The sequence below is a fragment of a genome, unplaced genomic scaffold (assembly GCF_019419815.1).
Source record: "Pyrus x bretschneideri cultivar Hongxiangsu unplaced genomic scaffold, Pyrus_bretschneideri_v1 Contig37, whole genome shotgun sequence".
Taxonomy (NCBI): domain Eukaryota; kingdom Viridiplantae; phylum Streptophyta; class Magnoliopsida; order Rosales; family Rosaceae; genus Pyrus; species Pyrus x bretschneideri.
Genome location: NW_025999690.1, coordinates 2,753,913 through 2,826,001, shown reverse-complemented (window position 1 = coordinate 2,826,001; position 72,089 = coordinate 2,753,913). Strand labels below are relative to the sequence as shown.

The window sequence follows — 72,089 nt, the reverse complement described above, 5'->3', positions numbered from 1 at the left end:
GCATGCGTGTGGGGTAGGTCCTCCTATTTGTGAACTCTGATTGTTTTCCATCTTGTTTAAATCTTATTTGATTATCCATGAGCATCGCTCGTTTAGGATGCAGCACATAATGTTATGCTTGATAATAGTTGGTAAGCCACTCACCAACAAACATCTTAAAAGAATTTTCTGCAATAGTGAAATTTTTAAGAAATAGGGATAGTAATTTAATACAGCAATGCAGTTTTGGGCCTTCATTGCATACTTCTCATGTCCTTGCTCATCACCATGCTATATTATGTTTTGCTATAGCATTCCATATTTGTGTTTTTAGTGATGAAAATGTTTGTTCTCTTGGGATTGCAATTAGTGCTGTGTTTTATCATGTGCTCACATCTTTAGCAAATTTATAGTGATTATAGTTGGGGTTTTGTTTAAATTCGTAGCGTCTTTCTGGTTAACCTTTAGTTTGCCACTGCAGGGTTGATAGGAACAAGTATCAAATTCAGATTCCTTTGCCTCCAAAAATTGATCCCAGTGTGACCATGATGACCGTGGAAGAGAAGCCAGATGTGACATATAATGATGTTGGTGGATGTAAGGAGCAGATTGAAAAGATGAGAGAAGTGCGTATAGTTTTGACCATTTTATTTGCATTGTTAGTTTGTTTCCTTGTGTTTAACATGTATTAATATCTACTGTTTTTAGTTTAGGATATAAACTTGACAGTGTGCATATATACTTGATCTATCTTAGGTTGTTGAGCTGCCTATGCTTCACCCTGAGAAATTTGTGAAGCTCGGGATCGATCCACCTAAGGGTGTTCTCTGTTATGGGCCTCCAGGAACTGGTAAAACTCTTCTGGCTAGGGCTGTCGCGAATAGAACTGATGCTTGCTTCATTCGTGTGATTGGGAGTGAGCTTGTTCAAAAATACGTTGGTGAGGGAGCTCGGATGGTCAGAGAACTTTTCCAGGTTAGAAATAGTTGCATGTTTTAGCATATTGAAATATTTTGAGTACTATTTTTCTGTTGCTCTATTCTCTAACTATGTTGTAATTTTTTTTTGTTTTTAGATGGCGCGCTCAAAGAAGGCCTGTATTGTGTTTTTCGATGAAGTGGATGCGATTGGAGGAGCTCGGTTTGATGATGGTGTGGGCGGAGATAATGAAGTTCAGAGGACTATGCTGGAAATTGTGAATCAGTTGGATGGCTTTGATGCTCGTGGAAATATTAAAGTCTTGATGGCAACAAACAGGTTGGTTTGTGTATTTGTTTTGCAGTTTTACACGATTTATATTTGGTTTCTTTCTAATTTTTAATTAACATCTGCCTGTTTATTATACTATGGGGTTTTATTGGATCTTTTTTCAGGCCTGATACGCTGGACCCAGCCCTACTGCGGCCAGGACGGTTGGATAGGAAGGTTGAGTTCGGCCTTCCCGACTTGGAGAGTCGGACACAAATCTTCAAAATCCATACAAGAACAATGAATTGTGAAAGGGACATTCGGTTTGAACTGTTGGCTCGTCTCTGCCCAAATTCAACCGGTAAGGATGCTTTCTATACCATTGATAAACAAAATGTCATTGTTACCTAGTCCTCCTGGTGTTGTTATTTTTAGTTTGATCTGATGTTGTTATCATTTGCATCCTCACCTTACGGTAACCAAAGGTGAGAATACTGTGATTTGCATCTTCGTTGTTATGTTTGATGTGCTCCCATGGTCTCGTGCTTGTGATATGACCTGCTACATCCCTCGTATCTTGACATTGTGTTACTGGACTTTGGTTTTGTGACATTGTTATCTCTTTCACAGGAGCTGATATTAGGAGTGTTTGCACGGAAGCTGGGATGTATGCCATAAGAGCCCGAAGGAAGACGGCAACAGAGAAGGACTTCCTCGATGCTGTTAACAAGGTCATAAAGGGGTATCAGAAGTTCAGTGCAACACCAAAGTACATGGTTTACAATTGAGCAGAGGACTTAGTATAGTGTGTTTCCAGATGCCATCAAGAATTGATGCATTCTCTGGTGGAGGGAGATGGTTTCGGCTGCTTCATGTTTGTTGTTTAAACTTTGTATTTTGCTTGTTTTATAAACTAATCTCGTACAATTTATGCTTCACTAAGCTGGTCCAACCGAAAAACATACGACACTTGTTTTTCTTGCCACACCAATTGCTAGACAATTTCTTTTGCAGCTGTTCCAAGTGGTGATGGTGAATGTTTACAATTATTGTGTTGAAAGATGGTCAATGATTCAGGTGCTTGCTCCTTGTTATTATCCTCTTCTTACAAAACTCCATCTTCTGTTGCCATTTTGATGCAAACAGCAGAGACGCCACATGTAATGCTGCCGTGAATACTATCGACCCAATCTTATATGTGCCGGGAAACAAATAAAGAATTTTGAAGTTTTAAATTATTTACAGGAATATTGTACAGCTACAAGCCTACAAGGTAAATCAAGTGCGTGATTCCCGCAGCCTGCACTGCATTCTGATCACTGATATCTTCAGTTTGTGATACAAACTGTCATTTGGCCGACCGGAATCCGGCACCACCAGGGCTCGTTTAATGGTGCACGCACTGGTTTTAATGTATACATAAAGTGAGAAAAATACTCAGACTTTCTCATTTGAAACATGCTCCAAATCCACCCAGTTCAATTCGGAAAAGTTCTCAAAAATGAAACACCTACCTCAACTGCGTAAAAATATTAACAGGCATATACTACCAAGGGTATACGTACGCTCGGTAACATATGGTGTAGCCAAGCGAATGTACTCAAAATGTACACGGTTTTCCTGAGGCGTGTCTTCATGTGTGTCCCCATTGTCACCTCAAGCTGTCCTCAAGACGGGTTGTCCTGTGCATCGGCATTGCCACCTCCATGGGATGATCCTTGATCATTTCCAACCGTTCTCCTGCTCATGTTGGCTCGCTGCACTAATCGAACTAATGCCTGAACCACTTCTGACATGGGAGGTCGAAATTCAGGCTCGGGCTGCACCATAATGTGGAAGGTAAGGATCAGATCATCACTTCAGTTCACACTACACTATGAAAAGTCCCCAAACTCCACAATCCTATAATTTGTTATGGTATGAATAACCGACGGTTGTTCTTCATGCCGTAACAAGTTAGACATTATTAAATTGAGTGTAAATTCCATACTCTACGTGTGCATTACCTGGACACAGAGGGCAATCACATCAGCAAACCGTGACAGAGATTTAACTGGATAGAGCCCCTTGAGTTCTGGATCTACCATTTTCGAAAGTGCATCGATATCATGGAGCTGGGGTGTTGCCCATCGAACCAGAGATTGTTCAGACCTAGGCTTCAAGCTGTCAAGGAATTTTCATACAACAATTAATTTCACCAATCTTTACAAATGGTAATAACATTAATAAGATAGTAACACTAATTTATGTCAATATTTACTTATCGAATGGTTTCCGCCCACTAAGAAGCTCCAGCATAACCACTCCAAAACAATAGACATCACTCTTTAGTGTATATTGGCCAGACATGGCAACCTCAGGTGCGCTGTACCCAGATCCTGCATTGTGGTCCAATGCCTGCTCATGTGAAACTTAAACCATCAGCACTCCCACAAAAATAATGATCAATCCGACTGATGCAAGAGGTATGCACGTGTTCTGTTACCACTTAAGCAAGACACCCACTACGTCGTATAATTTTCCGACAATCAGAAATGGGTGACACTTGAAGTGAGCTATAAAGTCTCAGCCCTTATGAGGCATGAAATGGTTGTTTAGCCGAGTTTCACACATGAATTTTTTCTTCCTAACAAGTATAGATGATTTTGGGTCATGGAATGTGTTCCATGATTACAAGAAGTAGTTTTTAAAGTGTTCTAAAGTCTGCTCCTACCTTATTTCTCTAGGTCCATTTAAGTAAATGTTAGACAAATAGAACCTTACTATCATTCACAATAATACGAAGATAGAAATTTGAGTATGCTTCCATTCGAACTCAGTATCTTTGATTCTGAGACTGGTGCATCTGAGTTATGAGTTTTCGTAAATCCTGGTAATTATAATCATCTATGTCTAAAATACAGCTATTCAGCTAGGATACAATTTCAGATAATGGAGTTATCAGTTCATATTGGATGTATATGAAAACAGTTAAAAGTTCAAACGTATGATATTCCAAATTTAACCTGATCAGCATTGGGGATAGAGCTTGCAAGGCCAGAGTCCGAAAGATGAGGGTTGAGCTCCACATCCAATAATATGTTGGTTGACTTTAAATTTTTGTGAATAATAGATGGTGAACAAACTTCATGCAAGTACCTAAAAGAAAGCATTGTAAGTACCAGCAACACATTTTTCCAGTCAACGAGGTTTCAAAAATGATTGTGAGCTTAAATATGTAAGCCAAAGCATGGACGTCCACTAACAAACTTACTCTAATGCACGTGCAGTCCCCAAAGCAATCTTGACCCGAGAGTTCCATGTCAATGGCTTGTTGTATTCATCTGATAGGTGCAGGAAGTCATGCAGCGAACCATTTTTATGGAACTCATAGGCTAGCAGGTGCTGTCCATGCTCTGAACAATAACCCACCAGCTCTGTTACGTTTGGGTGATGCAACTGGGAGATGCTTGAAACGATCTCGGTGAATTCTTCGGACAACTCACTAGGAAGGACAGATGAATCTAATTTCTTCACAGCAAGAACCTGTAACATTGTTAAAAGTAGTAACAAATTATTCTACTCCGTCTTCAGTCTTTGGAACAACTGGAATTGAAGCATTTGAATAAATAAATAAATAAATCAACAAATGCTTAACCAAGCATATATGCATTCAGGATATCATACTGGCTCTCCATAACATTCACTGTGTGTGTGTGTGTGTTGCAAGGGTGTCCATACGCCAGTGCGTGCATGTGTGTGTGTGTGTGTGTGTGTGTGTGTGAGAGAGAGAGAGAGAGAGAGAGAGAGAGAGAGAGAGAGCAGAAGATTTCAACCAAAAAAGTAAATTAAATGGTCGAATTAATATGAAAGTAAACAAGCAAGTCGGTCATCTTCGGACAGGATATGAAGAAGAAAAAGCATTACTCCTTTATGTAAAGGGACGTCACTGAATTAAAAGAGATTAAACCTTTCCAACATCAATGTCATGGCATATAGATTTATTAGGGAAACGGTATACCTTCCCATCATCGAATTGAGCCCGATAAACGCGTCCAAAAGACCCCTCACCAAGAAGGTTGTCAATGCTAAAGCTGCCAGTAGCCACCTGCAGGTCTGCTATTGAATATGAGGTCACATTTAAAGGAGCTGTGACAGTTTTCTTGACAACAATGGGTTGCTTTGCGAATTCATCCTCATCAAATGATTTATTGCGATCAACTGGTGGGGGTCTAAGATTTAGTACGGCGGGAGTATCAAAGGTCTTCAAGTCCAATGGGGCAGGGGTTTGTACAGATTTCATTTCTGCATTGGAGTGTGGGAGACAAAGCAGTTAACATTCAACAACCATTTCATAGTTAAAAATGGTTCAACAAAAAACTTAAAGAATCTGAACAAACGTGATTGAAATGCATATGTGGCCTATTCAGAATATTTTTTATTTTATAACACCGTAGATCTCGACCTTTTAATTTCAATTCAATGATTTGGGGGGTAAATTAATAAACTCAATCCAACTGATAAACAAAGAAAGCAGTATCATACACTAAAACCAGCAGGAATATTGCAGAAAATAAATATAAGCATATCCAGTCTAGAGAAGTCAAACCCAACAGCATGAATAGCAAACCAACGGAAAGGACAAAACAATTTCTGATAATGCTCAACTAAATGTAAAATGTAGACAAATTGTAGGTACCTTGCACTTCACTTGCAAGGGGATCAAAGGGCCGACTTTCAAACTTTTCCACATCTGAGGATGACTTCTTTGACCTTTTCTTTATGAGAAAGAATGCTACAATTGCAGTAACTACAAGAAGAGATATCACTATTCCTGCAATGGCACCACCCCCAATTCCTGATTTCTTATCATCTTCACCTGAATCACCTTTTGACGGTGAGTTGTTGCTGCCAGATTTGTGATTTCCGTTGCTCTTGGCTGGAGGTGGGGGTGCACCAGGTGGGGGTGGGGGTGCAGGACCTGAGTTCCACATGTTTCCATCCTTCCTGCAATGAAATTCCTTAGAACCATATTGTATATTGTAACCATATTCTCTCCAGAGTCCAGATTTGAAATAACTGTAGCTAATAATAGAATGCTTACTCCAGATTAATGTTTTTCAACTGCTCCGGAATCCAGCCGGTAAAATGATTATTTTCAATATTCCTAAGAAACACAAACAAAAGTACTTTAGTGGGCTGAAACTGAAAGCCATGACACTTTGAGGAAACAGAGTGGCGAGTGGTAATGAGTATCTGGCTAAGTTGTATGGATATCTCACAGATTATCAAGGGGCAGATTGGCAAGGACATCAATAGTCCCTGTCAACTGGTTATTCTGCAAGAACCTGAAGGAAGACAATTCCAGGGAAGAGTCAAGACTACAAACTAGACAATCATTACCATAATAACAAAATTTTCATTACTTACATTGTTTGCATACTTGAGAGGGAGCTAAAACTCTCAGGAAGGCTGCCTGACAGAGAATTGAAAGACAGATCCCTGAAGCGAAGAAAAGAATTATCGTCATTTGGTCCTTGAGTAAAACCAACATAAATTATTTAGCGACTTTCAAAGGAGATGATTGACACTTGCAGAATTTCATAGAAAAACAAAAACATAATTCTTCAAAGATTGTTTATATAGACTGATTGTGCAATATGGTACAATGTTATTGCTAGTTATATTAGTATTTTTTTGGTTTTTGATAAAGGAATGGCCAAGTTGCAAACTACGCACTCATGCCAAAATGGACTTCATTGCAGGCTACTTATATACAAGAAGGATGGAAGGAGAACTCACAATACGGATAGAGAAGAGAGCTTTCCAAAAATGTCACCCAGCTGGTTCTGAATTTGATTGTGACTAATGTTCCTGCAGTCCCCAAAAGAATGAAACTGGTTTACTTTAAACACTTTCGATAAGTTGCGAGTCTTGTGACCAAAGTTATAAAGAATTATTTACTTACAGGTATGTAAGAGACGTTATCTGAGAGATGGAATAAGGGATGTCTTGATTGAAGTTATTACCACCAAGGTTTCTACATAGAGAAGATGGCTTATGTTATAAAACCAATGTATTAAAAGAGTGAGGCGTGGGTGAGGCATCCAAGGGATAGCCCAGCCTAGGCGTGAGGCGTGAGGTGAAGCCTCACGGGATCTAAATTTTTTAATATATACACTGAGGGTACACATATATTATATTAAAAAAAAAAGGATTATTAATCAATAATCACACTAAGCGCGCGCGCGCGCGCGCACACACACACACATATATATATATTATATTATATATATAAAATAGAGGATGAAAAGCACAATGAGCACACATATAACAATGCACACAGACAACACACACATCCATTATATAAAAAAATAAAAATCAGAATAAAAAGGCAGAGAGACGATAGTGCAAGGAAGAGGTATGAGGCAGTTAAAACCCTACCCAAAATTTGGGTTTGGGAGTTTGAAAAAAAAAAAAAAAAAAAACAAAAAACAAAAAACCCTGAGGCGCGCCTAGGCGGCTCCGGCGAAGCCTTTCACCCACTCCAGCAAAACAGAGGTGTTAGCCTTAGCGCCCAGCCTCAAGGGCACCCTAGGCGCGCCCCGAGGCTAGTTTTTTAAAATATTGTATAAAACAAACTAGAAGTGCGATAATACACACAGAACAGTAGATAAATGTGGTTATGAATCATACAATCGTGTCATGTTCGGAGGAAGTTGATACGGTATAGTGCCTGCAAGATTATTATTGCTCATGTCTCTGCAAAATTTGTCAAATACTCAAATCATGAGATCAAACTAATCAGCAAAATAAAATGGATCAATCAATTTGACACATGCGACCATTGATCTTACAGGTTGGTTAGTGCTGTCAGAGTCTGAAGCTGATACCCTAGCATCCCAGAAAGTTGAAGACCTGATAAATCACTGATAAAAAAGAGTAATGAAAGAAGAGGTATCAGAAATTAGCATACATGTGATAGTATCTAGGAAAATGAATGAGGAAGTAGGGAATCACATTTCTGTTACTCGTGAGCCCGAGCACTTAACACCTTTCCACGACTGGCCACATGGATCATCACCGTTTTGACTCCATTGGGTTAGCTGAGATGGGGAATTTAAGCTACTGTACAAGACCTTCAGAGCACTAACTGTGCATTGAACATGCCAAAAGAAAATTCAATAAAGCAGAAGTGGGCTATGAAATGAATTTTATGTAGTTGCAATAATGTGCTTTCTTCAGAGCAATGAAACTTGAAGAGAAGTAAAATAGGGTCCAGACTCCAGAGTGAATATGATGTAAATCAGATAAGATAAACGTAATTGCCGAAGCATCTTTGAGCCAGAAGGAGAGCAGCAACAACTAAAATTCTGAAGGGATTAGACTTGCCAACAATAATGGTACAAGCATGCAAATCAATTGAATTAATCTAAAACACGCTCAGAATTCAGAAATTCTGTGTCATTCATAAATTTCCCAAACCAAGAGTGCATCCTCACCTTCACTGGACGTAGAGGAGCAAGATAACCGTTGGTTTGAATCAACCAAGTTGATGTAACTTCTCTTATGTTGAACGTTTTATATATGCATTTTGTCATATGATAAAATTGTGTATAAACGTATACTTCAGTTCCTCATTCATAAATTGATGCATCTAAGGGAAATAAGAAATTCAACTGAATAGGTCAGCCAAACCAACTTTAAATCCTGTAACTTCTAAAAATAAATTTCCAAATTGCATCCTTTTGAAATCCAATGGTAATTTTAACTTCCTAATAACCTATCCTAAACGCTAGTGGGAATTGTTGATGACAGAAAAGTAGCAATTGTAACAGTTTTTCATCATCACTCAGCGTGGGAATTAAACGCTTTTGAAACTCAAAAGTGGCAATGATGGTCATACGGCGACATCTAATTATCACTTTGATAAAGAAAAGGACTAATTTTATTATCTTTTCAGAAGCTCGAATTACATGAATGCCAAACAGCAATCACATTAAAACCCAGAATTTTTGTTTAAACAAGGCAAAGTTAATCTACATCACTAATATCAGACCAGACTGCGCACATAAACAGTTCCTCAAATGCCCCTTCATACAGATACAACTCTTCAAACCAAAAAATAAATAAACAAACTAATGTAAAAAAAAAAAAATCAAAAGTAAAAGCACAAATCTGGCTCCCAATAAGCAGTTCAAGAACAACTTGTAATTTCCTAAAGAAAGTCAAATCCACAATGCATTCAGTGGGTTTAGTATTTAACACGGAAGGAAAAAACTAAAGTTTCAAACTTTATGAAGATTTGCCAAAAGTTAGCTCATGAGAGTCCAAATAAACTGATACTAATTCAAACAAACAGAAAAAAATAGAGAAAATAAGAGTTGGGTGAGGCAACTGACCATCTGTGGGATCTGTGGCGGCATTGATGGAGCTTGGACTCCACCCAAAAATGCAGATGCTGAAAACCAGCAAAACCCACCTCCAAGTCTCCACCATCTCTCTCTCTTTCTCTCTCTCTCTCTCTCTTCTTCTGAATTTACACACAAAACAAAACACAAAGGTAATCAAAGCATTCCCCTTTTGGGGTGAATCGGATTGCTTTTGTTTTCCCAAACAGCAGATTTGTAAAATGGTTTTTTCCTAAGCTGGCAGACACGATTTGGCAGAAGAATCCGAAGCCACAGAAAAGAAAACCCTTTTGTTTTTACGCTCTCACTTTCTCTTTTGTTCTTAATGCAAACTTTCTGTCTTTTCCTTTCTATTTAGGTATGAGGAGGAAAATACAAAATACCCTCTTGGTTGCTGTGTACGTAGCTCTGTATCTTCTGTATAAGTATGCTCTACTATCATCTTCACATTCTGTCCCTCTCTCTCTCTCTCCTCTTTCCCATCTTTCTCTCTTTCTCTCTCCTAATTTATTTACCAAGTCAGATTTTAAAAGTCAGAGCTTCACCAGCATCACACGGTTTCATCATTAGTGTCCTTCATTTCAAGACCGTGTGGCACTTACTTAAAAAACTTAATTAAACAAAAAATATTTTAAAATTTTAAAATCTTACAAAAAAAAAAAAAAAAAAACAGAAAACCCAAAAAAATATCCTTTAAAAATAGTAAAACCCATGAAGCAATCCTTACTTTCAAGTTTCAAGTTTCAAGTTCTTACTGAAATCGTCACCTTTCCATTTTTCAGTGGAGAGTCACGAGATTCTCGTAAGGGAAATCATTTTATATTTTTCCTTTTTTTGTTTTGTTTGTACATTCTGAAATTTTGTATGTGATACGAGCAACCTATTTAATATGATTATATCGACACAGTAACGTTTGTACATATATTTATGTTATCAGTACGAAATACTACTATGATTTGTTTATTATTTTTTTTTTGTGAATAATCAGATTTAGTCTTTGATTAGATGGCAACCAACCAATTTTAGTGAAAAGTTAGATTTGGTCTCTGATTAGATGGCAACGAACGTAATGATAAATCATAAATGGATGAGTAAATGTAAGTGAGCCAATCAGCTGCGAAAGCAACGGATGAAACGGTGGGATTTGAATACACTGATATTTTGGACTGCGAAGTAGCCGTTCCTCCCCCCTCTCTCTCTTTTTACTCTCACTCGTCACCTCTCTTTTACTTCCACTTTTTCTCTTCTTGCCCTTTAAATCCATGTAGGTAATGTAAGCTAGTTCCAAGGAAAATTATGGGCTTGTAGCAATGGTCTTTAGATTTTTCCTTAGCTTAATTTTAATTTTATTCTCGTATTAGTTTCTTTAGTCATTGAACATAATAATATTTGTTGCTTAGTATTACAGTTTAGTGGTATTCTTCTTTATTTGTAAGTGAGAGGTCTGAGGTTTGATTCTCACCAAAGACAAATTTGAGCTACATTATTACTAACCTATTGTAGGCTAAGCTCACCTCATCCCTCTTAGTGCAAGGACGGAGCTAGTGTAGGCCTATAGGGTGGATGCCCCCACTCATTTAAAAAAAAAAATGTATGGTTGCATTCCAATTCTCAATAACCAACCCTAATTAAACTACAATTAAAAAAATTGGTAGCCAACTAAACTAGTCTACCGTTTTGCATCCCCAATGCCCTACATGATAACAATTTAATTGTGCCTCCCCGTTTTCTTAATCCTAGGTCGTTAATACACACAAAACTCATCCCACCACGTACGGCAAAGCAATTCCAGTCCTCATCTTCTCCAGATTTTTCCTCCCCTTTCATTCAACCAAAACTCAATTAAATTTGGAGTTTTATAGACAGTTGGAGTTCAAGTAATCAATTATCAAAATTCAACACAAGAATTTTACTCCACAAGGTATTTTATACGACTTTACTTCATTAATTTGTTTTTGGCATTTTTATTTAGAAATCAATGGATGAATGATAACGTGATTATTTTTATAGAGAGAGATATTTAATGGTATTGGTAATGATATTATCATGCAATGCTTTCAAAACATGAAAACGATTCGAGGAATATTGTAATATGTTGTATGAAAAACTTTATGGATTAATATATTAGTGTTTTGTTCAATAAATTCTTGAGATTTTTAATTGTGACTTTGTTGTTTGAGGATGCTCCCCTTCATACAAATCTCTGGCTTCGTCCCTGTCTTAGTGTAGATAAATTATCGTTTGTTAAAAAAAAATAATAACAATATGTTGCACCATTGGTTCTTTTCACTAACGCTGTCTTTTTGTTTTCGTTAATTCTAGGAGTATAGTAGCAATTTCAACTTAAAACTTCAAAAAACAATAGAAGAAGCTAAAAAATAAATGAAAATTTATAAATTAATATCTAAAACTTAAAACAAAATGAAATTTGAATTATAAAAATACAAAATATAAGTTGGGGTTTAGTAAAGAAATATACATTTTGGATTTGGATTTTTTTTAGATAAAGAATAAAAATCTAAGTTGGAATGGCATATCTCAAGTTTCCAACTCATTTCATTTGTTAATATTTGATTGTATTTACAAATTGAGTAATGCTAGGGAGACTTATATTTGTATACCATTTTACGTGGTAAATGATGCATAAAATTAAAATTCAATAAGATGAATTCATTAATTGACATGGTATATACATATCAAATAGTACAAAAATGTGGTCTTCTTAGGCATCCTTTTTGATGTTCAGTGGTTGAAACAACAATTGAGGTCAGTAGAATTATCTTCGCTCCTTATGTTTGCAACAAAGCAGAGCATCTAGTGGCTTCTTTTATTACCCGAGAAGGAGGATTTCATAATTGAGATGATCTTGTGCTATAATGACTATTTAATACTTTGGCTTCAGATGTAAATATTTCCATTTGATTATAATAAAATTTCTTTCTTTTGAAAAAAAAAAGAAGGCATTTTTGGCATTTTCCTGACTAATTTTATTTACTTTTACTGTGAAATATAGTATCATATCATTCATCATGAAAGTATTTAGTACTTGAATTTTAGATTTTCTTTTATTTATTATTTTGGATTTGAGTGATAGGTAAAAGTGAAACAAACACAGTAACAGAAATCCAAACGATTTTTTCATTTTTTTGGTCAATGATGCGAATTATTATGAATAAAATCCTTTTAAAAATAAATGAGATACAAAATCAAGGGGTCTTTTTTTTTTTTTAGTACATCGATATTTTTACACTAAGTAAATAAAGAGTTCAGCCAAACCACAAAATGGACAGCCTAATTTAGTATTGAATTTGCAAAATCAAAGAGTCTTCTTGTTATATAATCTATTGGCTAGAGTGTGACATCTTTGAACGAATTGATATATACAAATATCAATGTTTTGGGTCGATGTCTTTCATGGAGTGTTAAATCAACATAAACCATATTTATCATACTGGTTTTATGTCTCTCTCTTCTCACTTTCAAATCAAATTATTTGTCATCACATTTTAAAAGATTTTTATTACAAATGGTTTTTGACATTGACCTAACTCATCATGTTGATCCCTTAATTTGAAAATCGATCAATATTGTTCCTAAAATTGACCATCACAAATCAGTTTGGTCCTTGCCATTTAATCCGTAAAGTTTTCTCTTAGTTTGCTGACAGGGCATACAAGTAGAGCCCACGTGTCCGATTAACTAGTGGCATGTGGAAAAATTCTATAAAACCATAAAAGGACGAATTTAAAACCCATAAAAAAATACCCAAAACTTAAAAAGAAAAAGAAGGAAAAGAAGAAGAAGAAGCAGGCAGCATCATTGTCTTCCTAGGGTGAGTTTACGTAACCGTAATTGGAATTAAAATAAGGAATTGAATTTCAATTAGCGGGTATACCTTTGTTTATTAAATTTGGGGAGAAAAGAAAAGGTAAGACCCACACAAAATTTTGGAATTCAATTCCAAAATTTGGAAGATTTGGATTCCATAGATTAGCATGGTTTTGGATTTCTAATTGCTTGGGCAATGAGAATGACATTTTTGTTCCCCTTATGTCCTCACTTACTTTTTTTTTATGGGGCTTTTAGATCCAGATCCAAAAACATAGAGCGTTTTTAGGAGTGAGTCCAGTTATCTAATTATATGTTTTTATTTCTTTTATACTCATTTTACATTTTCTAAAAATATTAAAAATCAATTAAAATCTTCTAATATTATGCATTTTCCAACTCCAAAAAAAAAATATTTAATATCTTAAAACAAAAACAAACTAATATACTAACATAAATTTATTTGCAACGCATTCTACCCTAACTCAAGTAACAAATATATGAATGTATATAATACCTATATGTGAGATACGAAACCTAATTAAAAGGTAGAAAAAACATAGCATACCTACAAGCAAGACACATTAATCTGTGACAGGTTGATTATAAAAAAAGAATATGTCACATAGGTAGATAAATATAGATAAATATAATTAACCTGTGATATAGGTTGATTATAAAAATTAAAAATAAAATTTATAAATGGGGTTTAAAACAGGAGGAAGAATGAGAAATAACAAAAAGATAAATAAAAAGAAATAAGCAAAGAGATAATTGGGAAGAAATTTGATTTTTATAATAAATCTTATCATTGAACAGATAACTATTGATAATTAAATAATTAAATATAACAAATTGGACTTATTTTAATAAACTGGACTATTCTTACTATTGGCTCAAAAAATTGGACTTATATCAAGTTTCCCCTTTTTTTATTTCCAGATTGTCGTTTATAAACCCATTTACCCATATCTAATTATGCATAACTCCATTATGCACAACTCTTTACTTTTTGATTTCTATACTCATTCACATTATGCACAACTCTATGCATATGCCGAAAAGAAGAAACTATAACTTGAGCGAGAAAATTTAAATATTAAAGTAAATACTTAAATTTATAAAAAAAAAAATAAACAAAAACATTTTAGTGTGTTTATGAAATAAAAAATCAATTTAAATTTTTTCTTACTATTATATATTATATCAAATTTTATTAAAAAAAAGTATATAAAATATTTGATTTGAGACAAGAGCATTTTAGTAATCATATTGGTTTATATTCCAATTGTGTTAAATTGGTAAACAACTTTATGAAATTAATGTTATTTCTATACCGATTCTAGAACATTTAAGTAAACAACTCATTTCTTGTCAATTTAATCAATTTAATTTTTCATATTTTGTTACGTAAACCGCCTAAGGTTCCCACAACCCAGCCACTACTTATGCCAGATCCCAACCAGCAACCACTTCTCCTTCCAAATCCCAACCACCAGCCACAACCCCTTGATTCTTCGACTCCGTCCGTTGATCTGTTGGCTCGACCAGCAACGGAGCCACCCATTCTCCCTCCGCATATCCTTCCATCGACCAGGCAGTGGCGTAGCCCGTGTGCTGATGCGACACGTCTTCTATCCGTCGATCTACTTATAACGCCGCTTGCAATTTCGTTCTCTTTCTGCAACACTAACGTTGCTCCTCTTGAACCCATATTCTTGCTTTATCCACTCTCTTACAGCAGCACACACTCTCACACTGAGTTCTTGGAAGGGCTCTGCAACTATGTTGCCAGAACGAGGAGCAAGAGACGCCCGTCAGACTGGGCTTTTTTTTTGTTTATTTGTTTTTTAAATTATTTTATTTGTCTAAATAATAATATTGGTATCATTTACATGGCACTAAATCATTGGTTGTGTGTGGCCAAATGTGTGCTACGTCAGCAAATTAACGGAAAACTTGAAGGAATTAAACGGCAAGGACCAAGTTGATTTGTGGTAGGCAATTTCAGAGACAACATTAATTGATTTTCAAATTGAGGAATTTAAATAATGAATTAGGTCAATTTCAGGAATTATCTATGATAAAAATCCTATTTTAAACTTGTGCGACATTTGTGAGTAAAAGAATTTAATATCAAGTTGGTGTTTGGTTGGTTGACTGGAATAAGTGTCATAATGAAATGGACTCTGCCCTAAAATTTGTGACCATGAGAAACTGACTAAGATTCTTGTTCCAAAATGAATTTGTGACCATGAGAAACTGACTAAGATTCTTGTTCCAAAATTTGTGGTCACGAAAAACTGACTCGAAACTCATTCTCAACTCTAAGCATTGAACTCTTGACATGGGCTCAAATTTGATTTCGAACTTAGTTTCAATTAGGAGCAAAGCCATAAATCAATCATTTTTGTTTCATTAATTTGAACTCAAATGAAATCATTCCACAATAAGAAATGAGCATTGATGAACTTTAATCAAATTGAAGCTTTTCTAAACATTCGTAAATATTGGCCTCTGAACTTTGTTCAACATGGAACAATGATTATTCTAGGTAATTTTGTTAGAATGTCCCTTATTTGTCTCTTTAAACACTTTATTTCATATGAAAGTTTTAACAATTTACCCAAAAAAAGATTGTTGCTACAAGTCGTGAGAATTTCAAAAACCAATACTGACGAATTTTTAATTTAATAATCGAGTTCTAATTGGGTCAAAATCCAAATACTAATGCTTTAATCTTCTTTTTCCCAGCATAACATCATCACCTAACCTTCTTTTTCCCAGCAAAACATCATCACCTAACATGGAAGAAATTAGTAGTTTAAGGTAGGTTTGCAAAATCTTAGTCATGACTCATAAGATGGTAATATCCTCTAGTTTTTAATTAATTTCACTAATCATGAATCTCGTGGCAATGTGTAAACATTTTGGACGTAAATTAATGGAAATACGGACAAGAGTAAAGAATGAAAAGGGCTGACAAGTGTTTATACTTTATACAGGTGGGGCCTGTGTCAATTCTTTACCTTTGTGTTGAAGAGAATTTTCAGTGTGACCGGCATACGAGGTGGGACATCATGTGTCATTATACAAATAGTGGGATATGTGTATTAAAAAGTTAATAACTTAAAAAATAAAATTTCCCACCACTTAAAGACACGTGGTGTACCGCTCATATTCCTATTACAATAAAAAATTTATCATAATAATTTAATAATTTAAAAATGATATTATTTACATATTTTTTAATTCTCGACCATCAAAATTGAATTAAAGAGCATTAAAATTACATAAATTAACATAAAATGTAAAAAAAGGGATGTGGATAACACTACGCTAATCGAATTCCATTGATTACTGCTAAAAGGAGAGAATTTCAAGAAAAAAAAACCTTTGCTAGGGATTTGACTTTTTTATTGAAAAGTTGAAAGTGGTGGATCATCTTATAACTAATGTTTAATCGCCATCGATCAGTAGTAGCTGGCAAATGGGTGGCAGCCACAGCTTTGTGCAATGGAAAATGAGAAAACTCCACGTTTGCATGCAGACCCACATTGACATGTACGTTGATGTTGTTGCCCTCCTCCACTCTTCCTTCTGCCTTTTTATTTTCATCTTTTAGTCGTGTCGGTCGTCGGTAGCAGGTGCTAGGTGCCAGGTGGTGTTTTTCTTGACTCAACTGGCTCTTTACCAAGGCCGGTCTTGAGTTTTTGGGTGCCTAGTGCGAAAGCTCAAAATGTGCCCTTTTTTAATACGGAAACATATGTTTAAAAAAAAATATTTAACGAGGGCTGGAACCCAATCGAAGTTGGGGGGCTAGGCCCTTATGCCTAAATTATATTACTTGTGAAAATATACAACCGGGGGGGGGGGGACATAGTATCTAAGCCCCGACAATAAAAAATACAATCATATACAACCATTCCTAGCAAAACTCCTTGAAATTTCAACCTTCAAGAAATTGTCTTTTGGCATTTTTTGACGCAAAATTATCAATTATATCATCATACTCCAAGTCTTTAATCTCATCATTTTCAATGCATAAGATTGCTAATCCATTTAGCCTATCTTGAGTCATAGTGGTTCGCAAGTAAGATTTTAATAATTTCAATTTTTAAAAACTTCTTTCTGCAAATGTCACGGTCACAGGTACAATCAACAATACACGATAAGCAATCAAGACATTAGGACACTTGTAAGTTTCTTTTACAAAGTTTGCTATTTCCATGGATGTCCAAGGGATATTAGAGAGAAATGCTTCTTCAGGTAACATCATTTGCAACACCTGTAATTCAAAACAAAAGTCGGCTCCATCTACATCCTTGGTATTCCATGTTTCAAATGTGCTTCAAGATTCATACAATTTTCTTTTAGTTGTTGATCATCCAATGAAATTAACTTCGGTGCATCAAACAAGAAGCCAAAAATAGATTCAAAAGCCTTTAACTGTTCAAACCTGTGTTTCAGTTGAGAAAGAGCAATATCCACTATAACAAGAAAATAATTTGTTCTAAATGATTCTTCTGCATATTGTTGTTCCCTCTCATTACCATCAACTTTATCATGATGTCTTTTTCTAGGTCTATGATGTTTAGTTTGAAAAACAGGGTCAATTTCCGAATCAGGTGCAATTTCTTTAACATCACGCATGGCAGAAGCAAAACCAGTTTCTCTGTAGTTTTCAAAAAAGGTAACAAGTGCTTCCAATGTCTTTACTTTGGAACCATCTCATGGTTTTTGGGGATTTAGGTTTTGGGTTGATGTTGATTGGGCTTTAGATTTGCCCAAGCCTCTTTTGGGAAGAGATCCCATCCAGATATATCCTACCAAATCCTAAATATTCGAAAATTCAAGCCCTTGAAATTTGATCCAACGGTTAGAAATAGGGGGCTTATCTAAAAGTTATAATAATTGTAACCGTTGGATTAAATTTCAAGAGTCCGGATCTCCGGATCCCTAGGATTTGGTGGGAAAGATCCAGATGGGATATCTTCCCGCCTATTTTTCTTTTAGAGCACTTTCAGTGCAATCTCCATCCCTAAACTCAATCTCCTTAAATGAACAGTAATTATCTACAAAAAAATAGTAACTGCTCAAATACATCTTCACCCCTAAACTGAATAGCTTAGGCAATTCGTATTAAAATATTAGTATTTTTTATTTTATAACATAATAAAAGATAACTTCAATTTCGGATAACAATAAAAGATTGGTTGAAAGTATTTGAAAATATTGAAATGTAGTGTAAGTGGTCTTGTTAGGTATTTATAGAAAAAAATTATGATTTTTATATTTTTAATTAGTTTTTATTTTATTTTATAATTTTTAGTAATTTCTATAATTTTTTAGTAATTTAAATTGTGTCAAACGTCAGCCTTACGTCACATAAGCAGGGAGTTAGATTAGACAATTATTGTCTGACTTCTCCATTGGGCTTGCCTTAAGTCCAATTGCTCGAGTGAGCTGCGGAAGGAAGAAAGTGGATTAAGTTGCCTATCACATACTATCAACTTGAACCAAAATTGAACTAAATTAACAATTAAAATCGGTCTAACTTGGATCCAATTTGCTTTGAACGTAGTATAAACTATTAATCGCATATTGTTGAGATCCATTTTCTGTATTTGCTTGTTACTGTTGCAAATACGAACCATTAATTATTCATGTTATGCTTTCCTAACTGACATCATGTGTATATGTTTTTTTTAACAAATGATAATATTTAGACTGAGAGTTGGGAGTGGAATAAGCCTTAAAATAGACTAGTCAAAATAATGTGAATTAAATACGTGAAGTCGAATTTAAGACCTATCGCTTACAAATGAAAATATATATCACTAAGAGGGGTGTAGTAAATTTGGATTTAAGAGGATTTTGATGTATTTTTTTAGGTGACTGATTTTAAAGGATTTTAATAGACTCTACAATTCTATATGGATTTTGACAGATTTATATGGATTTGTATTATAGATTTGTATGGATTTGTATGGATTCTTTCTTGGATTTCCTAAGATTTTAAAACAAATTGAGAATCACACGCTTAATAAAATTCCTGTCGTTGGGATTAACCTCTCCAACTCTCTACAATTGAAAACCTAACTATTTTTCTTTTCTTTCTGGTCATTGCCCTTCTCTTCAAAGCTGAGACGGTCATCGGGGATCGTCAACAATGTCATCGAGAATTCATTTATGTTGTTCATGGTGTCAATGCCAAGATTTGTTCATTAGTTCCTCTAGTTGAGTCTGATCTTATCCTATTTGTTTTACCATTAATGATTCATTTGTTGTTTTTGCTGCATTTGGGATGGCATGAAACTTTGGCATTGCGTCATCCGGGTGAAGCATTCACTGCTGTGAACTGATTTTATTTTTAATCCCCTCTATTCGTTGACAATTCCTCCGGCAGTTCATTTTTTTTTCTGCTTCAAGAACAATGTAGTTTGCTGCACTGGAATCCATAAAGATAGGGAGCACCAGTTTGCTGCTGCATTCGAAGTTGTAAGCCGCCCGAAGTTTACAAGGGCAATGGTATAGTGTACACTGATGAAAAGCTTGAAAATGAGGAGAGGGTTAGACCAAAGTGGATCACTATTGGTTGAGCATGGGAGAATTGGATTGGAGGGAGATGGGAGGCAGAATGATGGCCGAGAAGTAAGGAATGAGGAGAGAGGGCTAGAGCTTGAAATGAAATCCTATGGGGTAAAATAGGATTCTTTCTTGTCTTGGTTATATATTTTTGTGCCCATAAATTCAACAAAATTCACAACTTAATGAAATATTGCCAAATCTTTGATTTTTTGAATACGCCTAGATTTATAATCACTCTAAAAATATTCATTAAAATCTCAATTGACTACCCATGAATTTGGATGTATTTTTAAAATCCTATGAAATCCTAATTTGACTACACTACGATTTCAAAGTCTTTTAAAATCTTGATTCACTACACTATTCTAACGTCTATTAAAATCCTATCAAATCGTAACTTGACTACACCCCCTAAATTATAGTTTTAAGTGGCACATCATGCTTGTATTTTAAGGACTGAGATTCTCTCCCCTCTTATTCATCCTCCTGTCTAACGCTTTTTTATTTGAACGCTCAAGATTTTATCATGTCAAGATGGTTAAATCCCTCTTGTGTCGCCTTCTCTATAGAGATAGAAAGAAAAGAAAGAGAGAGATGGGGGACTGTATATATTTGTAAGCAATGGCGGGCATGGATGACTCCACTGCAAGCCCGTAGAAGAGGAGAAATATCAAACCCTCAGATCCGCCTTCATGGCAGCCAAGTCCAAAAATGCTTCATGGCCGATCCCTCTCCTCCTCCCTCCTCTTGCTGCTGAAGCAATGAACTCAACAGCGTCGCCAATGGCGGATCCAGGATTTTAGACTCGGGGGGTCCCAACAATAAAGATAAAAAAAAATTATAGTGAAAAATGTCCTCTTCACGGAACTATTGATTTCCCATTTTGTTGCGAAGTAGACCCTCAATGATATTCATAGCAAAAAATGTCCTCTCCACTGCTGCTTGCACATCCATAGAGGCAACAAGCCTCTCCATTGCACCCAATGGCAGATGCAGGATTTTAAGATTGGGTGGTCTCAATATAAAAGTTCAAAAAAATATTAGACGAAAATATAAATTACAAAAACTAAATTTGTCCATGACGAAGTTTCATACTAAAAAATGTGTCATTATAGATTTATTGCAAACTAGAACGAAAATATTCAAAATATAATTGAAATTATCTAAAATTGGAATTGAACTACTTAGTTTGTGAAGATGGGGGAGGAGACTGGGGTTGTGCTAGTGGGTGGGGAGGCGACTGGAGAATGAGATTAGCCAATTATGAGTTAGATATGGAATTGGAAAAGTTCTAACTCTATTTGAAAGTTGAACCATTTTGTTTAGTAAAAAATTGCAAAAACTATATATTAAAGAACGTTGTATCGACGCACCATTTTACTTAGAAGCTTTTTTCAAACCATACATCAAACACATCGTTTTCCCAAGTCATTTGAATAAAAAGTAGTCTTCTTTCTTCTTTCTGGTTTGCAGAATACCAGAACACTCTGCAGCTCCGCTCCCTTTCTCCTCCACCATATATGCCCAGACTTGGGTGATCCTCGGAGGTCCTCACAAAAATTTATCCCGGCTTCCGGTGGTACTAGGACCACCTAGGCCCCTTAACAGTTCCGTCCCTCTGCACCTGCCCAAATTATTGGAGGGTGCCGAAGGTCGATCACAAGTGTTTCTTCGAGCTTTCGAAGGGTCCTGGGACCTCCCGGGTCCCTATATAGATCCATCATTGGGCGTCGCCTTATACAGAAAAAAGAGCTCCAAACTCACCCAAAAAAAATTTAAAAATTAAAGAGAGATTAGAATCGTAGGGAAGAAGAGCACGCATATGAGAGTGGCTTTTTTGGAAAGCTTTGTTTCAGAGCTTCTGTCGGAGGCAATTGCAGAGAGAGAGAGGGACTGCAGGCTGCGGCAGGGCGGAGACGCCTTCTTGAGGTCCACGAACACCGTCGTTCGGGTTTAATGAAGCATAAGGATTATTGTTCCGCGTGGCATAATCTTCAGCACCGAATCAGCATGGAAATGTTTTGAACGGCTAGGAATGAAAGGAGGTCCACTCCTGCTATATTGACTGACCCAATTTGGATGATTGAGAAAGTGGGCTTTGTGCCAACCCAACGGCTAGTTTTGTAAAATCACCCAACGGCTAGATGTTGCAGACCACACCACCCGACAGATTAACGTGTGAGTTAAAGACCAAATTATAACCCCATGATTGTGGACTTGTGCTCATTCCTCATCAACAACCAAAAGGGCTTCGGAGCATAAACATTTTCACATGAGAATGAATTATATGAAACGAGCTCACCAGTGTCGTAGTGTCTTTTCAATAAAATAATGGAATGCATAAGGTTTTTAAGATATAACATTATATTATTATATTCAAACATCACGTGGTGGTAAACATGTTTCATGTTTGATCTCTATTGAAGTTTTTATATTCCTTTTTTTTTCCCTTTTACCCCTTATTTTCGACTTTCAATACTTTCACGCATTCTCGAAACCTAGTCATTTTCCCATCTGGCATGAAATTAAATCAATCAGAATTGAGTATTAGAACTTCTTTCTGATGACAATCCAAATCTTGCACATCACGTTTGCTTGGAAGCAAAACTCACATTGTGAGATGGTTTCATGAGTTTGCAGTTGTTGGGAATATAAGGTATATGTATCTCCCTTTTTCTTCCCTGTTTTATTTTTATTTTTTATTTTTTTTTTCAGTTAACGATAGACACAACAGTTAACAAAAAGGGAAGAGGCAATACCTTATCAAACAAAAAGAAGAAAAACTACTCCTTGCTTACACATCATCTTCTTATTATATATACTACAAACTATTCAAAAGACACGTGAGCCATGTGAAATGTGGCTATGAACCAAGTTACGTTGCCACTAACACTTGAAGACAATTATAGTAATTTGTAATTGTATTGTTAAATTTTTGCAGGTATTTTGAGGGACAAAACTTATTATGTCCCCTTAATAAGTGTATATTTCTTATTATTAACGAAAGTCTTTTGTATAGTCGAGTTTTATCCATAACAATTTTATTTGGGTGTTGTAATTGTCACTCTAAAAAAATCATTGTGCACTCCTAACAATTATATTTTTCTTACAAAATCAAGGAAGTTTGAACTTTGAAGTGCACAATGAGTTTTTAAGGTGTCAATAACAATATCCTTTTATTTATGTCCAAACCTAAAATTAGGAGGCTTTTTAACAGGTTGTGTAGCTTATAGTTACAGTCCACTCGAGAAAAAAATTATGGCTCTATCTTTGCATGCAGTGTCATCATTCCACATGTTATATAATATAGAATTAATATGTCTCACTTTTAAAAATATTAATAAAAAGTAATATACATGTTATAATTTGAGTAAAATAATAACATTACATGACGATGTTTTAGACACATTTAAAATTTACTTCCTATGATGGTCACCCTTTATTTTTGACGATGATAAAGAACTTTACAACTTTGACTGTTCGAGTCAACTTTAGACCAAAATACTCGTAATTTCCTTTGTCTGTTTGTTCGACTATTTCTTTTATACAAGCTGTAGTTAAACGGATTTGGATCCTCTCTTGAGCAAAGGAAACAGAGCCTTCTGACCCAAATACACGGGGCGTTGGATTTTGATCCAACAGCTACAATTATTATAACTTTTAGAGGGGCCTTCTAATTGTAGTCGTTGGATCAAAATCCAATGGCCCGTGTATTTAGGTCAGGAGGATCCGTCTCCCTTGCTTAGGAGAGGATCCAAATCCTAGTTAAACATCACTAATCTATTTTAATATACACTACCTAGAATCTCTACTCTATAGGATGACTCAAACAAGAAAGTATACTTTACAAAGGAAGCTTATACAAGCAAGTAATCTTTGTTTAGGTCTAAGTCCTTACAAAGGAAACATACACATATTTATAGATCTAGGAGGAACTCTCTCGAACCTCTCCTGGAACAATATGGAAACAAGAGGCATCATTCTCTTTTGTCTCTTAATTACACAAGATAAGGAGAAATCTCATTTACATCACAATCAAAATTTACTTTATTTCATGCTCAAACTATACTAGATAAGATTCCTTACTTTACAATACATCAAACAATATTCTACGATTCCATTGTCTGCTTGCCACGTTTTGTCTTGCAACTATCCAAGGAAACGAACACCCTATCTCTTAAATTGGCAAAAAAGGCCTTCATTCAAAAGTTATAAACGCTTTCGAATCAAAGTTTACATACTTACAATGGTAAAAGAATGATCAAAACATGACACAAAACCACCCAAAACGTGGTTTACTTTTGCTTTTGTATTTGGGGCATGTAGTAACTTGGCGCTCTATCCCCAACGCCTGAGACACAATGGCGATGAATAATATGACCCTATTTCGAGTTTAGTGACAAAAGGAAGAAGCAAATCAAAAGCTACCAATTCCAAACCAAAAACACTTGGATGATTCTGTAGCTACTTGCCATGCACACGTAAACATCCACGATCTATCCTTACCCATCTCTCTCTTGCTTTCCCCTTCCCAAATCCATATATGTCAAAATTATAAACCCCATTTATTATTTCCCTCTTCCAATCAACCCATAAAAAAAAGTTTCAATCTTTCCCAAAAAAAATGGAAAAAAACCAAGTACCAAGAGAAGACTCGTGTTGGAGTTGAAATTGACGGCCACGATGAGTTCTACTACCTGATTGCACGGACGGAGAAGGGAGGGGTGCTGGACTTTTTTAGGTATTCGGTGTTGGCGGACGTGGGAAGTGGGGCCTGGTTTTTGGAGATCTCAGACGATGAAACGATGGGTGGAGTTACAGAGGATCACAGATGGGTCATTGTGGTGTTGATATATAATTGCTTGGAAAATAATTGGTTTATTGGGAAGCCGATGGAGTGGATTGGCTACGTTGTGGACTTCATCCTTAACCTCTTGTCTCTTAATGGCGGCGTCTTTGGCTTGCTCACTGCTCTGCTTCGTGGTAAAAACAGTAAAACATAGACAAACAAATTTATTGTTACTTCAGTTGTTATTTGCACCCTGAAACAGGAGAAACACTTTGTAGGACACTTCAACCGTGATTTGAATGCTAACCCTAGAAAAGTAGAGCATCCTCGTGTGTTTTGGTCTTACCTATCTTTGTTGGTCCCATTCCATGTAAGAAGTGTCATAGCCTTCCTGAAGTTTCTCTTCTAAAATGGACTCTTTGGTGTGCTGGTTGAGATAAGTTGTGATCAATTAAAATGGACTTGAGTCTAATCGCTTGTTTGTTGTGTCAAAATGTGTGATGGACATGATTGGACATCATGGGTTATGAATCCACACTAGAGTGGGTTATCTAACCTATCCTTATACATGGGTTACAAGTATTGTCTTACAAATCTCTGTCAATCCAATCATATCCCTAAGAACCAATCCCATCTAGCCCACTAAATGGACCCATATTCCTCCTTAATTTGTTTTCTTCTAACATCTTCTTTAGGTTTTTTGCAAAATTACATAGTGAAAACATTGGAAGCCATTTTCACCAATGGATCTGTTTGTTTTAACTTGCTAACATTCTCTTCATAGTGAATGGAAGTTTAATTTTGTTTACTAAGGGGCAAAAGCATAGGTAAATACAAACATTAATGCTTTTTTGGAATTCTTTGCACATGTCTTTTTGTTCATGATTTGAGTCTCCTTTATAGGAAGAACATTTTTGGTCACAAGAAACTGACTCGAAACTTATTCTCAACTCTGAGCATTGAACATGCACTCAAATTTGATTTCAAACTTAGTTTCAATTAGGAGCTAAGCCATAAATCAATCATTTTTGTTTCATTAATTTCAACTCAAATGAAATCATTCCACAATAAGAAATGAGCATTGGTGTCTGAACTTTAATCGAATTGAAGTTACGGCCTCTGAACTAAACATTTGTAAATATTGGTCTCTGAACTTTATAGAACGTGGAACAATGATTATTCTAAGTAATTCTGTTAGAATGTCTCTTATATGTCTCTTTAAACACTTTATTTCATATGAAAGTTTTAACAATTTACCCAAAAAAAGATTGTTGCTACAAGTAATGAGAATTTGAAAAACCAATACTAAGAACTTTTAATTTAATAACTGAGTTCTAATTGGGTCAAAATCCAGACACTAAAAACATCATCACCTAACCTTCTTTTTCCCAGCAAAACATCATCACCTAACCTTCTTTTTCCCATCAAAACATCATCACCTAACATGGAAGAAATTAGTAGTTTAAGGTAGGTTTGTAAAATCTTAGTCATGACTCATAAGATGGTAATATCCTCTAGTTTTTAATTAATTTCACTAATCATGAATCTCGTGGCGAAGTGTAAACATTTTGGACATAAATTAATGGAAATACGAACAAGAGTAAAGAATTAAAAGTACTGACAAGTGTTTATACTTTATACAGGTGGGGCCTGTGTCAATTCTTTGCCTTTGTGTTGGAGAGAATTTTCAGTGTGACCGGCACACGAGGTGGGACATCCCATGTCATTATACAAATGGTGAGATATGTGTGTTAAAAAGTTAATAACTTAAAAAATAAAATTTCCTACCACTTACATAAAAACACGTGGTGTATCACCCATGTTCCCGTCACAATAAAACAATTTATCATAATAATTTAATAATTTAAAAATGATATTATTTACATATTTTTTTAATTCTCGACCATTAAATTGAATTAAAGAGCATTAAAATTACATAAATTAACATAAAATGTAAGAAGAGGGGTGTGGATAGCACTACGCTAATCGAATTCCACTGATGACTGCTAAAAAGAGAGAATTTCAAGTAAAAAAAAACCTTTGCTAGGGATTTGATTTTTGTATTTGAAAAGTTGAAAGTGGTGGATCATCTTATAACTAATGTTTAATCGCCATCGATTAGCAGTAGCTGGCTAATGGGTGGCGGCCACGGCTTTGTGTCGTGAAAAATGAGAAAACTCCACATTTGCATGCAGACCCACATAGACATGGGTATGGACGTTGATGTTGTTGCCCACCTCCACTCTTCTTTCTGCCTTTATATTTTCATCTTTTAGTAGTGTCGGTCGTCGAGCCCTTGAATTTTGATCCAACAGTTAGAAACATGGGGCTTCTCTAAAAGTTATAATAATTGTAATCATTAGATCAAATTTCAAGGGTCCGGATCTCTGGATCCCTAGGATTTGGTGGGAGAGATCCGGATGGGATCTCTTCCAGCCTCTTTTTCTTTTAGAGCACTTTTAGTGCAATCTCCACCCCTAAACTCAATCTCCTTAAATGAACAGTAATTATCTACAAAAAAACAGTAACTGCTTAAATACATCTTCACCCCTAAACTGAACAACTTAGGCAATTTGTATTAAAATATTAGTATTTTTTATCTTATAACATAATAAAAGATAACTTTATTTTCAATTTCGGATAAAAATAAAAGATTGGTTGAAAGTATTTGAAAATATTGAAATGTAGTGTAAGTGGAAGAATCTGGTTAGATATTTATAGAAAAAAATTATGATTTTTATATTTTTAATTAGTTTTTTTTTATTATAATTTTTAGTAATTTCTATAATTTTTTAGTAATTTAAATTGTGTCTGACGTCAGCCTTATGTCACAGAAGCAGAGAGCTGGGCTAGGTAATTATTGTCTGACTTCTCCATTGGGCTTGCCTTAAGTCCAATTGCCCGAGTGAGTTGCGGAAGGAAGAAAGTGGATTAAGTTGCCTATCCCATACTATCAACTCGAACCAAAATTGAACCAAATTAACAATTAAAATCGGTCTAACTTGGATCCATTTTGCTCTGAACGTAGTATAAACTATTAATCACATATTGTTGAAATCCATTTTCTGCATTTGCTTGTTACTGTTGCAAATAGGAACCATTAATTATTCATGTTATGCTTTCCTAACTGACATCATGTGTATATGTTTTTTTTTAACAAATGATAATATTTACACTTAGAGTTGGGAGTGGAATAAACCTTAAAATAGACTAGCCATAATAATGTGAATTAAATACGTGAAATCGAATTTAAAACCTGTCGCTTACAAATGAAGATATATATTACTAAGAGGGTGTAGTCAATTTGGATTTAAGAGGATTTTGATGTATTTTTTTAGGGACTGATTTTAAAGGATTTTAATAGACTCTACAATTCTATATGGATTTTGACAGATTTATATAGATATGTATTATAGATTTCTATGGATGTGTATGGATTTTTTCTTGGATTTCGTAAGATTCTAAAACAAATTGAGAATCACACGCAAAGCCGTAGGATCATTTTTAATGAAATTCCTGCGGTTGAGATTAACCTCTCCAACTCTCTACAATTGAAAACCTAACTATTTTTTTTTTCTTTCTGGTCATTGCCCCTTCTCTTCAAAGCTGAGTTGGTCATCGGGGATCGTCAACAATGTCATCAAGAATTCATTTATGTTGTTCATGGTGTCAATGCCAAGATTTGTTCATTAGTTCCTCTAGTTGAGTCTGATCTTATTCTATTTGTTTTACCACTAATGATTCATTTGTTGTTTTTGCAGCATTTGGGATGGCATGAAAATTTGGCATTGCGTCATCCGGGTGAAGCAGTCACTGCTGTGAACTGATTTTATTTTTAATCCCCTCTATTCGTTGACAATTCCTCCGGCAGTTCAGTTTTTTCTGCTTCAAGAACAATGTAGTTTGCTACACTGAAATCGATAAAGATAGGGAGCACCAGTTTGCTGCTGCAGTCGAAGTTGTAAGCCGCCCGAAGTTTACAAGGGCAATGGTATAGTGTACACTGATGAAAAGCTTGAAAATGAGGAGAGGGTTAGACCAAAGTGGATCACTATTGGTTGAGCATGGGAGAATTGGATTGGAGGGAGATGGGAGGCAGAGTAATGGCGGAGAAGTAAGGAATGAGGAGAGAGGGCTCGAGCTCGAAATGAAATCCTAGGGGGTAAGATGGAATTCTTTCTTGTCTTGGTTATATATTTTTGTGCCCACACATCCAACAAAATTTACAACTTAATGAAATACTGTCAAATCTTTAATTTTTTGAATACGCCTAGATTTATAATCACTCTAAAAATATTCATTAAAATCTTAATTGATTACCCATGAATTTGGATTTATTTTTAAAATCATCTGAAATCCTAATTTAACTACACCACGATTTCAAAGTTTTTTAAAATCCTCTTTTAAAATCTTGATTCATTGTACTCTAATTTTAAAGTCTATTAAAATCCTATCACATCCTTTTTTAACTACACCCCCTAAATTAAATTATAGTTTTAAGTGGCAGTCATGCTTGTATTTTAGGGACTGAGATTTTACCATGTCAAGATGGTTGAATCCCTCTTGTGTCGCCTTCTCTATAGAGATAGAAAGAAAAGAAAAAAAAGGAGAGAGAGATGGGGGGCTGTATATATCTGTAAGCAATGGCGGACATGGATGACTCCACTGCAACCCCGTAGAAGAGGAGAAATATCAAACCCTCAGATCCGCCTTCATGGCAGCCAAGTCCAAAAATGCTTCATGGCCGATCCCTCTCCTCCTCCCTCCTCTTGCTGCGCAAGCAATGAACTCACCGGCGTCGCCTTATACAGAAAAAAGAGCTCGAAACTCACCCAAAATTTTTTTAAAAATTAAAGAGAGATTAGAATCGTAGGGAAGAAGAGCACGCATATGAGATCGGCTTTTTTGGAAAGCTTTGTTTCAGAGCTTCCGTCGGAGGCAATTGCAGAGACAGATAGGGACCGCAGGCTGCGGCAGGGCGGAGACGCCTTCTTAAGGTCCACGAACGCCGTCGTTTGGGTTTAATGAAGTATAAGGATATTGTTACGCGTGGCATAATCTTCAGCACCGAATCAGTATGGAAACGTTTTGAACGGCTAGGAATCAAAGGAGGTCCACTCCTGCTATATTGACTGAGTCAATTTGGATGATTGAGAAAGTGGGCTTTGTGCCAACCCAACGGCTAGATATTGCAGACCACAGCACCCGACAGATTCCCGTGTGGAGTCAAAGACAAAATTATAACCCCATGATTGTAGCCTTGTGCTCATTCCTCATCAACAACCAAAAGGGCTTCGGAGCATAATCATTTTCACATGAGAATGAATTATGTGAAACGAGCTCACCAGTATCGTAGTGTCTTTTCAATAAAATAATGGAATGTGTAAGGTTTTTAAGATATAACATTATATATTATATTCAAACGTCACGTGGTGGTAAATCTGTTTTATGTTTGGTCTCTATTGAAGTTTTTATATCCCTTTTTTTTTCCCTTTTCCTTCTTAGTCCCGACTTTCAATACTTTCACACATTCTCGAAACCTAGCCTTTTTCCTATCTAGCATGAAATTAAATCAATCAGAATTGAGTATTAGAACTTCTTTCCGGTGACAATCCAAATGATTGCACATCACGTTTGCTTGGAAGCAAAACTCACATTGTGAGATGGTTTCATGAGTTTGCAGTTGTTGGGAGTATAAGGTATATGTATCTCCCCTTTTCTTCCCTTTTTTTTTTTTTTTTAGTTAACAATAGACACAACAGTTAACAAAAAAAGGAAGAGGCCATACCTTATCAAACAAAAAGAAGAAAAACTACTTCTTACTTACACATCATCTTCTTATTATATACACCACAAACTATTCAAAAGACACGTGAGCCATGTGAAATGTGGCTATGAACCAAGTTATGTTACCACTAACACTTGAAGACAATTATAGTAATTTGTAATTGTATTGTTATATTTCGCAGGTATTTTGAGAGACAAAACTTATTATGTCTCCTTAATAAGTGTATATTTCTTATTATTAATGAAAATCTTTTGTATAGTCGAGTTTTATCCATAACAATTTTATTTGGGTGTTGTAATTGTCACTCTAACAAAATCATTGTGCACTCCTAACAATTATATTTTTCTTACAAAATCAAGGAAGTTTGAACCTTTAAGTGCACAATGAGTTTTTAAAATGTCAATAGCAATATCCTTTTATTTATGTCCAAACCTAAAATTAGGAGGCTTTTTAACAGGTTGTGTAGCTTATAGTTACAGTCCACTCGAGAAAAAAATTATGGCTCTATGTTTGCATGTCGTGTCATCATTCCACATGTTATATAATATAGAATTAATATGTCTCACTTTTAAAAATATTAATAAAAAGTAAGATACATGTTAAAATTTGAGTAAAATAATAACATTACATGACAATGTTTTAGACACATTTAAAATTTACTTCCTATGATGGTCACCCTTTATTTTTGACAATGATAAAGAACTTTACAACTTTGACCGTTCGAGTCAACTTTGGACCAAAATACTCGTAATTTCCTTTGTCTGTTTGTTCGACTATTTCTTTTATACAAGCCGTAGTTAAACAGATTTGGATCCTCTCCTGAGCAAAGGAGACGGAACCTCCTGACCCAAATACACGGGCCGTTGGATTTTGATCTTACGGCTACAATTATTATAACTTTTACAGGGACCCCTTGTTTGTAGCCGTTGGATCAAAATCCAACGACCCGTGTGTTTAGGTCAGGAGGATCTGTCTCCTTTGCTCAGGAAAGGATCCAAATCCTAGTTAAACTTCCCTAATCTATTTTAATATACACTAACTGGAATCTCTACTCTATAGGATGACTCAAACAAGAAAGTTTACTTTACAAGGGAAGCTTATACAAGCAAGTAATCTTTATTTAGGTCTAAGTCCTTACAAAGGAAACATACACATATTTATCGATCTAGGATGAACTCTCTCGAACCTCTCCTGGAACAATATGGAAACAAGAGGCATCTTCTCTTTTGTCTCTTACTTACACAAGATGAGGAGAAATCTCATTTACATCACAATCAAAATTTACTTTATTTCACACTCAAACTATACTAGATAAGATTCCTTACTTTACAACACATCAAACAATATTCTACGATTCCATTGTCTGCTTGTCATGTCATGTCTTATCACGTTTTGTCTTGCAACTATCCAAGGAAACGAACACCCTATCTCTTAAACTGCCAAAAAAGGCCTTCATTCAAAGTTTACATACTTACTAAGGTTAAAAAATGATCAAAACATGGCACAAAACCACCCAAAACGTGGTTTATGTTTGCTTTTGTATTTGGGGCATGTAGTAACTTGGCGCTCTATCCCCAACACCTGAGACACAATGGCGATGAATAATACGACCCTATTTTGAGTTCAACAACAAAAGGAAGAAGCAAATAAAAAACTGCCAATTCCAAACCAAAAACACTTGGATGATTCTGTAGCTACCTGCCATCCACACATAAACATCTACGATCCATCCGTACCCATCTCTCTCTTGCTTTCTCCTTCCCAAATCCATATATGTCAAAATTATAAACCCCATTTATTATTTCCCTCTTCCAATCAACCCATAAAAAAAGGTTTCAATATTTCCCATAAAAAATGGAAAAAACCAAGTACCAAGAGAAGACTTGTGTTTGAGTTGATATTGAAGGCCACAATGAGTTCCGCTACTTGATCGTATGGACGGAGAAGGGAGGGGTGTGGGAATTGTTTAGGTATTCGGTGTTGGCGGACGTGGGAAGTGGGGCTTGGTTTCTGGAGATCTCAGACGATGAAACGATGGGTGGAGTTGTAGAGGATCACAAATAGGTCATTGTGCTGTCGATATATAATTGCTCGGAAAATAATTGGTTTATTGGGAAGCCAATGCAGTGGATTGGCTACGTTGTGGACTTCATCCTCAACCTCTTGTCTCTCAATGGCGGTGTCTTTGGCTTGCTCACTGCTCTGCTTCGTGGTAAAAACAGTAAAACATAGACAAAAAATTTATTGTTACTTCAGTTGTTATTTGCACCTTGAAATAGGAGAAAAACTTGGTAGGACACTTCAACCATGATTTGAATGCTAACCTTAGAAAAGTAGTGCATCCTTGTGTGTTTTGGTGTGACCTATCTTTGTTGGTCCCATTCCATATAATAGGTGTCATAGCCCCCCTGAAGTTTCTCTTCTAAAATGGACTGTTTGGTGTGCTGGTTAAGATAAGTTGTGATCAATTAAAATGAACTCGAGTCTAATCGCTTGTTTGTTGTGTCAAAATGTGAGATGGACATGACTGGACATCATGGGTTATGAATCCACACTAGAGTGGGTTCTCTAACCTATCCTTATACATGGGTTACAAGTATTGTCTTACAAATCTTTGCCAATCCAATCATATCCCTAAGAACCAATCCTATCCAGCCCACTAATGGACCCACATGTCTCCTTAATTTGTTTTCTTCTAACATCTTCTTTAGGTTTTTGCAAAATTACATAGTGAAAACATTGGAAGTCATTTTCACCGATGTGTTTGTTTTAACTTGGTAGCATTCTCTTCATAGTGAATGGAAGTTTAATTTTGATTACTAAGGGACAAAAGCATAGGTAAATACAAACATTAATGCTTTTTTGGAATTTTTTGCTCATGTCTTTTTGTTCATGATTTGTGTCTCCTTTATAGGAAGAACATTTTTGTTGACTTGTAGAGTTTCCTATAATTTAGGATTTCTTAGTTTAGGATAGATCTCGTGTAATCTGGGAGAAATCTCTTTGTAATTTCCTGTAATTATTCTTCCTTATTTGGTTAGGCTTATGATTGTATATTATACCTCTTCCTGAGAAGAATAAACATATCATTCAAAGCATTCTCTTCTTGGCACTAGAGCCTAGGCCAGTTGTGCAGCGTCGTCCGACCAGTGAGCGACGCCGTCGTTGTTGACCCGAGAACGACCAACCACGCAACTAGTTGTGCATTGTACCCATCTGACTAGCGAACGACTCCGTCGTTGCTGACCCCGAGTCCACTGCACCGACCTGCTATTGCATCATAGAGCCATATCCAATTACCTCAGATCGAGCTTGACTCACAATTTACAGACCCGTACGTTGCCGCTGCAACCATCCATCTGACTTAAAACCACGACACTCTCTGCACCGTTCCACCGTCTGAGGAGTTTCTAGACCTCTGCAACCTGCACCGTACACCACCTTGATTTAAAACCTCAACCATCTGTAATTTGCACCCACACAGGCCTGTTACTGCTCCAGATTACAGTGAGTTTGGTTGTTAATTCGTTTGTTTGTACAAAAAAGATATTGGACAAAAGGCAAAGAGACAAAAGATTGCTTGGGAATAGTAGTGTGGACTTGTACCTCTCCAAATTGATTCAACCAACTCAGACATGAGAATAAGACCACGCGTACCTTATTTGCTGATGCGAAGGTAGATTCTGAAAATATTGTTGTGGAAGTGTCTGCCTCTACTAATACAGGTAACAATGGTAAGGCTTTAAAGGGTTCTGCCTCTGCTACGAATAATACGTGGATAATTGATTATGGTGTTACTGAACATATGACTTGTGATTCTAGATAGGTAGAAACCCTAAAACCATCCACCAAAATTGTTGTGAGTGTCGCCAACGGTAATCCTGCCCTTATTATCTGGGAAGGAACCGTCTCCCTTTCAGATACGCTTAGTCTTGATACCATGCTTGTTGTTCATTCTCTTGACTATAATTTATTATCTGTTGCTCAAATAATTATCGCCATGCATTGTCTTGTGATTTTTTGGCCTTCTTTTTGTGTTTTTAAAGACATTCGAATTTGCAAGAAGATTGGTTATGGTATTAGGTAGGGGAAGCTTTACTACTTGGAGCTGACATCGAGCAGTTCACGAATGTTAACTTAAGCTCTTGTAGTGGAAGGAAATCAGATAGATAGGAATAAAGCTTCGGAGATTTGGTTGTGTCATCGTCGACTTGGACGTGCTTCGTTCGGCTAACTGCGGAGGTTGTTTCCTAGCCTATTTGTTAAGCATGATGTTTCTAACTTTAAATGTGGTGTTTGTGAAATGGCTAAAAGTCATCGTCCTTCGTTTCCGCCTAGTTTGAATAAAAGTTCAATCTTGTTTATGATAATTCATTCTGATGTTTGGGGACCATCTAAAACTGCTAAACTTGGCATTACTCATTGGTTTGTTACTTTTATTGATGACTGCACACGTATGACTTGGGTTTGTTTGATGAAGTCCAAAAGTGAAGTTACTTCTTTGTTTCAGCGGTTTTACAAATTGGTACAAGTATAATATAAGTCACAAATTCAGGTTCTCAAGAGGGACAATGGCTGCGAATATCTAAACTTTGAACTTCATGCCTTTCTTGATCATCATGGTATTGTTCATCATACCACATGTTCATATACTCCACAACAAAATGGTGTTGCAAAATGCAAGAATCATCAGGTTCTAGAGGCTGTTCGTGCTTCTTTGCTCGAGGCACGTTTCCCGTTATCTTTTTGAGGAAAAACTCTCACCTCAGCTTCGTATCTCATGAATCATGTTCCATCTCAATCAGTCGACTTTCAGACACCGCTCCACACTTTCTCTTCATATGTTGATGCTCCGAAAGTTCCTAATATTCCACCTCACATGTTTGGCTGTGTGGTCTTCGATCATCTTTATAAACATCAGAGAAGTAAGCTTGAACCTCGGGCCTTACGATGTGTGTTTGTGGGGTATGCCTCAAATCAAAAAGGGGTATTGTTGTTATCACCATCCGATGAAAAAAATTGTTTGTCACTGTGGATGTTGCGTTTCATGAGAATGATATATACTACCAATCCCGAGTCTTCACTTCAGGGGGAGAATTAGACAGAAGTTGAAACTCTTGATTATACTATTCTAGATATAGATAGTGTGAAGGATTTGGATTTACGTGATGATGTCTTGGAAATAAGTGGTGATCATTGGCATGAAAACATTGATGTGAATGAATCGGAACTAAGTGGTAATGTCTTGGAGACAAGTGGTGATCATTCACATGGAAACAATGTTGAAAACCTTGAAAGGGACGAGTTGACATTGCCAGATAACTCACTACCAGTTTCTTAACCATCAGACAATCCTATGTCGCCAGCTACCTCACAGTCAATCTTAAGTCCCAATAACCATAATCAATTGTCTTCGATCCCGGATGCATCACTACCATGTCGTCTCCCTGATCGCGTCAACTGAGGTATTCTTAAACTTACTTATGAAGTCGACCCTAAATGTAAAACTAGGTATCCGATGAGTAAGCCCAACCTTGAGTCTAATGTGTTATCCCCGTTAAGTAATTATATGTCTACCAGTCACATGTCAGAATCAAATAAGTCATTTGTGCATTAATTATCTACTGCATTTATTCCTAACAATGTGCATGAGGCTTTAGCTGATCCACGTTGGCAAACAGCAATGAATGAAGAGTTGAAGTCTTTAAAGAAGAATGCTACCTGGAAGATCACAGACTTGCCAGCTGGCAAGAAACTTGTGGGATGTAAATGGGTCTGTATGGTGAAGTACAAAGCAGACGAGACGATGGATTGCTTTAAGGCAAGACTAGTAGCAAAAAGATACACCAAAAAAATATGGAATTGACTATACAGATACATTTGCCTCTATGGACAAGATCAATACAGTCCATGTTTTGTTGTTCTTGGCTGCAAATCTTAATTGGCCATTAAAGTAGTTCGATGTGAAGAATATCTTCTTGCATGGGGATTTGACAGAAGACATTTACATGGAACTCCCACCAAGGAGTAACGTTCCAGATATGCATAGACAAAAGGTGTGCATGCTTCGAAAATTATTGTATGGGTTGAAGCAGTCTCCAAGAGCGTGGTTCAGTAGATTTACCAAGTCTATAAGAGCATTTGGATATAAGCAAAGCAATTGTGATCAGACGTTGTTCTTGAAATGTCAAAATAGAAAGCCTACAACACTCATTGTATATGTGGATGACATGGTAGTTACCGGTAACGATCAGGATGAGCGTGTAGCTTTGCAGAAATATTTAAGTACATAATTCGAGATGAAGGATCTTGGGTCTCTGAAATATTTTCTCAGGATTGAGGTATCAAGGAGCAAGTCAAGAATCTTCTTGTCGCAGAGAAAGTATATTCTTGACCTGTTAAAAGAAACTGGCATGTCAGCATGCAAAACCGTGACTAGTCCGTTGGCAGAAGGAATGAAGTTGAGCATTGATTTAAACCAAGTACCAGTAGATAAAGGGAGGTATCAACGGTTAGTGGGAAGATTAATGTATTTGGCACATACTAGACCAGACCTTGCTCATGCCTTGAGTGTCGTTAGTCAATACATGCATGATCCAGGAGAACAACACATGAATGCAGTTATGAGGATATTGAGTTATTTGAAAGGAAGTCCGGGGAAAGGAATTTTATTTAAGAAGAATGATTATTTTAGTATTGAAGGTTATACGGATGTTGACTGGGCCAGTTTGAGTGATGAAAGGCGCTTAACATCAAGTTACTTCAACTTTGTTGGTGGAGATCTGTTTACTTGGAGAAGCAAGACGCAGGGAGTAGTAGCAAGGTCGAGTGCAGAAGCAGAATACAGAAGTATGGCCCTTGGTATTTGTGAGATTTATGGTTTAAACTATTACTACAAGATTTGGGTGTCAAACATAATCAATCGATGAGGTTGTTTTGTGATAATAAGGTTGCTTGAGATATTGCTCATAATCCGGTCGAACATGACAGAACTAAACATGTAGAGGTTGATAAGTTCTTTATTAAAGAAAAGCTAGAAGGTAAAATAATTGAAGTGCCTCCAATTAGAACGGAAGATCAAATAGCTGACATTCTCACCAAAGCAATTTCCAGTGAAATGTTCTCTAAGTTTCTAAACAAGTTGGGCATGTGTAACATATATGCACCAATTTGAGGATGAGTGTTGAGTTGTATAGTTTCCTATAATTTAGGATTTCCTAGTTTAGGATGGATCTCGTGTAATCTAGGAGAAATCTCTTTGTAATTATTCTTTTCTATTTGGTTAGGCTTAGGATTGTATATTATACCTCTTCTTGAGAAGAATAAACATATCATTCAAAGCATTCTCTTCTATTTTGTACAACTTCACCATTTTTTGTTTTGTTTTCTTGATTAGAAGAATGTAATGTAGGTTGTTTCTCCATATTAATCCTGGATGTGTAATTAGTAACTATAAATTTTGGTGACTGGGGAAGTAGGAAAAATGGTGGTTCCACAGAGGGACACAGAGACTTTCAAAGCACAATTGGACATTTAGATGGGAGGATAAATCTCTATAGGGGTGGAAACTTAGCAGAAACTGTATTCTTCTCTTTCTAAAGGAACCGGTATAAACGGTGAACTGGATAACTGGGGTCTCATGGATCTCTGTATGACACCTGCCAAGTTAGCGTATGAGAATGCCCAAGTCATTAGATATATTGCTGTTGATCATTAGAAGGCAAGCTATTCTTGTCCAGCTCTGTCTTTGGTATTTTCATGGCAAACTCATCGTAATAAATACTGTTCGCGCCCTAAATTTGCCATGGGCCTCGTGGGCATTCCGAGAATTTACTCGAACAAGAAACTGGTCGGTGCTAGCATGCCACTACTAGATGCCGCTAGTAGACGGGATCTAAATGATTGAGATTGCGCTTGAGTTCGACTTCTAACCAAGAGATTGTGCCATTGAGTGTGAGTGACTCAAATCAAGGTTCTTTCTTTGCCTTAAAGATAAGGACTTCACTTATGTGGAGAAATGTAACAATATGTAAATGGCAGGTTTGTTGGAAGTGTAAATGACAGTGGAAAGTAAATGATTGGTATTGTAGATTGCTTGTAAATTAAATGACTAGAAATGAGTTGTATAGAAATGTATCTATTTAAAGTACAAAACATTATAAGTACAAAAGGATGCTAAATACAAGGTCGAGCTTGTTCTCGAGAGATCGGGCAAATTGCTCTAGTCTTGTGGCAATTTCTGGTGGTTTGGGAAATGGCTTTGAAGGTTGTAAATAAAAATACAAAGGAGATCGATACTACTGAGTACGCACCAGAGCTAAAAACAAGGAAAGTAAAAGAAGCCAACATGCTTGCAATGAGAAAGCATGCAATTATTTTGATTAAACAAAGCTCTTGGCACACCTCCACCATCCAAACAAAAGGGAAAAACAATATTTTAATGTCAATCTACCCCACTTGATGTAGCCAAATATCTTCCAAGTTAGCCTTTTTGCACAATCATTCTCCAAATGCCATATTTTGACTTTAGACCCAAATAAGTAAAATTGTGCACATTTTAAGTGCAAACAAATACTAACTAGTTTAATTTAGACAACGAAAGCAGTTGCATTTTGTGGATTTCTACAACTGCTGGAATGGTAAGAAGTTTATTTTGATTCTTGAATATGACTTTTGGATCTCGTCAATAGTACTTTCAAATTTCAAAGTTCTTAGTTTAATAGGTCCTATTAATTTTTCTTCTCCTTTATGGGATGATGAATGATAGATTTCCAAAAGTAGATATCCGAGTGTCCATACTTTGCGGCAAGCCTAAAGATGCAAACTTGATATTGATCAGCTTCAGAGGCACAGAACCTTTTGATGCCGAGTACCGATTTTGACTACTCTTGGTATGAAATTCCTTAGTTGGGGAAAGTACACATGGGATTCTTAGAAGCCCTAGGCTTGGGCGATAGAACAAATGCTGCAACCTTCTACAATCAACTTATAGGGATACCCAACGAATTCACTCCGGACAATTGTGTTGGTGTTAGCAAAAGACCTTCCTAAGGTACCAAAGCATCGGCCTCAAACATTATGAAACAAGGTGGAAGTGATCAGTATGACAAGATAGATCACCGGACATGGTGAAGAAGTCTGCATACTATGCTGCAAGAAGAAAGCTCAAGCGCTTACTAAAGGAGCACAAAAATGCAAAATTCATGGTTACCGGGTATAGCCTAGGCGGTGCGCTTGCCATACCGTTCCCATCAGTGCTGGTGTTACATGAGGAGAGGGCGGTGATGCAGAGGTTTCAGAGCTGGCTTGGTGTGTACACATTTGGGCAGCCCCGGACTGGAAATAAAACTTAAGAGAAATAATCCAGATTATTTCTCTTAATCCTTCACTTACACACTTTATTTCTCTTAAGTTTTGGATTGAGGACATACTTGTTCATTGAAGCCCCGGATTATTCAAATGTATAAGTGAAGGGTTGAGTACATCTAAGTTTTGTACGTGAAAGCCCCGGATTATGTACGTGGAAGCCCATTTGAATAATCCGGGGCTACAATGAACAAGTATGTACTTTAAGTTTTGTATAAATGTATAAGTGAAGGATTGAGTACAGACTTGTTCATTGTTACCCATTTGAATAATCCGGGGCTACAATGAACAAGTATGTACATTTGGGCAGCCCCAGACTGGTAATAAAACTTAAGGGCAGTGATGCAGAGGTTTCAGAGCTTGCTTGGTGTATACACATTTGCTACGTGGAAGCCTATTTGAATAATCCGGTGCCAAAGTACTTTAGGGTTGTCTATTGCAACGATCTTGTGCCCCGGTTGCCTTACCATGACAAAACCTTCTTGTTTAAGCACTTTGGGGTGTGCCTATACCATGACAGCCTTTACAATGAACAAGTATGTACTCAATTCTTCACTTATACACTATATTTCTCTTAAGTTTTGTATTACTATTAATTAGGCCTGGCAATTTCTGACACGACCCGATAACCCGACACGACACGACACGAAATTAACAGGTGTTTGGGTTGACACGATAACGAATCGGGTCGTTATCGGGTAACCCGATAAGCACTTGTTAAGATAACGGGTTGGTTCGGGTATACACGTGGGTAACACGATACACGATAAGCAGAATATTATTTTTATAATTTTATAACCCTAAAAAAAATACTATAATAATTATATACATTAATTTTACAATTTTATACCCCTAAAAATTATAATAAATATATATATATATATATATATATATTAAATTAACTATAAAATTTATAATAATTATAATAATTATATATACTATAATAATTATACCCCCAAAATATTAAGTCTATCTATAATAATTATATATATATATATATATTAAATTTTATAAAAACTATAATAATTATTAATTAATAATTTAATATGCATGATGCATTGCATGATTTTGCATCCATTGAAATTTGATGTGATTTCTTTCCATTCAAATTTCAATAATCAATTTCTTGCCGTTGCCAACTTGCCGCCCTTTTTGAAAACAAAAAATGGAGGGAAAATGAAAATGTTAAGAAAAGTTGAAAATGAAACAAAAAAGTGAGGGAATTAGGGAAAGATGTTGGAGGGAAAAATGAAAATGATAAGAAAAAGTTGAAAAGGAAACAAAAAAGAGAGGTAAAAATGAAAATTAATAGAAGTGGTGAGAAATTTTTTTTTTTTTTTAAGTTATTAACTTTTTATCACACACATGACTGTCATGACATATCTCACTATTTTTAATTTTTTATAATGACACACGTGACACGTGATGTATGTACTATTCCATGTATCAGTCAATTATAATTTAAACGTACAAAATAAATAGATTTAAATCTACTTAATAAATATATATATACACACACACACACGGAACTTGATTGATGGCATACGAATTCTCCAAAACTAATTTCAACGATCCAAACCATCAAAATTGTTTGTATATGCTTGGAGATCACATCAGGAAAAAATCACAAAAAAAAAACATTCAGAGATCAAGTAACGGGACAAAGCTTTTCAACGGTTATAAACGAAAAATCACGATTTAACAGTTATTTTAACTCCGATTTTGATGATTTTTTATAACTACACTCCTTGACCCTATATGAATACAATGAATGAATTCGATCTTCAATTTAAAATATTTACATAAGTGGATACCACAAAATCTTATGTTATACTTAATGAAAGTATAAATAAACTCTAAGTGTTAGTCAATCTATCGTTTTACGAATTCTCCAAAACTAATTTCAACGATCCAAACTGTCAAAATTGTTTGTATATGCTTGGAGATCACATCAGCAAAAAATCACAAAAAAAAAACATTTAGAGATCAAGTAACGGGACAAAGCTTTTCAACGGTTATAAACGAAAAATCACGATTTAACGGTTATTTTAACTCCGATTTTGATGATTTTTTTATAACTACACTCTTTGACCCTATATGAATACAATGAATGAATTCGATCTTCAATTTAAAATATTTACACAAGTGGATACCACAAAATCTTATGTTATACTTAATGAAAGTATAAATAAACTCTAAGTGTTAGTCAATCTATCGTTTTACGAATTCTCCAAAACTAATTTCAACGATCCAAACCATCAAAGTTGTTTGTATATGCTTGGAGATCACATCAGTAAAAAATCACAAAAAAAAAACATTCAGAGATCAAGTAACGGGACAAAGCTTTTTGACGGTTAGAAACGAAAAATCAAGATTTAACGGTTATTTTAACTCTGATTTTGATGAATTTTTACAGCTACACTCCTTAACCTTATATGAATACAAAGAATGAATTTGATCTTCAATTTAAAATATTTACACTAGTGGATGTGGATATCACAAAATCTTATGTTATAATTTATATACTTAATAAAAGTATGAATCAACTATAATATTAATAATTATATACATTAATTTAATAATTTTATATCCCTAAAAAGTAAAAACTATAATAATTATATAGATGTAGGTGTAAATTGAATACAATTTCATTATGATCGATGTAAATTGAAGATTTTGTAAATGGAGGTGTAAACTTTTGAGAAAGACTTACAATCTTAAAAACAAAAACTCTTTATCCTTGCACATTTAATATTTGTAATATATTAGTAGTGTATGTATTATTTTTTTTATTAGGCTTTTATTTTCGAGTGTAGATATAGTACTTGAACGAGAAATGTTTTAATGTTTTGAAGTAATATTTATGTGGCAATGTGTGGTATGTGCAAATTTTAAAAAAAATATTTTTTTTTCTTAACGGGTCATAATGGGTCATAACGGGTCGGGTCACTTTACCCGTTGGGTAAAGTGACACGACCTGTTAAGGATCCGTTAAATAACGGGTGTGACACGACACGACCCATTAAGATAACAGGTGTTACACGAAAACGACATGAACACGATAGACACGACCCGTTTGCCAGGCCTACTATTAATTGTCCTCGAATTCGATCCTTTAACTTAACATCCCGCATACTATTAGGCCAAGTCATATATAGAGAAAGTAAAGAATTTTACCCTGCAGTTCCTTCTTGATGCCACTACATTACACATTGCAGCATGCTTTTTAAAATCGGCACAATAGGAAGTTTCTGTCTAGTTAATTAAGGATCTCAATCTTTCAAACCGTAAAATCGGTTCGTTGCAGACCTAGTTTTATATTTTATCTTCTTCTTTTACTGAGTTACTTTCTTCGTCTGTGACGTGTGCATCTTTGAGGAGAATGGAGGAGGAGCCGAACAGAAACTACTTTGGTATCAGATATCTGATACCGGAATATCTGAACGCTGTTTGGGAGCTAATAAGAGCGTTAACAATGGGCTACACTTATGGGCCTGAGTACAGAGACAGGGATGGTTCTCCATTTTGCTAGCGATCAAAGGACTTGCGGCTCCTGGTCTCTCTGCACATTGCCCTAAAAATTACATCAATTCAGTGAGGCTCGGGAAGAACCGCCTTCTTCAGATGTCCTCGTTTTAAGCAGAAAAACTTGCTTTGGACGGGTTTACCGCCAGCATAGTTAAGAGAAAGCTTTCTTGGTGTACAAGCAAGGTGCATTATCAAGATCTTTTGTATGGTCAAATTCATTGCCACTAGTTTCAGTTAGAATTTGGTGGGAATTTTCCATTAGGGTACATGAATCAAGTTCAAACTTGGGCATCGATCATTTTTTTATGCTAATCATAGAATAAAAAGGCAAACTTGCACGCGTTCTACTTCCATCTTAGTACTCAAATCCAACTATGGAAAAATGTGAAATTTACATCTTCCTGCCGAATTTTGCGACCAACAAAAAATATGTAAAATGTTAATTTCAAGGCATTTTGCATCACCTATTGGAGATGTTCTTGTGATTTTTTTTCCAAGTAACCAGTGATGCCACATGACAAACAGGGTATTTAGAGTAATTTTTGAACACATGGCAAACATTCAATGAACTAGTGACGTCACTGAGACTATGCATTTATTTCAAGAGAGGATATCTCCATTCCATGGGTACTGATCTACAATTAAAAGGACATATTCCTCCCATGTGATGTATTTATATTTTGGATGCGGTCCTTAGCTATTAATGTTCTTTGATTGAAAGCTTGTTGGTCTTTAGTTTTTGTTCGAAGTCTCTGACATTAATGTAATATTGTATTTCTATGTAGGTTATTATTATTTTAAATTAAAAATTAAATTTTTTAGTGGTTTATGTTAATAAAATTTTAAATAAAACCCATAATTTGTGAGATTAAAAAGAACCTTGAGGTACAATTCTACTCTTTTTTTTTACTACTTGTTGAGTACAGTAAACTACTTGGAACCTTGAGGTACAATTATATATATATAATTTTTTTTTGAAGAGAACCTTGAGTGTTGTGTTGAGAGTATGAATCTCATGTCAGGTAAGGCTTGAAAAATAATTAAAATAATCTTAGGTTGAATGTTCAAATTTAACATGTTAAGCACTATTCACAGGTTGGGCAGGCCACACTTGCTCTAACATTGTTTGCTGTGAGTGATCCGCACGTACATGAAGAGGCTAGTTAAGAGTGTGAACACATAAAAAGTAAGTATAAAATATACTTGAAAAAATTCTTTGTGCAGGATTTCTTATCATTTTTTTTTAAATACATGACGCGTTAAAAAAACCTAATTTCTATCAGCTTTCTGCAACAATGATCCTATTTATTAACATGGTTGGTTATTTACGTAGGGTTCATAATAATCCTTTAAAGCATCAATTTTAGGTGTAAAGTCTCAATTTCAAATGATAATTTCACACTTTATAACAAACAATCATGTCGATAAAATGAATTAAAGTTAAAGAAAATGTAGTAGAATTTAGGTTTTCTCAACAGGTTGACAGGACGCTCTGCACAAAGCCGGACTGCATATTCATTAAGTAATGCACTCACAACATGTTAACCATTACTTCATGGTGACTGGAAATTTAATGTATACAAGGGAGAGAAGTATAGGCATACACAGAATTAATGCTCTTGGAGTTGTTTGGACGTATCTTTCTATTCAAAATTTGTGCCCACCTACTATATGCTTTAATGGTGATTGGGGATGTAGGAAAAGTGTTGGTGTCACAGAGGGACACAGAGACTTTCACAAGTGTATTTGGTCACTTGAATGGGAGGGTAGACCTCTGCAAGGGTGAAAACTTAGCGGAAGACATAGTTTCTTCTGTTTCTGAACAAGCGCGAAGTCGGGGAATCCGATGCTTATGGACCTCTGCATTATGGCTTCCAAGGTAGCATATGAGAATGACAAAGTCATTAGAAAAGTTGTGTTAGATAATTGGAAGGCAAGTTATATCCATGGAAAATAAACTCCGCGCTCTCGTTTTTCCCTTCTACATACTCTCTTTGTTTTTGTGCCTTAATTCTTACTTTGATTTGTTCAATCTAAAAGCTCAAAAAAAAAAAAAAAAAAAAGATTAATGATTGCAGGGGAAGAAAAAGTAGTGCGGAAATCATTTCAGTTAATTCTATTCTTGCTTGGTTCTATCTTCATTTTTCTACAAATACTAACTAGTTTAGATTTGAGCTTTCAGTGAAGCAGATGCATTTTGTGGACTTCTGCAGTTGCTGGAGTGGTAAGAAACAACATTTTGAACATTTTTGGTCATAAAACATTTCAACGTTATGAGCTTCATAAGTCCAATTCATTTTTTCCTCTCTATTTATTGGAAGAAAAAATGGCAACTAGGGTTAGGTTAGGTTGCATGTTCACCGTACAAAGGATTTTAGGGTGATAGATAGTGTTGTCAATTCCCTTAATTCAAGGGATGTGTCTCTTGTTGTCAATTTCCTCCATTTGTCTTATTTGTCTTGTCAATTCCCTTAATTCAAGGGATGTGTCTTATTTGTTCTTTTTTGTTAGCTTTAGACGTAAATCAAGGAGGGATAGTTAGTCTTATTTTCTTCCCTCTAGCACATATATATTGCTATCTCTTGTACCTGATTGTTTTATGATGAATATACCATTCACAAAATACAATATGGTATCAGAGCAGTGACCCTAACCGGCCTGTCTCTGTGGTGTTCTCTTGAGAGATTTGTGAGCTTCTTGTCCTTCAATCATGGCTGAAGAAAGCTTAGTAAATTTGGAAGGAGACGGCTTTCATGCTACTCCACCATCACCACACTCAGATATTGATATCAACCCAAATCAACGTCTTAGTTCTGTCTTGCTAAATGAGTTTAACTATCTTCCATGGGAGAGAGCAGTTTCTCTTGCTCTGGGAGGACGATCAAAGCTTGGTTATGTTAATGGTGCTATTCCAATGCCTGAGACTACCTCACCGGAGTATGATGCTTGGCTATGCAAAGACCAGTTGGTCATGTCGTGGCTACTCAATTCCATGGATCGTAAGATTGCAGAAATTTTTAGCTATGCTGAATCCTCCATGACTCTTTGGAAAAATCTCAAGGAAATGTATGGAAATCAGAACAATGCGGCTAGAGTGTTTTAGTTAAAGAAGGACATTGCTGGTTTGCAACAGGAAGGGAAGCCATTTGTGCAACATCTTGGAAAACTGACCACTATGTGGAACGAGCTGAATGTGTATCGACCACACACCATCGACGCTGCTGTGCTAATTAAAAGAGCCGAGGAAGACAAAATATTCCAACTCCTAGCAAGCCTGAGCCCTGACTTCGAAGATCTTCGAAGCCATATCCTCATGAATCCCGACCTGCCTTCTTTTCAAGTGTGTGTGCCACAATTCAAAGAGAAGAGGTTCGAAGGAAAGTCATGACTTTGGACATGAAGGCAAATATACCAGAAGCTAGGGCTTACTTCTCTAACCAAAAACTTGGTGAGGAGAGAGGCTACAAAGGAAAGAAAACTGGCTTAAAATGTAGCCATTGTGATGCTGGTGGGCACTCAAGAGACCGATGCTGGATTCTTCATCCAGAGTTAAAACCAAAGTTTCCTAGGGATAACAAAGGTGTCTCGAAAGGCTCGTACAACCCTTCTTACAAGGCAAATCATGTTGCCACAACTTCTTCTGATGGAGCACTGAAGTTCACCACTAATCCAGCTGCACTGATCAACGAGTTTGCTATGTTTCTTCACAAGAAACAAGGTCTTGGAGATAGTGAAGGACCACTAAATCAGTGTGACAACAATCAAACTGCACTACTAGGACAGTTTGCTGGCTTCCTGGCTGGAAATGAAGGCGTGGTACAAAGGGACATCCCAAGTATCTTACACTCCTTCTCAACTGCTCTCAACATTGGTAATGTGCATGAATATTGGATTATAGATTCTGGAGCCACTGATCATATGACTAACAAGTCTATAAACTTGCATAAATTTGAAAAATTTTCTATTCCATCTCAAGTGTCAGTTGCCAATGGAAAAAATGCTATGGTTGTGGGAAAAGGAAAAATACATTTGATCTCAAGTGATGTCGAGTCTGAGGCTCTTTATGTTCCCTCATTCCCTTTTCAACTTTTATCTGTTAGCAAGATCACAAACTCATTAAATTGTCTTGCCATTTTCTCTCCCAAAAATGTGATCTTTCAGGATGTAGTCACCAAGAAGACGATTGGTGAAGGATTTTTCTTAAATGGTCTCTACTATCTTTCCAAGCATATTCAAGTTCCCAAGGTTTTTCAAGTCACTTCAAGCTTAGCTCAAGAACAATAACTTTGGCACCAACGTCTAGCACATCCTTCTGAAAAAGTTCTATCCACCTTGTTCCCAAATATGTGCAAAGTTACAAGTCCTTGTGATGTTTGTCATTTTTCTAAGTTTACTAGATTACCATTTACTTCCTCTTTGTCTAGGGCTAGTAACCCTTTTGAAATCGTGCATTCCGATGTTTGGGGACCAACTATAGAGTCTTTTGATGGATACAAATATTTTGTAACTTTTGTGGATGATTTCACAAGGATTACTTGGTTGTATCTTTTGAAATTTAAAAGTGAAGTGATGGAAGTTTTGCAAGATTTTCATAGACTTGTGGCCACCCAATTTGCTTCAAAAATTCATATTTTACGATCAGATAACGGCACAGAATATATGTCTCATAACATGTCACACTACTTGAGCACGCATGGTATATTACACCAAACAAGCTGTGTTGGAACACCTCAACAAAATGGGGTGGCCGAGAGGAAGAATAGAGATCTACTTGAGAAGACTAGAGCTCTTATGTTTCACATGAATGTGCCTAAGAAGTTTTGGTCTCAAGGAGTCCTTACTGCGGCATATCTCATCAATAGATTGCCTAGTAAAGTGTTGAATTTTAAATCACCTTATGAGGTCTTGAAAAATAGAAAGATCAACTTTTCCCATTTGAGAGTCTTTGGGTGTACATGCTTTGTTCACATTCAAACTCAAAATCGTGACAAGCTAGACCCAAGGGCTGCCAAATGTGTCTTTCTAGGTTATTCATCTACCCAAAAAGGTTACAAGTGCTATAATTCAACAACTAGAAAAATGGTTGTTTCAAGGGATGTTAAATTTGAAGAACATGTTCCTTACTTCTCACAATCACTGGATTACTCTAGACAGGGGGAGCATTTGATGGACTTATTTCCTTTTCCATATCCAAACGGAGAAGATGCAACATGCACTCCTAGTGATCATGTGCCGGATGATGTTAACCTTCACTCGGTGGAACATCTTGAAGACGAAAACCCTTCCTCATCGGAGATTCACACTGCACCCTCCAGTGATCCTTCCAACCATGATGTTGTTCAAATACCTGTAGTTCAATCTCCTACAGTTCGTCGCAATCCTGCACGAGAGAGGAAACTTCCATCCAAGTTGCATGATTATGTGACCTACACTACCAGGTATCCCGTGACTGATGTTATTGATTATAGCAAAGTCTCATCTTCTTTTGCTACATTCCTAAGTGCCATTAATGAAGCTCGAGAACCTCAAAGTTTTCAAGAAGCCAATCTTCACAGTGAGTGGAGAAATGCTATGGCAGAGGAGCTTCAAGCCCTCTATGAAAATAACACATGGACTATAGTGAAACTTCCAAAAGGAAAGAAGGCAGTGGGGAGTCGTTGGGTGTACAAAACTAAGTTTCATTCAGATGGTACAATCGAAAGGAATAAGGCTCGCTTGGTTGCTCGAGGTTTTACACAAACCTATGGCGTTGATTATAAAGAGACATTTGCTCCGGTGGCAAAAATGAACACTGTTAGAGTATTGTTGTCGGTTGCAATTAACAATGCATGGCCTCTCTTTCAAATGGATGTTAAAAATGCTTTCCTGCATGGTGAACTTGAAGAAGAGGTTTACATGAAGCTACCCCCAGGTCATCCTCAATCAAACAATCCAGAAATGGTGTGCAAACTCCATAAATCCATTTATGGTCTCAAGCAAAGTCCACGTGCATGGTATGCCAAGCTCAGTCATGTTCTGGAAAGGGTTGGTTTTTGTCGAAGTATTGCGGATTCTTCCCTATTTGTTCGTTCCAGCTTAGTGGGTAAACTAGTTGTGCTCATTTATGTTGATGATCTAATTGTGACAGGTGATAATATGTCAGAGATTAATGCTCTTAAACAGTATCTCAACAACAAGTTTGCTATCAAGGATCTTGGCACTCTCAAATACTTTCTGGGCATCGAGATGGCACACTCTCACAAGGGTTTCTTCCTCAACCAACGCAAGTATGTCATGGATCTTCTTCACGAAGCAAAAATGACAGATTGCAAGCCTGCTCGTACCCCCTTGGATAGCAACTTGAAGCTAAAAACTCACGGTGATCCAGTTCCCAATTTAAGTTACTATCAAAGAATGGTTGGCAAACTCATTTATCTGACTATCACACGTCCTGATATATTATATGCTGTCAGCATTGTTAGCCAGTTTATGCACTCTCCAAGCATGGATGATTTGAAGATTGTTCATCGTGTGCTACGTTATCTTAAGGGTTCCATTGGTAGAGGAATTCTTATGCGCAACAATAGTCACACTCAGATCTCAGGCTATACCGATGCTGACTAGGCAGGCAATTCTCTCGATCGCAAGTCTACCACTGGGTTTTGTACGTTTGTGGGAGGCAACCTAGTTACCTGGAAAAGCAAGAAACAAAGTGTTGTTGCACGCTCTAGTGCAGAGGCAGAGTATCGTGCTATGGCGTCCACTGCTTGTGAACTTATTTGGCTCAAAAGCCTTCTGTTGACTTTAGGTTTTCCTCATCAACAACCCATGTCCCTACACTGTGATAATCAGGCCGCGATGCACATTGCATCGAATCCTGTATTCCATGAGCGAACTAAACATATTGAAGTTGATTGTCACTACGTCAGAAATCAAGTTCAGTCCAAGGTGATCGACACTCACTACACGCGCAGTCATGATCAACTTGCAGATATTTTCACAAAAGGATTACCCTCTGCTGATTTTCAACGTCTTTTGTTCAAGCTTGGATCAATTAATCCCTTTGATCCAGCTTGAGGGGGAGTATTGGAAGAAAGAATGGCAACTAGGGTTAGGTTAGGTTGCATGTTCACCGTACAAAGGATTTTAGGGTGATAGATAGTGTTGTCAATTCCCTTAATTCAAGGGATGTGTCTCTTGTTGTCAATTTCCTCAATTTGTCTTATTTGTCTTGTCAATTCCCTTAATTCAAGGGATGTGTCTTATTTGTTCTTTTTTGTTAGCTTTAGACGTAAATCAAGGAGGGATAGGTAGTCTTGTTTTCTTCCCTCTAGCACATATATATTGCTATCTCTTGTACCTGATTGTTTTATGATGAATATACCATTCACAAAATACAATACTATTTTTTTGGATGATGATATGATAGATTTTTGCTCGCAGATGTCTACAAACTTGTTCATACTCTGACAAGCCTAAAGATACAAATCTAATATCGATCAGCTTCCTGGGAAGGGAACCTTTTTACGCCAGTATTTGGAGTACCGAATTTGAGTATTGTTGGTATGAAATTCCAATGTGGGGAAAGTACACATGGGATTCCTAGAAGCCTGAGGCTTGGGGAACAGAACTAATGTTGTAACCTTCCGAAACCACCTTCAAATGAAACACATAGGGTATGAAAGTGGAAATTCTTCAGAAGGCCCCAAGGCATACTATGCTGTTAGAAGAAAGCTCAAGAGATTACTAGAGGAGCACAAAAATGCAAAATTTGTAGTCACGGGGCATAGCCTGGGCAGAGCTCTTGCCATCTTGTTCATGTCAGTGCTGGTGTCGCATGAGGAGATGAAGTTGATGCAAAGGTTGTTGGGTGTGTACACATTTGGACAGTCTAGGGTAGGGCATAGGAAGCTAGCGAGGTACATGGATGCGTGTTTAGATAGCCCGGTTCCAAAGTACTTCAGGGTTGTCTACTGAAATGATCTTCTTCCCTGGTTTCCTTATGATTACGAAAACTTCATGTTTAGGCATTTCGGTGTGTGCCTTCACTATGAAAGTTGTTACATCGAACATGTAAGTCTTGACTATTCAAGCCTTTGATTTTACACCCCGTTTCAAAAATTGTATTAGCACCCCCAAAATAGTCGTTCTGTACTCTGCTCAAAATTAATATTTTTCTAGTATGTACTTGGTTATTTTGTTCTTTGACATGCATATTTGAAGAGATTGGAGGATGAGCCAAACAACCACTACTTTGGAATGAGATACCTGATACCAGAATACCTGAATGCTGCGTGGGAGCTCATAAGAAGCTTAGTAACGGGGTACACACATGGACCAGAGTATAGAGAGGGTTGGTTCTCCATTTTTGTACGAATGACGGGACTTCTGTTTCCTCTTACCTCGTCACATTCCCTTACAGATTACATCAATTCCGTGAAGCTTGGAAAGGTGCGCATCATTCGGATGTCTAAAATTCACGAGGTAGAGTCATTTGAACGACTTCAGCCTTCGATCATATGATGATGTGGCTTGTTGTCCAAGTAATTTACTGCACTCAACAAGTAGAACTGTACCTAGTCTCTGGCTTTGTTTCACATTAGTTTTGTTGTTGTAAGGAGTGCAGAAAGGCTGAGCCCTTAACATTTTCACCAATAGATCAATTTTGATTCTGCCTGTGAAATGTCCAGATCTCAGCCCCAAAAAAGACTAGAAAGCTTGGTTATTGCATTATTCGAAATTCTCTGTGTAGGACGTTTGTCCTTTATTGAATGGTGGGTTTTGTATCAATAATGTCAAAACATGTATCAATAACATGTTGATACATTTTGCTACCTACAAGTTATTTACCAATATTATCGACCGCTTATTAACACCATATTGACAGTCCGTTCTTTTGGTAAAGAACGGACGTCCTATCCAGAGAAAAATCTATTAAACTAGAACTTTCTTTTGCCTTAAATATCACTCCAGCAATGACATTCATGCTCCAATTCATCTTCTTCAATCCTTGACACAGTACAAAAAAAAATAGCAACAATCTTCTTTTGAATAACTACAAAAATTCAATGTGTATTACTCTTTTAAAAGAGCAAACCATATGTAATAATACATCAGATCCAATAAACAGAAAAGTCCCCTGTGCATGTCAGGTGAGTTTGCAGTTTCCTAATTTTATTACAAAAAAAGTTGCAACAAATACTAATTAAGCAAATGGATTTTCTGACCTTTTAGAACCCAAAGAATTGACCACCACCAAAAACCCAAATGTCAATTTCTTGCAGATACTCAGCATCAATCATGTGAGCAAATGCTGATAAATTCGTGCCTTCAGAGTATCGATAACACGTTGATACATTTTGCAGATATCCATGTATTTTTTTCAGACCGTATGGGCTGATTGAATGGCACTCAGGTCCAAATTCTTGAGCCTCAGTACAGATTCTACATGTCCTCTCAGAGTGTGTATCTCCCCGAGCCGGGCAATTTCAGCGCGTCGCCTGGCCTGTTCCGCAATCAAAGAAGAACGCTTGCCGGTCCTGTTGATCTCATAGTCTTGTAACCCTTGTAAGCTTTTCTGAGAAAGTATCCACTTAGCTGCCCTATCTTCCTTCCCATAGTCTTTCTTACTAGTAAAAGCTGTCTGTTGAATATCAAAAGCAACATAGAAATCAAAGTTAGAATTTCAAGCCGAATGCTAGAAAGTTTCAATGCAACTTAACTTAGAACATTGCACAAACCTTTCTATCGAATAACAGATTCCAGGCGTCCCCGGTCAAAGCATAGCGAATTGCAAATTTAATGATGTCCAAAGGAATGTAGAAAATCACACTGTACAACCAGATGATTCCGGCCCATCCCCATCCAATGCCGCTGATATATGCAAAGCTGATTGTTGCATATACAGCAATCAAAGTTGCCACCTAATATTTTTACAGAAACAAATTTTCAATACATGAAAATGTAAATCAGATTGTGAGGAAATTTTGTTAGATGCAATCGAAATAGGCATACCAGTTGAGCCACCACGAAAGCGCACATCAACATAGTTCCGGGCCTCTCAAGAAATGACCACCCCTGGCTTCTTGTCACAAATATGAGAGCCTGGCTGATGATACTGACTTGCAGATATACAGCAGACGAAACTTCCTCGCTACTGCTCGATAAATCTCTTACATTGAAGGTTCTCTGCAAGTGATATAAAATCAGCAAGCATCATAGATGTAAACCGAGTTAATGTATCTTCTGCTGCTTATTTTGCAGAGGATCTTAGAAAACAAAGTCAATTAGCCTCATTTCTGTGTTTCATACCTCGAAGAAGTCAGTGTCAACAACAACCCAGTAGAACAATACAGTAACTAAAGCAAGGTATGTGCCAATGACAATGCCAGTAGCAAATATCTCATTCAGCTTCCAGCTATCAGGCTTCGGGGAGGGCTTTACGCGATCCTGCGAAATTGTCATGATGGTTCCTGCATTTAAAATTTAAATACAACGTCAGTTACTCATTGTTGATAATTGTCTATGAATGTCTAAACATAACTGATCTACAAGTTCGTTTGCATCTGTTATGTTTTTCTTAATATTCTTCTGCATGATCTAAAATTTCTTGTTCTTGATGCTTGATCATCTTATTAGAATATAAGGAATAAATATTAACGCTATCACAGTTCAGTATATTACCGTCATTCAGTATGGCTATAATCAGAACCATGAAAGGTGGGAAGTCATATTCCCAGATCAACGCAAGAAGCACGAAACCAAGCTGCAGAAGGATGAAGTTTAAAACATTACGGAAAGTTGAAACATAACCAATCTTCAAAGACTTAGGATTAAGTCTAAAAAATTATTTGAAGGTGAGACTATAATATAGAAAACTTACCACAATCCTAATTGTTATGGAGACAGCATATATCTGCATATTCACGCAAACTAATCAGTTTACCATTGAAATAATGCGGAAACAAAGAACAAAGGTAAACAAAGAAAGGAGAAAAAGATTGCTAATTTGCTACTCAACCGTGTAATTCTTCATTCTTTGGAATATAGCGCGACTGGTGAGGACAGCACTGACAATCACACTCAATCCAGGCTCAGTTAAGACTATATCAGAAGCACTTCTTGCAGCATCTGTGGAATCTGCCACTGCTATACCAATGTCTGCTTTCTTTAAAGCAGGCTGCATCGTTAACTCCGTCTCCAGTCATCCCAACCACATGCTTCTTTTCTTGTAAAATCTTTACAATTTCATACTTGTGTTCTGAAAGTTGCAAATCAAGGATAAGCTAAGTGAGTGATCCAGAGAGAACGTACTTAATTTGTGAAACAGGTGTTCAATTAATTACCAGGGAAGACACCAGCAAAGCCATCAGCCTTCTCAATCAACTCATCCACAGGAAGAGCTTCATGTTCTTCTACGTGGCGGCCTAATAACGAAGAGGAGGGGTACATGTTTGTTCCCATACCAAGTCTCCGCCCTGTCTCCTTTGCAATTGCCAACTGATCACCTGATGTGAGAACAAGAACTCAAGAATCAGTGTCTGTCTTTGACATTTATGCTCAAGGGTTTTACAATTTCAATAAAAAAACAAAGTCAACGATAACATTTGTGTGTGAGACCAAGATTACCTGTAAACAAAGTCAATCAAAAACGTACCTGTAATCATCTTTACACAGACTCCAAGGTTAAGCGCTCTACGAATGGTCTCAGCACTGTCATGCCTTGGAGGATCAAACAAGGGCAACAACCCAGCAAATGTCCATGGACCTCCAGGGCTATCCTTAGTTTTTTCTGGAACTTCCTGGCAGTAGCAAAATTTGGGAGTTGTAAAATGTCAGAAATTTCCACCGGTGCTCAAAAAACCGTTGTTACCAAATTTAGAACATAGTTTGTCTGGCTTACCTGAAAGGCAACTCCAAGAGACCGCAATCCCCTTTCAGCAAATTTTTCAATAATTGAATGCACCCTTCCAGCAATCTCGTCTTTCTCCGGGCATAGATCTAGAATCTGATTTCAGGATGACAATTAAAAAAAAAAAACAATAGAAATCATGTTTGTCCAACTGCAGCAATTATTACATATAAATTGTAAACCTAACTGCGTTTTCAGTACTTTCCTCACTCTCTACAACATTAGAAGCCTATACTATCAGGAGATTATAGTAAGGGGAATAATACTTGGGGGGCGAGTTAAGTTAGGGTTCTTATTCTCTGAACACATCAGTACCTGTTCCGGAGCTCCTTTGCTGGCCCGATACCAGTTACCTTCCGAATCAATGTATGTAATAGCAGTACGCTTGTCCACCGGATTGAAGGGCAGAAAATGCACTTCTGTAATACCTGCTCGTGCCTATAGACGAAAGGGTAATTTTATGCATAAGCATAGAACGGAAAACAGACAAAACTCCAGGGTTGAAGTGTAATCCTATATCCCTACCTCCTTTGGATCAGCAAGCATATTGACAATGGCTGCATCAATAGCGTCCTGGTTCTCCATTCTAGCTGCTCTGGCTGCAAACATGATGACCGCGTCTTTGTCTAGATCTTTGTTGAAAACCTGCAAAGGTACATATGTTTTTTATGTATCTATTCAACCTAAACACATGACCAAACATGCCATATCAAGGACACCCAATATTCAAAAGTTGCCTCCATGGTTCGAAGATTACTTCCATGGAACAAACTAGCTGTTAGGATTAAGTGACTGTCACGGAATCAGCTTTCATACCTCAACTATGTTTCTATCAACTGTTAGGCGATTCAGGGTGAGAGTTCCAGTTTTGTCACTGCAGAGGACATCCATTCCTGCCATCTCTTCAATTGCTGTCATCCTTTTCGTAATGGCACCCTAAGTCACAAAATAAAAGACAAAGGTATGCAAACGATGTCAGTAAATATTTCAGATTATGCTATATAAGTCCATAGATTTCATTGGAAGCATAAATTTTCTTGAAGGTTCCACAATATCGTGGACTTAAAGCTATTAAGAGATGCACCTGTTGAGAAAGTCGATGAGAACCAATGGCAAGTGTAACAGATAACACCGTTGGCATGGCGATCGGAATTCCTCCAATTAAGAGAACAAGAAGGTTGTTGATCCCATCCCTGTAAGAGCGGTGCTGTATTGGGAACATGACAATGATTTCAAGAATCATTCCCACAGCAATAGAGCAAATGCAGAAATTCCCAATGGAGGTAAGGACCTGCACGAAAAATCACGTTACTGATGTCACATCGCGATTTCAAACTTTTGAACCATCATGAGTTGCATGTTAGGCTATTTAATTACCTGCTGGAAATGTCCAACAACTTCAGTGGAGTCCACCAAATGTGCTGCCTTTCCGAAAAAGGAGTTAACTCCGGTTGCGATCACAACAGCTTCAATCTCTCCATGTTTACATGTTGAACCAGAAAATACTTCATCACCTGTCTTCTTGGTCACAGGTAGAGACTCTCCTGTAAGAGCTGACTGCCAAAAACAAATTCAACAATACTACTTCATTTCCGGATTCGTATTAAATTTATATCGAAAATTACAAGCACATCAATCAGATATCCATTTATCAACAGAAGTTGGCTCTTGCCTGGTTTCAAAAAAAAAAAAAAAAAAAAAAAATGCACTTGCCTGGTCAACTTTCAGCGCGTCTCCTTCAAGCAGACGAGCATCAGCCGGAATGATGTCCCCGAGCTTAATGCTAATTATGTCACCTGGTACTAAAATAGCTGCATCTTGCTCTGTCCAGAGCCCATCTCTGAGAACCTGCATAAAAGACATATGAGCTAATAATCTATCGTGTGCCTGAAGATGATATTCTCTGAGCCAAAGGCAGCAAGCAAACCGGCATACCCTTGTCTTCGGAGCTAAGCGATCCATTAGAGCTGATGCAGCATTTCCTGCATTATTCTCCTCAATGAAACTAATCGTTGAGTTGATGATAAGCAGGATAACAATCCCTACAAAGTCCTGCCAGTCAGGACCCTCACCCTGTACGAACAATCCATTACAGTATAAAGTTATGAATCAGAATTTACATTTCCCTGAATCGAAAATGAATACTTAGTTTAAGAGTCTACTTACTCCGCCATTAGCGAGGACAAGAGCCATTATAGCTGCAGCTTCCATAACCCATGACAAGGGGTTCCACATAAAACCAAGGAACTTCAAAAATTTGTTCTCCTGCATTGAAATTAATGGATGTGAATTTAGTTATGCCAGGAACAACTTAAATAATGAATTTAAATGAAGCATGTTTGGGAACTGTGGTGCTTACAGTCTTCTCTTCAAGCTTGTTAAAGCCAAAAATCACCAATCTGGCTTCAGCATCTTCGGTTGAAAGACCTTGTGGTGATGTCCTCAGTTGTTCGAAGACTTCTCCCAATGGCAAGCGTTCCTGTTACATTGGAAGTGTTTTAAAATGCTATTGTAGGGGAGTGAATTCCAAAATGTGGTTGTTGTTGTAGTATAACTAATGCATAACCTACCAAATCGATACCATCCCGATTGAAATTCTCAGGATCCAACAATGGTTTCTCCAGATCTTCAGCCATGATTTAAGCTTTCAAATCCTGAATTTATCAAATGTGCATCGCGTCATTAGGCAGGCATCAGTGCCACAATCAAATCTCACCATTCGAGAGAACCGAAAAGAATTTACTGCATTCCCTAATGAAAACCGAATTCTAACTAGTTTCGATCTTAAAATTTCTATAGCAAGTGGCATTTGAGTGAATCACTATGTCAATCAGTTTGTGCAAATACAGAATTCAAAACCCATGTCCAACTTCTGCATCACTCCCATAAACTAACAAGAATTCCACATTAACATCAATGCAGATTAGTTAGGTGAGAGCTATCATCATTAACCACATAATTAAGACCCTTAATCACCATTAAGAACAAACTCCATCTGCCCAAATCACTAATTAGCATCATGCAAACAATGAACATAGGGAATAAAAAATACAAATGCAACCCACTATTGGGATTCACAACTCAACTGGGAACTTGACAATGTACTTACTGATGATTGAAAAATCTCGAAAATCGGGAAGTACCCGAGTGAGCACTTGGGGAAGAGCAGAAGCAGAGAAAGATGAGGCTTTTTAGCTCCTCCTCTTGCTCTGCTGGAGTGGGTACAGAGAAGAGTAAGGAAGGAGAAGCTATAAGCTGTTATAATAAAAGAAAAGAAGTGATTGTGAATAGAAGTATTTCCTTTGACACCTCCTCTTCCATCTAATTGATTTGGTAGCTGACTGTTGGTTGTGTGAAAAGCGGATGATGATCTGCTTTCAGCATCATGTCTCAATTCAAGTCGTGCCATTTTCTCACGTGTTTGTTGTCCTTCTTAATTGATTACTGAGAGAGAGAGAGAGATGGAAGAACTGGGTTGGAAGAGGAAGGGAGGGTGGGAGGAAGAGCCGTTGGGTTTAACGACCTTTCAAAGCTTACCCTTCCGACCCAACCGTCTCTCCCTCCAAATTGCAAGCCCAAAATTGTCAAATACTATGACGGGGTCGTTAACGTGCGTGCTTGCCTGCTGCAACTAACCAAATACAAAAATGTTCGAATAAAAAAAAAATATACAAAAATGTTTGATAAAAAACAAATAAATACGAATATGTGGCCTGCATAAATTAATTTCTACTTTGTGGGATAGCGACGTGAGAAATCAAAATTACATACGCCTCAAGTCTTCAAAGTCTTAACAAAATTGTGAGAAATTGTGCGGGTTTATTTTCGCTTTTACACTGGGGTCCTACTATGATACGCATTAGAGAGTGTATAAGAGCAAGTTCACTTATTTTAGGAGGGCAAGGGTAAGGGAAAGGGCAAGAGCGTTGCCCTTTGGAAAGTGGTTGCCTTTATGCAAATTCACTAGTTTAATAAGGGTAAGGGTGATTACTATTTAAAATATATAGTTTTTATTTTTTATGCCTTGTAAGTGTGTTTTAAACTGTTTACTTTGTAAGTTTGTTCTTATAAAACTTCTGGTTTAACTACGAGAATTTAATTTATACAAAGCAAAGTATAGCATTACAAACAAACATAATTAACTAAAAATAAAAAACAAATGAAGAAGATGGTTGGGCATTTTTTATACTAAAAAATTAAATTTTTCCATAATTTTTTTTTTCTCTTTTTGTCCATTTTTAATGATTAGATTAAGCTTTACCGTTGGGTTTCTTTTTTTTATTGAATCCAACGGTCCAGAACGTGCCACGTGGCACAACAATACATTTTCAAAATTTTTTTTATTGTTGGAAATCCAACATTCCGAATCATTAGGCAGTTGGAAATCTGACGACTATCATCTCACCACGTCAATTAGCAATTGGCACAAAGTTTGGATCTGCAGCAGCAGAACCCACGACAACCAAAGTTGTCGACCCACTAGCCCAATCTGCACGTACTTTACACTCACCAGACAAAAAAAAAAAAAAAAAAGCACGCAGTAGCTAACCTCAGCTTTAGCTTTGCCTGTTTGCTGAACTTGGCTTAAATTGCTTGAGCTTCTGGCTAGGCAAGTGTTGCCCCACCAATCCACGAAATAGACTAGTGGAAGTAATTTTTTGGGCTAAAGAGCAACTTGGTATCCCTTGCCTTGCCTTTTAGGTAATGTCTAGACTTGCTCTATGCAGAGTGATTTACATTAGGTCAACCCAAACTTACCCATGCTCAACTTTGTTTGAAACTCGATCAAAGAGTTTTGACCGTCTGAACCCAACCCGACTCGACCTCAACTCAAGTTTTCATGGGTTGGGTTGATGCCTAGTTCACCATGTCTAATCCAACCCGGTTTCTAACCCAAAATTCGCACTACTTATTCCACTTCGTATTATATAAGCTAAGTATAAATTTTGGAATGAAAACTTGAAGTTTATGGTGATTTTCATTTGGGATGAAAACTCTAAAGTGGATGGTGATGTTCAAAAGACCTACATAACATTATTTAATAATCTGAAACATCTATTTCTTTTTTAAATTATTCATGAAGAAAAAAATTCCACATCAATTATGTTCAAGTGTCATCATTTAAATTTTATCAAGTACTTTCACATTGTACTAAGGACACTCCATCAAAGATTTTCACATTTTTCTTATACAGAGTTATAGAATTACTCACTGTAGCATTATTATTATTATTATTATTTTATTATTATTATTATTATTATTTTAAAGGGGACAATTGGCGGCAAGCCACAATTATCTATCTCTTCCAGATTCGGAGAGGCTATGGGGTTTCGTCCTGTCCGTGACCACAATCAAGCAGACTCATCAACTCGGAGAATCAAACCTGGGACCTTCCAAAATTTTTTGTTTATTGGGGAGTTACAGTTCGTGCCTTTACCACTGGGCCATTTGCTGTGGTTTCCCTTTAGTATTATTTGGAGGGGGCAAAAAAGGAGAGTTAGACTACACAATCCTTCATTTTGGAAACTAGATAGCTAGATAGTTGCAAGTAGAGGTGACAAATCAACCCATTGGGTTGTTAACGGGTACCCGTTAAGACAAGTTTAATTTGATATCACCATAATATAGAAGTGGCATTGGTATTGGTGATGATGGTGTAAAGTAAAATCAAACTAAATATGTCTTAATTGGTACTCATGAACAATCCAATATATTGATGAGTAGTTTTAATTAGACCCAAAATTATCTTTCTACACCCATTAACAAAAATTATTCTTCATAATTCCCATTTTACCCTTATGCAAAATAATCTTTCTACACCTATTTTCAACCTAACGGCTGAAACCCGTCCCTCACTAGACATAGCACCACCACCCAAACCACCACGACGTGCCTCATTCTCAATTTTATCTTCACTGTCTTCTCCCTTAACAAAAGTTATGTCGGACCTGATCTTGACACCTACACATCCTATTATGTCTTTAACTTCTTCGATGGCAAGTCGTTCACGGTGTTTGCCAACGATGATGCTTAGTTCCACCTCGTTACCGGCACGCTCCATCATTTCCAAGGTTTGCTCTAAAGTGGTAGTTCTAGCCCCCATCGTCGTGGCAAAAAACACTAGGGTGAGAAATGATCCTGTTGATCTATAGGATACAAATTTGAGAAACAAGAGAGAAGGAAGAATAAGAAGTGAATGAGGAAGAGAAACGATGGCGATGATGGCATATTTGATGGCATCTGGCGGAATGTCGTCGAAAACAACGTTGTTTAGGTTTTGTTCTTTTTTTTTTTTTTTCCCTTTCAGTTTTTGTAAGGGTAAAATCGAGAGTTTAGGGGCAAAAATATTAAAGTTGGGTGTGAAAATCGAGAGTTTAGGTGCAAAAATATTAAAGTTGGGTGTGAAAAGATGATAGTTGGGTTCAAATAAAATTTCCTTAGATTTGTTATCTCGAGTTATGGGGTCCAAATCTATGCATGCGAAAGGAAATACACTTTTCATGGCCTTTCTTAGACTTTCCAACCATATAAGGCCATCTCCAACCGAGGGTTGGCCAGATGGCTCGTTTTAGCCATCTAGCCCTTCAAGATATTAATATTTTAATGAATAGTACATGACCATATTTGCCTTCATCTCCAACCGAGGGTCAAAGGGCCATAAGGCTCATTTTAGCCCTATCACAAAAAACCGTCTCCAACCGAGGGCTATAGGGCTATAGGGCCAAACATAATTTATTATATAAATTTAAAAATTACAACAACTTAAATTTAAAAAACTACAACTTAAATTTATGTTGTATAATTTTTATGTTGGTTAATGTTATTTAATGTTGTTTAATATTGTTTAATGTTACTTAATTTAATTTAATGTTGTATAATGGCTTAGGAAGTTATAGAAAAAAATAAAATTTAAAAAAAAATATGAAACAAATTTTGTAAAATAGAAGTTATAGAAAGTTATAGAAAAAAAAAACAGAATTTAAAAATAGAAGTTATAGGAAAAAAATTTTGTAAATAAAAAAAATGTAAAAAATAAAAAATAACGGCTAGTTGACGTTAACTAGCCGTTTGATTCAAAATTTTCTTTAAGCAATCCTGTCGGTTATAACCTACAAAATTGCTCTGATTTTTTGGTCAGCCCAGTTGGCTGGCTGGTAGCATGCGCCCAGCCCTTTGGCCCTTTCAGATTCCGTGGAGGCCCACGAGCCCTCTGGCCTAGTCTTTGGTTGGAGACGATTTTCGGGCTATTTTCGGCCCTCTGAACCCTTCGGTTGGAGATGGCCTAAGCTATCATTAAAATCCTAAAATAAGAATCCCCCAAATAAGAAAAGGGCACAATTGCAACTTTTTCCTTGCCTACCATTACCATCTCATCTTAGTTCTATCTCTCTTGATGACACTTAGCATGATGCTTATCCTAAACAAATTAATCAATTATGGCATCATTAGTCCTACTGCATGACCATTGACCCACCAATTTTATTAGGTGTTGCTATTATTATTATTGCTACCTTTTTAGAAGTACATGTATGCCATTGGAGAAGGCTTTTCATGTTTTGTTAGGTTCCTTTCATGAGTCAACATTTCATCAAGTTAAGTGGCATGCACAAACAAAATCAAATTGCACGCCTTTCAAATCTTATCAAGCCATATTTCAATTTTCATTTATTTAATTTAATTTAGACAACAAAAAATTTCACTAAATATATTGTTTTTTTTGTTGTAAATCAATGGATGCCCACTCAACAAAAGGAATCCACACTCAACGGCTGTCCACTAAACAAGCAAAGCTGTCATTCCACTAGGAGTGGCTGATACTTGTTTTCATTACCCTTTTTTTTTTATATAAATACAAGCATATGGAATGAAGCAAAAAGAGGAAGATCAACTCAAGCCACACGGCTAAGAAGAGAGAGATACACGGCAGATAGAGGAAGGAATGAAGAGGAAGAAAGAAAAGAAAGGAAAGAGAGAGGAGAGAACAGAGAAAGTTGTCTTTGTAAGGAAGGAGAGAGGAGAGAATAGAGAAAGTTGTCTTTGTAATCTTATTACTTCAAATTATCAATGAAAGCATCATTGCTGCCCCGATGACGTATTCCAATCACACTGACTGTAGAGGAACCTCGTAAATTTTGTGTCTTGTTTTATTTATTTCACTGCACACACCGTCGATTTTACAACACGTTATCAGCACGAGAAGCTCTTGTGCCAGTGGAAAGCACAAAGCCACAAATCTTGTTCACCTATGTTGCCTGGAATCTCACAGATAAGGAAATCTTTTCATTTCATCATAAAATCTTTGTACTACTGATTTTCCTGAAGCAAATATATATATGTTGTTGTATGACTGTATATCATCCTTTGCAGAAGCAAAAAAGTACAGACTAAAAATTCTTAGAGAATCTGACAGCCATGTAAACAGTCTCGGAACTCTAACTTGCAGACCTTGGATTGAAATACTTTCTTCTTCAAAGTTGTTCGTCCGCCCAGTACCTACAACATATCAAATTTTTAGAAACTTCCAACGGTGTGATCATCACAGATGCCTGAAATACCAAACCAGTTTCCAATTTCCGCAGAAAATTGGACAGGCACCTTATGAGTACCAAAACTCCATTTTGATAGCTCAGATCGAAATTATTTCTTCACAAAAGTTGTTCGGTATCCTCTTATCCATATCAAACTAAAATTTGAGCTAAATCTAACGGTTTGATCTTCTCATAAGTTGTAGACACTCTTGGCTCCAAAACTTATAGGAACCGTTTCGATTTTTTCGAAACTCACCGGAGGAGGAACACTAATTGGAACTTAGTGTTACTATTATTTCCTAGATAACTAAAATGACTTCGAACTGTGAAATAATAATAAAAGTAAAAGGATTGAAATAAAAGAAAATGGCAGACCAAGAAAAAAGAAAAAAAGCAAAAGATAAGGACTTAATCATTGCATTTTCTGTTTTGGCATATTTATGTGCATGGTGTTGGTTTAAAACCCTATCACAAGTTCTATTTATTTAAAGCAATTTATTTACAACGGGTAGAATTATTACCCTTTGCTTTAAAGCTTTGATATTTATGTGAATGGTGCTTAATTAAAGCCCTTGTCACAAGCCTTATTTACTTAAAAGCAATTTATTAACCATGGTTGGAATTACCGCCTATTGCTTAAATTTATTTAGTGTACTTCTTTTTGTTACGATGAGTACATACTGGACCTGAAGTTTCTTGATCCTCATCACATAAAATGATTGGACCTGAAGTTCCATCATGCAAAAAGATCAGGCATGAAGTCCCTAGATCCTCAAGATCGGACATGAAATTCCTTGATGAGTACCTTAAGTTTAAAGAGCCGAAGTGCCACAACTTAATTGTAATAAATGACATAAAAGTCTCACCACAGACTATTAAATAAGGACCAGAAGTTCCTTGATGTATGTAAATGATGATATAATGCATATTTGTTGGAGAGTTTACATCTCAAAGTCTTGATGATTATTGCATATCACTGGGTACTGATATTAAACACCATGTTCCTCATGTCCATACCCAAAAATGGTTTAGCAGAAGCATTTATTAAGCTGATGGGTACATACCATTTTACCTAATTCATTATTAAGTTTGGTTGAGACCAGTTGCTAGCCATCAATATTTCTCAGTACAACTCGTAGGCATCAGCCAAACATTACACATTTACGGGTTTTTGGTTGTGTTATCCATGTGCCTGTTGTATTGCCACAATGTACTAAAATAAGACATCAATACAAATTGGGAATTTATGTTGGATTTGATTCACTGTTTATCATTCAATATTTGGAACCCTTGACTGGGGATATATTTACCGCATAATTTACAGACTATGATTTTGATAAGACAGTTTTCCCGCCGTTAGGGGGAGAAAGAAACATCGTTCCAGAATAATGATGAGAAAATATCATTCCAGAACAATGATGAGAAAAAACCGTTTCAAAAGAACGAAGAGAATTTGTCTTATTTTGATTCATGAAGCAATCAATATAAAAACAAAGTGAGAATAATTGAATGATGCAACGATATGCAAATCAAATTCCAGATGCATTTAATAATGCAGCGAAAGTAATAAAATCACATATACTTGCTACAAATGTGCCTACATGAATTGATGTTCCTGTTGTACAAAATAATGTGGTAGCAAATCTGTTACACGCCTGAAGTGTGGCAGGCCCTTAGATTCAAAAGGTTCAATACTTCGAAAGAAGAAGAATAATATGACACTACTGAACTATTGCATTCCCAAAGCACAACTGTTGCATGCCGAAAGCATAACAGTCGCCATATGGATACATATCCCAAAAAGGACAATCTGTAGACATAGGAATGTTGATGTCTCATGCATGAAGCATGATAGACATATAGGTTCCAATGACTCAACTCCCAGAAGTGGAGATTAAAATCCCAGCTCTATAACGCTCAAGAGGAGGTTATGATCCGCATTCTCTAAATTATGACTATCTTGGAAGAAATAGTGTAATGCCCTTGAAGAGGCAATGGATATCCAAAGAAATGAAAAGCTTTTATGCATGTGCATGCACATGAGAATATGGGATCAATGATTGATGACAACCAATGGTAGTTTTAGTTTTTACAAGTAGCTACTAAATTCATCAATGAGCTGTATTGATATTGAGTCACGTTCTTTTGTTTGTCGACGAAAGGAAATATTATTTGTCAAAAATGGAGAAAGGAAATTCCATTACAATCTTGTAAGAACGTGGAAAAATGGACCTATATATATGTGTATATAATACAAATAGCCAAAAGATGTTGAACCAAATGAGGTTACATATGGGCATTTGTAGTACAGGAATTACATTCACATGATATGACATAAGGTTACTAATTGAAACCTGAAATTATGCTCTTCTAAACAAGTTCATATGAATGGAGAATTATATACGAAGGGTTATGAGTTGCCTACATTATATCTTCATAAGTAAATCCCTCAAATATACATGGAAGCAAGTTGCTCTATATAAATTCCAAAGGAAAATGTGTCATGAAGTGTAGAAAATCCCTGAAGGATTCAGATTGCTTGAAGAAAACCCTGGAAGGGTAAAGCATAAAATATGTACTTAATACCAATGGATGGTATAAATTGCCTTAGTGAGTACTATTATTATGATATTGTTGTAACATACTAAAATCTCTTGCAAGAGTCGATAATATTAGATTTAAACTCCTGAATAGTCTAAAAAGTTTATAAAGTGTTGAGAGAGATATTGTTTCGAATTGTAGAATTGAACAATATGCCAACACGAATCTTATCCATGAGGTTTATAAAGAATCATATGGATTGAAGATTATGAGTTGAATACTCAAATTATTTAGACACTAAGAATGATAATTTATCTTTGTGAAGGTAAAGATAAATTGATATTTTGTCCAGAAGTACCACATCTTAGTGAAATATATGCTTTATTGTATTTGGCATAATACATTGAATGAAATAAAACTTATTTATTAATATCTTCGAGAAATTACATACACATGAGTTAACACAAACAAACAGGAGGAAACCTTCACAAATGTTGTTTATGTGAAGCCTCAGTACTCGGAAGTACCCCAGAAGGGGGAGGCACTAGATGTTGATTATTTGGAGCCTCAGTACTTGGTGAAATTCTAGACGGCTGAGATAATGGGTGTCTTTGGAATAAAGACTCGAACCCCTGATTGTCCTTTTGAGTCCGACCTTCGGATTTCAGTAGCTGATCGAGCTTTCTTTTCATGCTTGTCGAGTAATTATTTGCAAGCATATGTAACACTCTATTCTTGTGCTTGAGCCCTCAAATATCTTGTTTAAGACTTGCCACCTCAGCCATCAATGATTAAACTTGGTGAGTTCAAGCAAGTGAGCGTTGGCCCATATTAGAAACAGAGCTTACACACTGAATACTCAGAGCCAAGGAGTCTTGAAGGACCTGACTCATCAAACCAGTTTGAAAGGATTCTATTATCCTTAGGAGTGAGAAGATTCCTAACTACCACTGTAGCGGTTAGTTATCTTTCATTATAGAGTCCTCAACTGTAAGAGGACCATTAGAAGATAAGAAGGACAGGACGTCATATATTATCCTGATGCAAGCTCATTTGTACTACTCCTAAGACTTTAATCTAAGCAAACGTTAGATGGGCAAGCCATTTTTCAGAAATGATGAAGGAATAAGGAGGTTAGATAAAATCTCAAAAGTGCAAGAAGGAGAAATTTCAGCCAGAAACAATTTTCTGAATGTATCTAAACAAAATTGATATATCTATAAAAAAAGAGGTAACAGGGTCACCTGTTCAAAAATCGAAAGAGACACCGCTCTTCGAATTTCAAAAGCCAGATTTTCAGGATAAAGTTCGTCAACATTTCTCAAATGTAATCTCAGCTTTTGGATATCATGTGCAACTTTATTAAAGATCTCTGATAAAGTTGAAAACGTGTGAATCTTACTGTTCTAATTACACCACAGTTGCTGACAAGAGTAAAGGCACAACATCACTACCTGTTATTGGGAAATCCCTATATATGTTAACCTCTATCTTTCATAACAAGGCAGACCTACAAAGATATCTAACTCTTCCTCTTCTCCGAGAATGCATCTTCAACAAAGCATCTTAAAATACTCAGTTTTCTTCCTCTCTGAGATTACCTCTTCAAACAAGTCATACCAGAGAAAGAGTATCTCATATTAGGGTCGAAAGCAAAAGTATCTCATATCATGCTTTCTCCCTGTCCTTTCCTTTGTCCTTGTTCTTATCTGCAAGACAAGGAGAAAGAGAGCAATTAGTCGCTACATGGAATCAAGCTTCCTATCTGGAACTGATTGCCCGGAACCTTTGCTTGGAAACTTTCCTGATTGCTTACCTAGCATTGCTCTCGAGTACTCATTTTCAAATTGCTGATATGATGATTGGAGCTACCAAGCATGATGAGTCGTTGAGAAGTGATATTCTGAATAACCTTTCAAATGCAATGTTTGCATTCCACTCCTGCATCAGAGGACAAATACTGCAAGAAAAGATGACAAACTTGCATGGGGAAAAACTAGGGAAAATACCATTTCTGCAAGGGGAATAGATAAGGCAAGCGAAAATGATACATTGAAGTATGTGGAGTCAAGCACAACAAAACACGAACTGATTCATCCCCCAACGGAGCCGAAGATCACTTGTCATGTGGAGTTGCTCGTGGTTCCATTTCATTCAAGGACAAGTCCCAAGGATCTTGAAGAAATCACAAGTTCGATTCAAGGTCAAGTGTCCACCACCCTGATAAAAGCGTTAATTTAGACCTTTGGTGCAAGTCTAGCAGAAAGTCCTACAACCCAGTTCAAGAAAAAGCCTGTGGAAAGTTAACAACAAGTAAAACACCTCTTTCGACAACTCTCCCCGTTAAGAGACTAAAGCAGAAGGATCAATGATTAGCCTAAAAAATTTGAAATCAGGGGGAGATACTCATTAGGGGGAGCATCAAAATAATAGATCAAGATTTTAACAAGTTAATTGAAGACTTGTGGTCATCCAAGGGGGAGTGTTGTAAATCAATGGATGCCCACTCAACGAAAGGAATCCACACTCAACGACTGTCCACTAAACAAGCAAAACTGTCCTTCCACTAGGAGTGGCTGATATTTGTTTTCATTACCCTTGTTTTTTATATAAATACAAGACATGTGTAATGAAGAAAAAAGAGGAAGATCAACTCAAGCCACATGACTAAGAAGAGAGAGATACACGGCAGATAGAGGAAGGAATGAAGAGGAAGAAAGAAAAGAAAGGAAGGAGAGAGGAGAGAATAGAGAAAGTTGTCTTTGTAATCTTATTACTTCAGATTATCAATGAAAGCATCACTGCTGCCCCGATGACGTACTCCAGTCACACTGACTGTAGAGGAACCTCGTAAATTTTGTGTCATGTTTTATATATTTCACTGCACACACCGTTGATTTTACAACATTTTTAGCCAATAATTAATCTCAGCTGTGTATGTTCCATACAATATTCTTTTTTTTTTTTTCCCCACTAATTCCAGCCGAAAAGAAAGCATTTAAAAGTAGCATGTGACTTTGCGGTTTTCACCTAAAAAATAAGGTAGAGAAATTTTTTCAAAAGTGGTACACCATGTATCATAAATTATTATATAAGTGAAAAGCCATTGAAGAATATATCCTAAAGCATGACATATCAACCCATTGTCCACTTGGATTTTGAAAAATGAAATGGGAACGGGCATCAACAAAAAGCACTTTTGAGGAGCGGGAGAAATTTGGAATTATATAAAGGATAATACTTGCATTTTTTTTTCCCCCGGCCCAGGGGGGATGAGCTCATTTTTTCACGAGCAAATAACGTATTTTTACAGTAGAAACTTTACAATTGGAAACGTTAAATCATTCGAATCGAAGATCATTTAGTCATATAAATATATTAAGTAAGTGGATGGTTCCTCATTAATATGTTACATAATACTTATATCGTTGATGTATGTGATACATTTGAATGACTAAATGACGTCCAATTCTAATTGTAATTAGCCTCCGAAAACAGAAAGCATGTCCGTATGTTCATACTCTAAAGATGTAAAGAGTAAGTCAATGATCAAGATGCTGCCACTTGCAATAGATTAGGTGATGAAGTGTTAAATTTGTTAGAAGTGAGTTTACTTAGTGTGCAAGGAACGTAACTAGTATAAAAAGGGAAACTCTTGTATTGTTTTCAAACGGTTAATGAAATCTACAGTAAAGCATTTCTCTCATTTCCTTCTCTGATTCCTCCTCTCTATTTTGTGCAATCTCAGTTCCTCTTTCTCTGCAACTCCATTGTTGATTACTGAGCTCAAGATTCATCATTCTCACAAAAACGGTTGGCCGTCCATGCATGTTCGAGCTTCCAAAATAGGTCTCACGCAAAGTTTTTTAATAATTGTGTTTCGGGTACTATTGAAACTTTATCCAAGTGTAGCACTGAAGGCGCCTACAAACACGTGACCAGATTCACTTTCTCTTTCTCGTATTTACTAAATTTTGGAGCTTGATAACGTTTTTTCTTTGTCTGGATAATAACATGACTTCCCATTCAGCATGCACATGCGCTGTATCTCTCTTATCATGGCCATATAATTCAATGAAGAAAACATGAAAAACTCTAGGGTACAATCGACCACATGCATGGCATACGAAATCAGTGTTTACCCTTGAATCTTCATAGAATTACGAACCCGAGGAACATTTCATTACCACTACCACCCAAAGTGTTGACTCTGTGATCAACCTAGACTGCTGTTCATGATGAATAAAAAATAATATAAAAATAAATAATTGCAGGTGAGTATTGAGCATAAACCAAACCCATTGGAGTCTTGGACCCTCCTTAATTAGCTATTAGCAAGGTTTTAAAAGACATTAGGCGCTAGTTGGATGGCGGGCTGGGGCCTAGCTCCTAGGTGGGCGCCTAGGCGGACTAGACATAGTTATGTAAATATATGGTCTTTCATATAAATAAATGTCTGTTTATACTTAATTTATATATATATATATATATATATATATAATTTCATCATAAACTAGAAAATGGAATGACATAATATTATGAAGTATTAGAACATAATGAAAATATGGGGAGCAAACATATAATGTGTGGTTATTTAAGTGTTTGATAAGCCTCTTATAATTTATTGGAAACAATAAAATGCAAAATGAAAGTTATCTGTTTTCTATCTAAGTGAGTTGCAACCTAGGCAGGTGTCTAGGCAGGTATAGGCGAGCAAGGCGGGTGCCTAGGAGGTCTAGGCGGGCACCTCAGCAGGTCTAGACACCATTTCTTAATTTTCAAACTTCTAGGCATTAATCGGGACGGTGGCCAGCCGCCTAGTGCTTAGACAGGGATTTTTAGAATAGTGGCTATTAGCATGAAGGGGGCGTTGTTTTGGGTAAGCTTTGCACATTGGGATTGAGCTCGATCAAATGGACCGGCTTTGCTTCATTCGACGGAATTGTGAATCGAAACTAGGGTTTATCCTTCGTTTGGTGTAACCATCAATAGTTTTAGATGTTCACGATCCAATGGAAACTAGGGTGTACCCTTTCTAGACTGTTGTTAATTAGTAGAAGTAATTACATTTTGGACCCATCAAGTTTGGAGTCATTTAGCTTTTTTTTTATTTATATATATATATATATTTTTTATTACACACGATAGGATATCTACATTAGACTACGGGGAGGGAGATTCGAACACGAAACTTCGAGCGTAAAGACGAAAACTCTTAACCAACTGAGTTACAAGTCACTGTGGAATCAATTAGCCTTTGATCCTTGTTTTGCTACTGACAAAAAGTAACCTATGAATCCTTAGTTACTCTTTCATCCATTTAACAATCAAGTTAATATTTCTTTCTCTTAAGAAGCACTCAGTTTTTTATTTTTTGCTTACACCAACGGCGGACAGGGTAACAATATGATTTTACCATTCAACGTTTCATAAAATCATTACCAGCATTCTTTGTGTTAATAAAATTATTACCAGAACTCATGGAGTTACGACCCGTGGTTATTTAATTTTTGACTTCCTACATTCACGTTTAACGATGTTACAACATGATTTTTAACATTCAATGTCTATTTTAAAAGAAAAGTATTACACTATAATCGTCAAAGTTTCTCATTAACAACGGTACTTAAGTAACAAATCTAATTAGTAGTCATAAATATATTTTCATGTGGACGGGTCCTGG

At 36.5% G+C, this 72,089-nt stretch overlaps 3 protein-coding genes and 1 pseudogene across 3 annotated transcripts in view; 2 read left to right on the top strand and 2 right to left on the bottom strand.

Moving 5' to 3' along the window:
- LOC125468332 (26S proteasome regulatory subunit 7-like) overlaps positions 1–2,264 on the top strand; it is a 3,215-nt gene extending 951 nt beyond the window's left edge. The window contains exons 5-10 of the mRNA XM_048563974.1: positions 1–13; positions 461–605; positions 736–954; positions 1,055–1,236; positions 1,353–1,528; positions 1,798–2,264. The exon at positions 1–13 is cut by the window's left edge and continues 49 nt beyond it. Of these exons, the coding sequence (XP_048419931.1) occupies positions 1–13; positions 461–605; positions 736–954; positions 1,055–1,236; positions 1,353–1,528; positions 1,798–1,955 (893 nt within the window). The 3' untranslated portion in view covers positions 1,956–2,264. The remainder of the gene's footprint in view (positions 14–460; positions 606–735; positions 955–1,054; positions 1,237–1,352; positions 1,529–1,797) is intronic.
- Positions 2,265–2,380: 116 nt separating this feature from the next.
- Positions 2,381–9,986, bottom strand: LOC125468331 (protein STRUBBELIG-RECEPTOR FAMILY 6-like). The gene is made up of 16 exons (XM_048563973.1): positions 9,549–9,986; positions 8,167–8,299; positions 8,004–8,075; positions 7,843–7,908; positions 7,115–7,186; positions 6,949–7,020; positions 6,577–6,648; positions 6,429–6,494; positions 6,251–6,313; positions 5,846–6,153; positions 5,168–5,451; positions 4,421–4,692; positions 4,173–4,305; positions 3,428–3,564; positions 3,174–3,330; positions 2,381–2,987 (listed from the first exon to the last, which is right to left on the bottom strand). The coding sequence occupies exons 1-16, from the start codon at positions 9,643–9,645 to the stop codon at positions 2,835–2,837; spliced, it is 2,157 nt and encodes a 718-aa protein (XP_048419930.1). The 5' UTR covers positions 9,646–9,986; the 3' UTR covers positions 2,381–2,834.
- A 35,117-nt stretch (positions 9,987–45,103) lies between these two features.
- Positions 45,104–51,949, top strand: LOC125480900 (annotated as a pseudogene).
- A 508-nt stretch (positions 51,950–52,457) lies between these two features.
- LOC125468357 (ATPase 10, plasma membrane-type-like) lies at positions 52,458–58,609 on the bottom strand. Its single transcript, XM_048564014.1, is given in 22 exon segments — positions 52,458–53,069; positions 53,167–53,349; positions 53,441–53,614; positions 53,738–53,898; positions 54,110–54,191; positions 54,309–54,341; positions 54,447–54,605; positions 54,607–54,686; positions 54,772–54,933; positions 55,083–55,227; positions 55,329–55,433; positions 55,653–55,775; positions 55,863–55,982; positions 56,154–56,273; positions 56,422–56,628; positions 56,715–56,894; positions 57,051–57,185; positions 57,273–57,410; positions 57,504–57,602; positions 57,697–57,816; positions 57,908–57,991; positions 58,447–58,609. Coding segments are annotated over 21 exon segments (2,853 nt in total). The 5' UTR covers positions 57,974–57,991; positions 58,447–58,609; the 3' UTR covers positions 52,458–52,808.
- Positions 58,610–72,089: the final 13,480 nt, after the last annotated feature.

Bases quoted from the DNA above. Each gene is read 5' to 3' on its own strand.
- LOC125468331 (XM_048563973.1), bottom strand. From the start codon at position 9,645: ATGGTGGAGACTTGGAGGTGGGTTTTGCTGGTTTTCAGCATCTGCATT. The intron at 5,452-5,845 runs GTACCTACAATT...ACTCCAATGCAG, and splicing joins CCTTGCAAGTGAAGTGCAAG to AAATGAAATCTGTACAAACC. The intron at 2,988-3,173 runs GTAATGCACACG...ATTATGGTGCAG, and splicing joins TGATTGCCCTCTGTGTCCAG to CCCGAGCCTGAATTTCGACC.